This window comes from Bidens hawaiensis, unplaced genomic scaffold, assembly GCF_021521415.1.
Source record: "Bidens hawaiensis isolate Kalapana, Puna unplaced genomic scaffold, B.hawaiensis_p1.1 tig00015850_1, whole genome shotgun sequence".
NCBI classification, from domain to species: Eukaryota; Viridiplantae; Streptophyta; class Magnoliopsida; order Asterales; family Asteraceae; genus Bidens; species Bidens hawaiensis.
Window position 1 is genome coordinate 218,092 of NW_027492414.1, and position 72,089 is coordinate 290,180.

Below are 72,089 nucleotides of genomic sequence, written 5' to 3' on the forward strand. Positions count from 1 at the left end.
ACTTTATTGACATCATTATCATGTTTGTTTAAACAATTTACATTATGTTGTTTATTTGTTTGTTTGTATAGTTTTTATGGTCGTGGGTGCCAAGACATTTCAATAGGTACTTATTTAGCCCGTGTGGGCAGGGTATGGATGATTCCATACCCAATTTTCAGAAGTATTATGCTTGGTTGTTTGCCGTTTTTATTATTCAGGTACAAAATAGAAAACGGACGAAAAACAAGGGACACTCTGTTGAAATTTCGTTAACTCGTAGGGAATCACGCAAATCCGAAGAAGTTATCACGGACGAGCCACATGCAGGGAAACTTGCACGTGTGGTTCTGGCCTTTCCATTTTACCCACCATACTTCATATAAATCTGATTATAAATCTTTTATAAATCTTTTCACATTGAGGACAACGTGAGATTTAAGTGTGGGAAGGGGAATTACTTGACCATTTGCTTGCTCAACTAATTATAAAATTCTCAATTAAACAAAATTTTTGTAGCACACTATTTTTCATAATCAAACCAAAAGAAAGTCTAAGAAATTTTTTGCAAATAACCAACAAAAAATCTATTATAACCAAAACGTGAAAAAAGTAAAAAGAAGTTTTGTAATATTGAGAATAAATTTATGAAAAATATAGCGTTTATACCCAATTCCTCCATTACTGTGAGATAAATCTCATGCCATATAAATATTTTTTCGAAAGCTTTGAGTGAGTCATAAGTTTCGTGTGATTTAGAACTTGTCGCAATTATTCATTTCAAGACCGCACGAAAGCGTTGTTTAAGGAATAAGGTAATATTGTCACAATCCCCTCAAACAATTATCTAAATTACAAAACCCAAAAACCTTATTAAAAAAACCTTACCAACTTTTCCATCTCACCGGTAAAATACAACACTGGTCTTTTACCAGCACACCCTAAAGAATTGGAAATGCATTCTTTCGATTTCAATTTCCTTTGCTGCATACATTTCGCAAAACCTAGGCTGCCTCCAGAACTTAGGGAGAGAATTTTTCTCTTTAGCAATGAGGTGAGAAAAAGTGGCGCCAAGACGAACAAATACCACCATTTTGTGGAGTTTCCAAAAACGCAATGAAAAGAAGAGCAAAAAGATATAAACGATGCTTAGGATGCGGAAACTGGTCCCACGAAAGAAGATGTAGGAAAAGTCAAACTCAGTCTCAACATGATTATACCGAACTAATGAGGGTGGGGGTTATTAGGCTCAAAGCTGAACGATCCATTAGAGTTGGGAGTTATGTTCAGAGCAGGATTGAGGAAGAACTGATTCACATCCTCAAAAAAACTGGTCTTGACGATCTAACCTTAAAGAGTCACTAGGTTTGTAAAAAACGAAAAAACCACCATCGGGAGAAAAGAAGCTAACCATTGAAGACATCTTAAGATTCCCGACAATCAGCAGAAGTTGTATTTACCATCCTCATTAACCTAAACCTCTGAACAGACACATACCAATCTCTATTTAAACAAAACCAACCCATATTACCTTCTTATCTATGCAACCCTTCACAAAGGTGGAGATTTGAAATTGCTACAAGATTATTTTTCACAGGTCACATTTTGACTATGAGTATTCACATACATACATCACAGGTATGAACATATATATAAATCGAGTGTGAGTGAATATTGTAGAACATGACGTTTTACATAAACAGAAGCTCATAAAAACAAATCACCTTTTTATATATCACTACATATATTCCTATGTTTTAAGGTTGGTTACTTCGTTCCTATTTTCTTGGAACTCTTTTGGGGATGTTTGAGGCTATGGTCCTAACTTGCTATTTTTAGAGAATATTTATAAGTAGCTTGCTTGTGGACAAACAAGGTTCAAGTGTTGGGATGTTTGATATACATAAAATTATACATCTTTTTAACATAAGATAATCTCTAAAAACTGCAACTTCTATCAAATAATATAGCTCAAAAGGCTACTTATCACATTAAAATGCAATTTCAGGTAAAACCAAGCCTTAACCAAAGAAACAAGTGAAAAGACAAAGAAAAACGAATGGAAATCCAAGAAAACCTTCAGACACGCCCCCGTGCTCCCAGAAACACGCCCCCATTCTTTTTAACATAAGAAAAGACAAAATTCTTCAAGAAAAGACAAACACTGGACACAGAAGCATAGGGCCGTGCTTTAGCAAGCATGGGGCCGTGGTCAGCTTTCAGAAAAGAAAAAAATTAGCACATGTCACTAAAAAGCACGGGGCCGTGCCTCAGAGAGCACGCCCCTGTGGTGAGTTATCATGTACGATCTAACATAGCATTTAATGCAACTGGACACCTGGACACGGGGGTGTGCTTCCAAGAGTACGAGATCGTGCCTGCTTCCCAGACTGCCTATAAATAGAGGGGAATGTTGCATTAATCAAGGGTGCTTGAAGAAAATCTCTATACGGGCTTCTCTTATAAAAAACACTCACATTAAACTCATATTGAAGATCTTGTGAAGAGTTTTGTGACATTCGTGACAAAACGAGGTATTCTTTATCACTACGTAGCGAGTAAACTATAAATCGGTTAATTCTAGCGATTAAAAGAATAACCGACCGATACCGATTATGGCCCGTATTTATACTGAGGGATCATATATGAGTTATATAAATATTAAGAGGCTAACATATTTATATTTAGGCCCCAGTATGTTTAAAACCATTTAAACGAAAAAGGTTTCGTTTATTGATACGCTATGAGTTTAAACGCAATCGTTAACATCAAAACGAGCATTGTAGCATCCGTTAAGCCGAAAAAGATTTATAAAACACTTATATGACATGTTCTAAGCAATCCGTGAAAATATTTTGGATTTTTACAACGATTAAGTACGTTTTTCTTATTTTACAAAAATGGGTTGAAAAACACTCGTTTTCGCGTTGTTTTTCGCACTAGAACTAGTTTTCTTGCAAAAAACAGAACCCAAATTAAATTTAGGACCAGGATTTACGCGTGACACAGAAACCGAGGCACCAATGGGCCAAAAAGAGGCCCAATGGGCCCATAGGTGGGCCGACCGCAAGTTTGGGGTGGACCCCTTTTCTTTCTAGCTTGTTGTATAAGCTATTTACTTGATATTTTGCACAAGTATCATCAAACCAACTCTCAAAGAAACCTGAGTTCTTCACCCTTGAAGCCAAAACCTAGAGATAAACATTCTATTTTAATGATTTTCATACTTGATTAACCAAGTTTAAACATGAAAAAAGTAAGTCTTGATTAGTTTTAAACATGTTTAACCATTTAAAAACCATAAAAATCAAGTAAAATCATGTTTTAATGTTAAACATGTCTACAAAGCAGAATCATATAGTGTTTTTGTCCAAAACGCAGATTAGAACATGAATACGACGTTTTTACGGTTCAAAAGTTCGATTTGAAACCAAAACCGAAATCCTAATTAAAAAGGCTGTTATTTGGATGATTTATGCTTAGTTTAATGTTATATGATATGTAGATACACTGGCCTTGCGACCCAAGACCCGGAGAGTTGTTTATACCATCGAAAACCACTGAAAACCGAAAAGGTATTACCGTATTACTCGTTTAGGGGCTGTTTGTGCTTCGATTATGACTTGCTTTTTGTTAGGTTATGAAACTTTTCAGGGACATTAGAGATCATGTAAATGAGTCCCTGTTCAAATTTGGTAATTGTTCGATAAACGGAGAATATTTGGCGAGTTTATTACCGTTTATTGGCGTTTATTTGGGAAAAATAGTTAAACCTCTTAAAAATTATGAAATTTTTTTTGAAACACTTTAATGTTATGGTAATATTACCAGAAAAGTTTGGGGTGATTTGGAGATGGCTATGTATGGTTTGTTCATTTGCGTTTAAACCGAGTTTTAACAGCCGAAAAATACACAAAAGGGTATTTTGGTTAAATAATTACGATCTGGAAATTATGATATTTTGGTTAAAAATTATCGGATTTTTCAGGAATCATTTGCTATAAACAGGGTATTTATCGGTTAATTATAACCCATAAAATGAATTTTTATAAATAAATATTTAAGTATAAAAATTCTGAAACTATTTTTATAAAATTATACAGATTTTAAATTATTTTTGCAAAAATTTTAAAAATTTATATATAATTATATGAACAGTTATGATTATTTGAAGATTTAAATCATAATTGTTTTAACGAAACCGACAGTTTTGTGTTTAACGAACTGACTAGTATGTCAAAACATCAAAAGTGGTCAAATATCGTATTTTTGTATGAATTTGATAAAAACGAACTTTTTACGAGAATACCGAACAATTCAGGTGGATTGTACGCGTTCTGTATAATCAAACCCGTGTGAAAACGGAAACGAACCCTACGATCAAACCAGATACCGAATACTTCAAAATTCTTTCATAAATAAAATCATTGTATCAATCAATATGTTTACTTAAGTTTGTGTGATCTTACCTAATCCCGAAATGCATAAACGATCAACTTGGCTAGGCTCAGAAAACGGTGAAACTGAGCCAAATGTAGTTTTGAGCATTTCATATTATACAACGTCACAATCTAAGACTATGGTCATGTTCTGGGCCTATCATCTATACTAAGACTAGTTATACAGCCCGATTTAGTTTAAACATTGTACTAGTTTTAATAGTACGATACCGATTATAGGATTCAAGCTATAATCGAGGCACACTAGTTACTAATATGTATTACCAGCTTGAACTACGCTAAGGTGAGTTTCATGCCCCAACTTTCTAAACTGTTTTACGAACTTTTGGGGTGGAAAGCATGTTTACATATACTTATATACTTGAAAACGTGTGATGATGTAAATTATCTAATAACTAACACTTGAAAGTCCCAACAAACACAAGTGATTAACTTCGTACCGGTGACGTGTGGATAGTACTATCGGTTTGACAAACCCAACTAACAGGGCCGGAGGGGTATGCCGGAACACGTTAACCCAGTTGCACATTGTCATTTAAACTTGTTACATTCTGCTATGTGGTGTTAGACATAGTACATACTTTGGGGCAAAGTTGCTGTTAAATGCCAAAGGGAGTGCATGGGCAGGAGAGGCCATGTGTTATAGCTCGTTTCGGTCTCACTTGTGGCTTAGTATAAAAACATCATACACATACATACGTACATACTTACTTACTATGAACTTTACGAACTCATATACTGATTTTGTTCGTACTCGTGAAACTTGAAACTCACCAACTAGACGTAGTTGACCCTTTTAAACATGCTTTTCAGGTGAGCCCAAGTTGGAATAATTTGCTTATGTTCTTGGAGCTAGAAGGGAAGTGAATCGCTGTACATAGATGCTAGTATATATATATATATTAAAGAATAAGCAATCACGCGAACTGGTTATATGATTTTCATCTAGATTTTAAACTTAGTACCTACCAATGTAATATGATGTAAATTAGTTTGTTGAATTTCTTTATAAACAATGTGGTTGATACCAGTAATATGTGTTACATTCCCGTATTACACTTCCTCAACTACCTAGTCGGGGTGTGACAGAAGTTGGTATCAGAGCCATTGGTTATAAAGAATTTGGATGTCCCTTAGGATACCCTAATATAACCTTAGGCTCGATTAGCTCTGGGAATAAAATAATATTAAATAATATATACTGATGGTTCTCGGGATGAACTCGAATGGACAAGTGGGTTATTATGGTCCGGAACGTAATAACGGACGTGTTTGTACGAGGGAATCCGAGAAGAAATCGCTAAAAAATATAATAGGTAAAAACAAAAACACAAGTGTGTAAAATATATTATTATATAAATATATATAAAGGATTATTGTGCTAATGTGTACGAATACATGTATGTACTAAATCGTAACTAATATTATACATTATTATAATTAATATTATCAAGAATTGTTATTATTATACTAACCTTTGTACAGAGGGATGTCGAGAACCAATTGTGATGCAATTGATCAAGTACCAACACTATTTCTTGGGAAGGAAAAATCAGAAAAAGACCCGGAGGAGAACAAATATATAGAAGTAGATGAAAACGATAGAAATGACGCGATTCCATATGAGGCGCCATTTTAAGCCTTATTTACCAGGCTATAAATGTGATATTTATCCCCTCAAGACATCACCTATGCATGAATTAGAATCCACCAGTACTTACCACTCACCTTTTAGAGCTCCTAGATCTCCCACGCCATCATCACACCAAATCCCGGTGATTACACCCACTCTTAAAGCCACTCAGATTGACCGTACGAGTGTACCAACACCTATTAGTATGCCTTCCCCACCCAGACCGACCTATCCTAGGGAAGAACCATCCGTATCCAGGTTACCGAGATACCTTTCCCTACTTGGAGTATACCTATACCTGAACAAGAACCTCCCCATTTAGCCGACCTAGCCTGGTTAGTTGTATTGACTGATCAGATACCAGAGCACTTAAAAGATATAATTACCAACATTTAGAGAAGACGTGAGCTATATGATTACATGCTCGATATACAGCAAGTAGTAATAAACATACATTGATCCTATAATTATTCTTGACGGCTCTTGGACAGTGTGACAACCCAGTTATGAGGTTGTCCAACAGTTATTGCTGCCTAAATGGTTGTTTGTGTTTGATTGTATTATATACATGTGGATAAATAGAAATAAAAGTAGTATGGTTTGTTGTACGTAGTCTTTTGATACCCCATACAGCACTGGTAGTAGCATATTGCGCTGACATGGAGGATGTTTTTAATCTACTATCATTAAAAGCACCGACCCTTACCGGGTTAAGTCTCTATATAGTGACAAATTGTATTACGTATATTTAAGCGTTGGCCTATACCAGGTTAAGCCTATGCGCTGATTTTGGAATACATACGTACAGTAATAGTTATTTGTAATTCAAATGTGTTATTTGGCATAGTTGTGTGTTTATGATTATTGTTAAGGAATGACCCTGGAGAAAACTAATACTATATCTGAGGTGAAGGTGAGCAAAACGATTGCTCGACAATTACAAGCAGTGATTCCGACTATAATTGCGCAAATCATTGCTGGCATACGTGCAAATACAAATGTTAACCAACCGTCGAGCACTGATACAACCACTAATATTACACCTCCGCCGAACACTAATGCAGCTACGAATACTACTTCCCCATTGAATACTAATAATGTCACGAATATAACTCCTCCACTGTATACTAATACTTCTAGTAACACGAATTCCCCCGCGTTGAGAATGTTCGTATGAACAGTTTATGTCATGTGGACCTATAAAATTCAGCGGTACTGAGGAACTAAACGTATTGATAAGATGGATTGAAAAGGATGAATCCATAATTAACATCAGCAACTGTCCACTAGATTGTATGGTAAAGTATACTACTAGCATGTTTATTGATCATGCAATAATGTGGTGGAATATGATTGTACATACTCGAGAACGAGAAGCGATTAACAATATGACATGGAAAGAACTTAAAATCCTTATATTAAAACATTTTTGCCCAAAAAGTGAAATTTAAAGGTTAGAACATGAATTGTTGAACTTGGAAATGAAGGGTGCTGACCATGGGGGATACAACAAACCATTTTAACGTACTGTCTCGCTTAGTACCGTGGTTTGTTACTCCGGAAGCTAAATGTATTGAACGTTATATCTGGGGATTAACCCCTTCTGTGAGGAGCATAGTTAACTCTTGGAAAGTGTTGTATCTCAAGCGGGTGTTGTTACTTTTGACCTCGTGAGAAGCGGAGTGATATGGATGCCGGAAGAAACATCGAGTTTAAAACGATCTGATTATGGGACAAGGATGCAAGGGAACCTTGAAAATAAATGAGCCAGTCCGATTACCCGAAACTATGCCCTGAACAATTCGAATGTGAAACAAGAAACATATAAGGGGACATTACCAAAGTGTGGGAAATGTAATCTTCATCATATGGGTGACTGCAAATTGGTGATATGTCACAAGTGTGGAAGGACTGGACATTATGCTCCCAGTTTTTGAACCCCCACTAATGCTGTAAACGGACCTCAACAATCAACCCAACCACCTCGACCTCAACCGACCACAAGTCAATCAATAAATCCTACCTACCATGAACCTCCGTACCTGCTACGAATGTGATAGTACGGAACAGTATCGGAGATACTGCCCCAAGCTCAATCAGGGTGCAGTGAGAAACAGAACCAAGCACATGCATCAACTTCCAATGCGACTAGGGGACGCGCTTTTGTAATAGGATCAGGTGAAGGGCGTCATGATCCGAACATGGTAACAAGTACATTCTTATTTTCCGGTCAGTATGCCTCAGTTTTGTTTGATACGGGTGCCGATAAAAGTTTCGTATCTGTTAACTTTTTACCCTTAGAAAATATGCCAGTTAGTGAGCTAACGAAACCATACACTATAGAACTCGCTAACGGTAAGTCTATACTTGTTAACCGAATAGTCCGAAACTGTTCACTTATCCTGAATAACCAACCGTTTCTTATTGATTTACTTCCAGCGGAATTAGGAGGTTTTGATGTTATAGTCAGTATGGATTGGCTATCTAAGTTTTAATCTAAAATCATTTGTAAGGATAAGACTGTTAGGATACCTCTTTCTTTCGAATGATGAGGCAATGACTGTTCAAGGTGAGAAATCTGGTACTATACTGCCTCTCCTATCCTAACATAAGGCATTAAAGTATTTGCATCAAGGTTGCATATTATAATTAGCTAGCGTAACAGTTAAGGAACCTGATGAAAAGCGAATAGATGGCATCCCAGTGGTACACGAGTATTCAGATGTATTTCCCGATGAGTTTCCTGGTTTACCACCGACCCGACAATTCGAATTCCGTATTGACCTGATACTGGGAGCAGCCCCCATTGCTAAGACACCTTACCGACTTGCACCTTCTGAAATGCAAGAACTGTCCAACCAATTGCAATAATTATTAGACAGCGGTGTTATTTGTGAAAAAGAAAGACGAAAGTTTTTGGATGTGTATTGACTACTGAGAATTGAATAAAGTAACTATAAAGAATAGATACCCCTTACCTCGAATTGATGACTTGTTTGATCAGATCCAGGGTGCGAAGTATTTTTCGAAAATTGATCTCAGACCAGGTTATCATCAAGTAAGAATTCAGGAAGAATATATCCCAAAAACAGCCTTCCGAACTCGATATGGTCACTATGAATTTCTGGTTATGCCGTTTGGGTTGACCAATGTGCCTGCAGTATTTATGGATCTTATGAATCGAGTTTGTAAACCCTATCTTGACAAGTTCGTAATAGTATTTATCGATGACATTTTGATATATTCGAGAAGTAAGGAAGAACACGAACAACATCTGCGGGTAATCTTAGAGCTATTGAGGCACGGAAAGTTATATGCAAAGTTGTCCAAATGTGAATTCTGGTTACAAGAAGTACAATTTTTAGGACACATTGTGAATCAACAAGGAATCCAAGTAGACCCCGGTAAAATTAAGGCCATTAAGAATTGGCAAGTACCTAAATCATCAAAAGAAATTCGCCAATTTTTGGGACTAGCCGGGTATTACCGACGATGTATTGAAAACTTTTCAAGTATTGCCCAACCTTTAACCCTTCTAACCCAAAAAGATCGAACTTATGACTGGGGAGAAGTACAAGAAATGGCCTTTCAAACGTTAAAACAGAAGTTATGTGAAGCTCCAATATTAAGTCTTCCAGATGGAATTGAGGACTTGGTGGTCTATGTGAAGCGTCTCGTAAAGGTTTAGGATGTGTGTTTATGCAACGAAAGAAGGCAATGCCTCCCGACAATGAAAAGTACATGAGAAGAATTATACAACACTCGACTTGGAATTGGGAGCAGTTATCTTTGCATTAAAAAAATATGGAGACACTACTTGTACGACATCAAATGTACCATCTATATTGACCACAAAAGCCTACAACACATATTTGATCAGAAGGAGCTGAATATGAGACAGAGAAGATGGGAAGAACTGTTAAACGACGATGATTGTGAGATTAAATACCATCCGGGGAAGGCCAATATAGTAGTTGATGCTTTAAGCCGAAATGACAGAGTTAAACCGTTGAGGGTACGAGCACTCGGAATGATTGTCCAATGTAGCATCGAACAAGTTTGTATTGCACAATACGAAGCCTTAAAAGCAGATCAGTTAGAAAAGGAAGAACTACACAGGAATGAAAAGAATTTTGAGAAAAAAATTGATGAAATATTCTATTATAAAAACCGGGCCTGGATTCCAACACTTCATAAACTTCACGAACTGATTCTTGATGAAGCACACAAATCCAAATATTCTATTCATCCAGGTACTGATAAGATGTATAAAGATGTTAAGGAATTTTACTAGTGGCCTGGCATGAAAAAGGATATAGCCGTGTATGTAAGTAAATGTGCAACGTGTGCAAGGGTTAAGGATGAATACCAAAAACCTTCGAGAATGTTATAACAACCCAAAATCCCACAATGGAAATGGGAACAAATTACCATGGACTTTGTAACACATCTTCCCAAAACCTCCCGAGGACATAATGCAATTTGGGTAATTGTGGACCGATTAACCAAATCCGTACACTTCATCCCAATCCGTAACAATTAATCTACCGAGAAACTCGCCCAAATTTACATTGATGAAATTGTATCTTGACACGGATTACCTCTTTCGATTATTTCAAATCGAGACATTCACTTTACTTCATATTTCTGGCAAACAATTCAAGAAGCTCTGGGAACCCGAATAAATCAGAGTACTGCTTACCATCCCTAAACAGATGGCCAATCCGAACGAACCATTCAAACCTTAGAAGAGCTACTTCGTGCTTGTGTACTGGATTTCAAAGGAAACTGGGATCAACACCTCCCGCTCATTGAATTCTCTTACAATAACAGTTACCACAATAGTATACATGCAGCACCTAATGAAGCACCATACGGGCGAAAATGTAAATCGCCACTTTGTTGGACAGAATTGGGTGATACTCAAATTTCAAGATCCGATTTAATTCAAGAAACAACCGATAAGATTCATAAGATTAAACGAAAGTTGAAAGCCGCCCGTGACCAACAAAAAACTATACCGATGTTCGTAGAAAACCATTATCTTTTAAAATAGGCGACAAGTTGTTTTTGAAAGTATCACCATGGAAAGGTGTTATAAGGTTTGGAAAGACCGGTAAGTTAGCCCCGAGATACATTGAACCTTTCGAGATTATTGCAAAAATTGGTCCCGTAGCCTACCGACTGAAATTACCCTTAGAACTGAGCACCGTTCATGATGTGTTCCATGTGTCGAATATGAAAAATTGTCTGACTGATGAAACGGCAATAGTACCATTGGAAGATGTTCAAATCAATGAAAAGCTCAACTTCGTAGTGGAACCGGCAGAAATTATGGATGGGTAAACTAAACTGTTACGACACAATAAAATTTCATTGGTAAAAGTTCGGTGGAATTCAAAACAAGGACCCGAATTTACTTGGGAACGAAAATACGAATTCCGAAAGAAATACCCACACCTGTTCCCTAAAAAGAAAACTGTTGACATATCAAATTTCAGGGACGAATTTTCTTAACGGGGGGAGAATGTGACATTCGTGACAAAACGAGGTATACTTTATTCACTACGTAGCGAGTAAACTATAAGTCGGTTAATTCGTAACGATTAAAAGAATAACTGACCGATACCGATTATGGCTCGTATTTATACTGAGGGGTCATATATGAGTTATATATATATTAAGAGGCTAACATATTGATATTTAGGCCCCAATACGTTTAAAACCATTTAAACGAAAAAGGTTTCGTTTATTGATACGCTATGAGTTTTAACGCAATCGTTAACATCAAAACGAGCATTGTAGCATACTTTAAGCCAAAAAAGATTTATGAAACACTTTTATGACATGTTCTAAGCAATCTGTGAAAATATTTTGAATTTTTACAACGATTAAGTACGTTTTTCTTATTTTACAAAAATGGTCTGAAAAACACTCGTTTACGCGTTGTTTTTCGCACTCGAACTAGTTTTCTTGCAAAAAACCAAACCCGAATTAAATTTTGGACCAGGATTTATTCGTGGCACGAAAACCGAGGCACCAATGTGCCAAAAAGAGGCCCAATGGGCCCCATAGGTGGGTCGGCCGCAAGTTTGGGGTGGACCCCTTTTCTTTCTAGCTTGTTGTATAAGCTATTTACTTGATATTTTGCACAAGTATCATCAAACCAACTCACAAAGAAACCTAGAGGTAAACATTCTATTTTGATAATTTTCATACTTGATTAACCAAGTTTAAACATGAAAAAATTAAGTCTTGATTAGTTTTAAACATGTTTAACCATTCAAAAACCATAAAAATCAAGTAAAACCATGTGTTGATGTTAAACATGTCTACAAAGCAGAATCATATCGATTTTCGGTCAAAAACGCGGATTAGAACATGAATACGATGTTTTTACGGTTCAAAAGTTCGGTTTGAAACCAAAACCGAAACCCTAATTAACAAGGTTGTTCTATAGATGATTTATGCTTGGTTTGATGTTATTGCTATGCAGATACACTAGCCTTGCGACCCAAGACCCGGAGAGTTGTTTAAATCATCGAAAACCACCGAAAACCAACAAGGTATTACCGTATTACTCGTTTAGGGGCTGTTTGTGCTTAGATTATGACGTGATTTTTGTTAGGATATGAAACTTTGCAGGGACATTAGGGATCATGTAAATGAGTCCCTGTTCAAATTTGGTAATTTTTCGATAAACGGAGAATATTTGGCGAGTTTATTACTGTTTAATGGCGTTTATTTGGGAAAAATAGTTAAACTTCTTGAAATATTATGAAATTTTATTTTGAACCTTGAAATTTTATTTTAAGATCACCGGAAAAGTTTGGCGTGATTTGGAGATGGCTAGGTATGGTTTGTTCATTTGCGTTTAAACCGAGTTTTAACAGCCGAAAAATACACAAAAGGGTATTTGGTTAAATAATTAGGATCTGGAAATTTTACAGGGGTTGAGATATGATATTTTGACTACCTAATAAAATTATCGGGTTTTTCGGGAATCTTTTTGTATAAACGGGGTATTTATTGGTTAATTATAACCCATAAAATGAAATTTTATAAATAAATATTTAAGTATAAAAATTCTGAAAATATTTTTATAAACTTTTACAGATTTTAATTTATTTTTGAAAATTTTTTCATAATTTATATATAATTATATGAATAGTTATGGTTATTTGAAGATTTAAATCATAATTGTTTTAACGAAACCGGCAGTTTTGTGTTTAACGGACTGACTGGTATGTCAAAATATCAAAAGTGGTCAAATATCGTATTTTTGGATGAATTTGATAAAAACGAACTTTTTACCGAATACCGGACAATTCGGGTGGATTGTACGCGTTTTGTATAATCAAACCTGTGTGAAAACGGAAACGAACCTTACGATAAATCCAGATACCGAAACTTCAAAATTCTTAAAAAAATCAAATCATTTTATTAATCAATATGTTTACTTAAGTTTGTGTGATCTTACCTAATCCCGAAAAGCATAAACGATCAACTTGGCTAGGTTTAGAAAACGATGAAACTGGGCCAAATCTGGTTTTGAACATTTCATATTATACAACGTCACAATCTAAGACTACGGTCATGTTCTGGGCCTATCAGCTATACTCAGACTAGTTATACAGCCCAATTTAGTTTAACATTGTACTAGTATTAATAGTACGATACCGATTATAGGATTCAAGCTATAATCGAGGCACACTAGTTACTGATACGTATTACCAGCTTGAACTACACTAAGGTGAGTTTCATGGCCCCACTTTCTAAACTGTTTTACGAACTTTTGGGGTTGAAAGCATGTTTACATATACTTATATACTTGAAAACGTGTGATGATGTGAATTATCTAAGTACTAACATTTGAAAGTCCCAACAAACACAAATGATTAACTTCGTGCCGGTGACGTGTGGATAGTACTATCGTTTTGAAAAACCCAACTGACAGGGCCGGAGGTGTATGCCAGAACATGTTAACTTAGTTGCACATTGTCATTTAAACTTGTTACATTCTGCTATGTGGTGTTAGACATAGTACATACTTTGGGGCAAAGTGGCTGTTAAATGCCAACATGAGTGCATGGGCAGGAGATGCCATGTGTTATAGCTCGTTTCGGTTTCATTTGTGGCTTAGTATAAAAACATCATACATATACATACGTACATACTTACTTACTTACTGTGAACTTTACGAACTCATATACTGATTTTGTTCGTACTCTTGAAACTTAAAACTCACCAACTAGACGTAGTTGACCCTTTTAAACATGCTTTTCAGGTGAGCCCAAATTGGAATAATTTGCTTATGTGCTTGGTGCTAGAAGGGAAGTGAATCGCTGTACATAGACGCTAGTATATATGTATATATATATATATATATATATATATATATATATATATATATATATATATATATATTAAAGAATAAGCAATCACGCAACTGGTTATGTGATTTTCATCTATTTTGTAAACTTAGTACCTACCAACGTAATATGATGTAAATTAGTTTGTTGAATTTCTTTATAAACAATGTGGTTGATACCAGTATTATCTGTTACATTCCCGTATTATGCTTCCGCAACTACCTAGTCGGGGTGTGACAAGTTTGAAGGCATGGAGGTTACCATTGTTATCGATCATCATCAACATCATCATTATTCATCATCACCATTAAGAAGGGAGATTCATCCACATTTGGTTAGATTGTTCTAGTTTAATGATGTGTTTGTTATCATCATCTCTTTTAATGTTCATAACAATGCTCATTATGAGCTAAACTCCATTTACCATCTAAAATTTATGAAGAAGTTTTGTTTTACTTGATGAATATGTGAAACATGTGGCTTAGTTTGGTAAAGTACATGGTTATTTTGCAATTATCCATTGATGAAGAAAGGTTTTTATCACTTTAACTCAATACATCAAGGTTGATGACTAAAAATCATTCATGTTCACTCATGTTCTTAGGGAGTAGAAATGGTAAAAAGAATTCTTTGATAACTTATTTAAGATAAAACATGAATCCTTATGTTGTACTAAGAAATGATGAGATATAAGTTAAGATCTATTTCTCTACTTTTGATAATTTTAAAATAACGTTGTTAGCACGATTGCTTAGGTTATCATGCTAGTTAAAGAAATCATATGTTAATGGAATGTGTAACTATAACCTAATCTAATCAACCAAGGGGAGGTTGTGTGAGTTAACTACAGCCACTCGAAGTTGTTGGGATTGGTATTTGAGAAATCGAAGTCAATCCTAATCGTTCTTCTTTACCAAACTACTTGTCTACTTAAATTGACATTCTTGTGGTAGCATGATATTAAGCATAGGATGGCCTTGAAAATATGCATGCTACTTTCTTTTATGTCATAAAATATGTTCACTTAGAAATGATGGACTATTCTATCATATATTATTAGGACAAGTTTATCACATGTTTATTTAATAATCATCAAGGAAAAATGGAAGGGATTCTTGATATTAGATGGTAACCTTCATATAATTGAATTACTCATTTAGAATTTCTCTTCTTGTCACCTATATATTGTATATAAGTATTTATATTTTATACAAAGTTTAAAAATCTACCCAAAATTATTAAAACTCTCCGATTACATTAAAATGAAGATTCATTATTGAAAACATTTGTGTCCACAGATCGATACATGGTTCTTACCAATACTATTCTACATATACGATAGGTACACTTTCCTATTTATTGTGTGTTTAGTTTTAGTAGAAATCACTTTTATAAATTTAAAACACGATCTTGTGCAAAGCTAAAACCCCATCCATTATTATTATAATTTACCACAGTCAGCACACAACATCACTTTCCTTTGTCGAATTTGGATCCTAACAATCTCTCCCTAGATTGGAACAAACTTAGATGCACCAAAACACCTGTAGGTTAATACACTTTTTAGAAATACACATTAAAAACTTTAAAAGCAATAAATTACATTACTTAAAGAAAATATACATATTCAAAAGGCTGTCACATGGACATTACATATCAAATTCAAACAAAATACGAGCAAAAAGCTTTTTTCTTCTTCAGCTTCCAACTTCATGTCTTCTATCAAATTTGATTGCAGCTGCCTTTTGTTGAATTAAAGAGATATCCCTGTGGTGTGGATGCTGAGATGAAGATTCCATCTTATAATATCATTGATGACTTCCACATGGAAATACTCTAGATTTGTATCGAGTTCAATAATCCCTAAGGCCAATCCTTCTGAATTTCTCAAGATAAATAATTGAGTTTTTTGTTCATAATGTATCTTGGAAATTCGGCCATTTTTCTGAACTTCATAGTTTGGCCTTGTCATCTACTGCTTCATGCTGATACACTCTTTCATTTTGGCCAGAGGATTAGAGGATTTTCTTGATTGTTTACAGGAAAGTCAGGCATCCTGATGTCACTCATCCTCCTTTGCCTTTTTGTTCCTTCAGCTTATGTGTACTCCAGCTTCATTTTCTTGTTAAGTAAAGTAAATCCCTTCTTAGATTGTTCTTTCAAGAACTTAGAAAGTCCATTCCTTTGTTGTCCTGCAAGTCTGTTTCTTTGCTAGTAATCATCCAGATGTAATCTGTCTAAATCCTCCAATTGTTCTCTGTTAAAATCTTGAAAATCATCTTTGAACACAATAGTCCTCAACTCATCACTTGACATGATAACTTTGAGAGTTTTTGTTCTTGGGTCAAAGTATAGGTTCTTTGGTAGGTCCATATTTGAAGGTTTCCTTTGTTCTCTCTGTAGTCTTGACATGGTTGTTGGAATAGGGACACTTACAGTAGACGCCCTTGATGTATATTGTCTTTTGGTTTGGGGTCTTCTCACATGCCCTTTAGCTTCATATAACTTTACAATCTCTTCTTTTTTCATCATCATCATCATCATCATCATCATCCTCAAGTAGTCACCTCCTTCTTTAGAAAGAATTTTTACCATTTCCATTGTCTCTTTGTCAATTTGTTCACTTGGAGGAGATCTTGGCCTTTGTACATATTGTCTACTAGGACCAGATTGTAGAGACATTAGTCTTTTGTGTTCCTCTACAACTGGTTCCTAGTAAACTTTCTCTACGTAGAATAGGTATTTCAGTTGAGACTGCCCAAAATTGTCAAATACACCTGCAGGCATCCCCCTTTTTAGCATGGCTTGCCTTAAGGTACTGATCTTTTCTTCATCTTCCTATGGCATGAGATTTGTCTTCAAGTCAGCTTCAAATGGTTCTTCTTTCACTTTAGTCCACAGGGAAGGGGTTTGAGTTGGTTTATCAATTCCAGACTGATCCTTCAACTCTTCCCTGTATTTTGCAAGTTCAGACTCATATAAGTTCCTTTTCTCATCAGTTGTCATGTTCTCGACTCTGTCACCTTCTCCTCTCGCATCCATCAGTCTCTTTAAAAGATTTTCTTTATCCTAAGACAATTTCTTTCTCTCATCCTCAGCCTTACTCATATCTCTCAACCTCCTTTGTCTTAATTGTTCTGCAGCAGCATCAGCTTTTGCTTGCAGTTTTTGTGATATCTTTTTGAACTTTTCCTCAACTTCCTTCCTACTCATTGAGTTAACAATCTCGTAATCAAAGCCATGTTCAATCAAGAACAAACACTTTCCTCCAAATATACTAAAGATCTGATTGGTTCGTGTTTGCTGATCATAGTATCTTCTTTGTATTCTCTTTTTCTCTTCTTCTTGAACTCTTGCTTGTGTGGCCTTGTATACGTTTTCCAGATCTTCATAGCTCATATGGCTTAGTAGTTTTTCAGAGAAATTATGGAGCCTGAGATAAGTAAGATACTGTTTTGTATTTCTTTTTCTTTTCTCCCTTAATTTTCTCACATCTTCTCTTTTCTTTTCAAATAATGAATCCAACCCTTCTTCACTCATGTTAGCCAATTTTTCATATTCAAATCGTTGCCCCGTAAGACTTATAATCCTCAGATCTTCTATCTTTAGTTCATGAAGTCTAGCATGAATTTTTTGCATTTGAACCTGATGCAGCGGTAAAACGATAACGAAGATCAAATCACTTTGATTCTAAGAATACCCGTGATGAACTTCCCAAAACTCCCAAATCCCACCCAAAGGTTAAGGAAAATGAAGAGAAAATTCTTTTTTATTAAAATTCAAGTCTATCCTTTCACATTAGATAAACATAATATAAATAGACTTTCTAATAAAAAATGGGCCCAAAAAAGGCTATGGGCCAAACATAAACCCAGAAATAAAAATGTAAAAACTGACGAAAAAAAATAAAAAAGCCCATAACTGTATTTTGGAGGCGTTTGGGCTTCGGAAAAGGGATAAAACTGCCATAGGCTATTTTCCACAACGTGCTCCTCGCCTCAAGCTTCGATTTGACTGGTCGTGGGCTTGAAATGAAGCTTCGCAGGCCAAGTTATGCACGTTTTCGTGGGCCAGATTTGGAAGCACGATCATGGGTCTTCAAATATAACATGGCACACTCTTCAATACTTGGGCCTCCATCATTCCCTCCAGGATAGACAAAATTCGACCTCGAATCTGCAGTGACCTCATCATCAGACGGATTCCCATGAAACGACAGCAAGTATTTGACATTGAAAACATCCGAACAACGAATATGGCTTGGTAATTTCAGACGGTAGGCATTAGAATTCATTTTCTTCACAATCTCCACTGGCCCGATTTTCTTGGCTGACAATTTATTATATTCCCCAACTGGAAAACGATCTTTAGTTAAAACAGACCAAACAAAGTCACCCACTTCAAAATCAAATTCTCTATGCTTTTGGTCTACAACTTGCTTGTACTTTGAATTAGCGTGGGCCAAGTTTTCATGCACAACAGCATGAACTTCATGTAACCCTATCACAAAATCTTGTACCTTCTTGGGAACAGAACCCGGAACAGGAAGTGACATCAAATCGAGAGGCCCGGGGCATAGCAGAATAGACCCCCTCAAATGGGCTAAAACTAGTACTCCGATGTACAACATGATTATGAGAAAACTCCACCTGACATAACTTTTGATCCCAAGACTACACATGATCACCCACAAGACATCATAAATGATTACCAAGTGACCGATTAACAACCTCTTTTTCCCATCCGTGTGAGGATGGTAGGCACTACTGAAGTTAAGCTGAGTGTTCACCATTTTCCATAGGCTGCGCCAAAAATGACTCAACAAACGAGTGTCCCGATCAGAAAAAATAGAAGATGGTAAACAATACAAATGATAGACATCCCAGAAGAATAACTGAGACACATTAACTACATCTGTCGTCTTCTTGCAAGGAATAAAGTGCACCATTTTAGAGAACCGATAGACGACAACAAAGATCAAATCGTTTCCCCTCTGGGTTCGAGGTAACCCAAACACAAGATCCATACTAATATCAGTCCAAGGCTGTGAAGGGACAGGAAAAGGCTTATAAAGACCAAAATTAGTAGCCGCACACTTTGAGACTTGGCAAATTCGACACCTTTTAACATAACGATCTACCTCTTTCCTCACAATAGGCCAGAAGTAGGAAGACTGTACCAAATGTAAAGTAGGTCACGACTAACATGACCCTCCCCATGTAACTCCTGAATAATTTTCAACCGAAGACTGGAGTCAGGAATACATAGTTGATTCCCCTTGAACAAAAACCCGTCATGCAATAGAAAGTCTGATTTCTGACTTGCTTGCACATCCTGCAATACAACTGAAAAATACGGGTCAGTGGCTAACTACTCACGGATAACATCCAACCCCAGCACATTGACTCTCATGGATACAAGCAGATTTCCCTTCCTGCTCAAGGCATCAGCAACTCGGTTTGAAACACCAGTTTTATGTTTGACCACAAAAGTAAACTTTTCAAGAAATGCTAACCAACGTCCGTGTTTATGAGATATCTTGTCTTGCGTGAGAATATGACTTAGAGAATCATAATCAGCGAATAAAACAAACTCTTTATGAAACAAATAGTGATGCCAATGCTTTACAGCCTGGACCACTTCATAGAAGTCTAGGTCATAGGTATAATATCTTAGCTTTGCCCCTGTTAACTTCTCGCTAAAATAAGAAATAGGTCGATCCCCTTAGCTGACAACCTTGCCAATCCCAACCTTCGAGGCATCAATATGAAGTTCAAAAACTTTTGAAAATTCAGGTAATACCAGAATTGGTGCGGTAGTGAGCTTATCCTTTATAACTTGAAAAACAAACTCTGCCCCCTTTGTCTATACTAATGTCTTTCCTTTCATGCTGTCTGTAATAGCACTACAACAAAAAGGGCTTTTTAGGACCTTTTGTGTGGGACGCTTATAAAATAGGGTCCTAAAATCTATTTAATAGGACAAATGAAAATTTGAGGTCCTTTTTACAATATACGCTACAGAACCGGTGTCCTAAAAAGTTATTTAATATGATGGATGAGTCTTTGGGGTCGTATTATCATATAACTTAATAAGACACTTAAAATGTAAATCCTAATAAAGTAATCTATAAGACGTGTAGTTGTTGGTGTCCCATTATATGATAATGTAATAGAACACTTTTTCACTGGAGGTCTTATTATAACATAACCTAATAGGACACTTTGTAGTTATGTCATAAATGTTCGGTGTTATAGGACCCTTTCTAGTCGAAGTCATATAAGATCATAACTTAATAGGACATTTTACACTATGGTCATATAAATTTAACCTTTATGTCAGGTCCCCGATTGTATGTAGATCGTTAACAAATTAAGTCATAACTCACACGATTTCGTGTTGACAAGAGAGTTAATGACGGGTTGCTATATTTAGAAAGAAAACCGTTTGATAAAGGCGGAATCAATAACAAACTATTTTTTTGTTGAGGAATCAAACAAAGTTAACTAACACACAAGATTCACTCAAAAGATTTCCATTTATATAAAGTTAATAATACAAATGATAATCAATCTAGGGTTTCTTGATGGGAAAGTTTTGTTCGTACAATCCTAAGAACGGCTGTCACTTGACAAAAATTCTTTCTATTATCGTATTCAGCCGCCCTCCTTAGGTGTGCCCTAAATATACTTTTTATAGGCCTGACACCCAAGGAAAGCTGTCATTCCCTCTAGAAACCCTAAATATATCATACATATCCAAATTACATATTCAAAATAATCCTAAGTAAAAACAAGTCTTCCGTGTAGGCTTTGTAGAAGTAAACTTCTCCGAGTAGACTTTGTGCTCTACCTGACTTGTTTGGACTTGGTAACCTTGAAGTGTGTCCGGGAACAAGTTTCCGGGTATGCTCTACTTAGAGTATTTTCCAAGAGAAAATACTCACCGGGTAGCCTTCAATCTTCCTGATTGTATCAGACTTTGCCCGACATAACGTTACTAGCAACCTTGTTCTTAAATGATCCATTCAACTCTTTGCTTGGAAATAACTTATTAGCAAAGGGTGCTTGGTAGCACTGTACCCTGCTTGAGTTGAACCTTTCCCGATGATAATTAAGATAATTCATATACATTAAAGAATACTTGGACCACTGTATTATTAATGAATACCTTGCCCGATCTTCCAATTACTTGGCATCATGAGCTTGGTTAGCCAAGAGTTTACTCTGAAGTAAACCTTACTCGGCTATGAAGAACAAACCTGCTTGATATAGTGTACCTTGCCCGGCTATACACACAAGATTGAACTCTGCCCGGATATCCACTAAAGAAGACTTCTAGAAGATAACCTTGCCCGAAAGGCAAAATATCATGCCCGGCTAAGTAAAAGCTTGCTCGGATGTCTAAGGTGTGCCCGGTTCCATACTTAGTCATTTCTGAGGAGGTTGAGAAGATTCCAATCTTCATATATGATCAGTTTTGGGTCAAATCTTGACTCAACAATCTCCCCCTAGATTGGAACACCTCAGCTGTCCCAAAACACTTCTATAGTTACTTACACAGGATTAAAATATACATCAAATTAAAATCAAATTACATTTTCAAATAACATAAACAAATTACATAATCAAAGACTGTCCGAAGACATTACAAAGTAAAACCAAAGCTAAAAATTCTTTATTTTAGCCAGAGGTGCTTGTTTAGGCATGGAAAGTCCAACTTTTCTTGCTCTCTCAAGAATCTTAGCAGTTCTAATGGCTTAGCACTTGTAGGCATTTGCCTTTCTTTATAATCAGAGAGGTGCAGTGCTGCAATCACAGTCAGTTGTCATAGATTGAATTTTCCGAAGTCATTTTTAGAGAAGATCTTCACAGTCTCTCCATTTTCCATCATAACATTCAGATGTTCAGTCCTGGAGTCATAAAGTACCCCATTTGGCATAACATTGTAGTTGGCTGGAGGATTTTTGGCTTTTACTTCAGCCTTGATGAAAGGTTTATCCATCTTCAATTGTATCTGCTTTGTTCTCTCTTGAGAAATTACTGACATTTTCCTTTTCTTTGTTAAGTTCTGTTTCGAAACAAAGGATGTTGTCATGTTGCAGATTGGCTTTACTTTGGATTTCCCTTTCATTGACATTTTAGAAAGATCAATCATCTTTCTGGATATTCCCTTGTTCTTGCCATTTAGAGACTGAGCAGCTCCATTCTTTTTGTTCAACTGTAGTCCTTTCATTTTCTTGAAGTTGCTCAAAATCTCTTTTCTTGTCATGACTTTGACTGAGTCAACGGGAATTCCATTCTTCACTAAAAATTTTGGTTTTCCACCATAGTTTCTCAAGAACTTTTGAACTTTCATTTCTTGTTCCAAATCATCTTTCAATTTCAAACCTTTCAATTCATTGTCTTGAGTAATCTTTTCTTCACTTAAAGTTTTTTAGATTATGTCAATGATAGTATCTAGTTTCTCCTTTACCTCTGTCTCTGGTTCTTCTTGCTTAATCAACTTGAGGAGAGATACCAACACTTCATTTGGAATTTCTTTAACATTTAACCACTTATCAATTACTTCTTGTGGGACTTCCTTCGGATTTTCATTTTTTACTTCATCCCTTGCCCTTTTCTCATCTTCAAACAGTTTCAACAAGCTTACTTGTTCTTCAAAATCTTTATCAGTTAGTGTTTGGCTTAGAAATTGTCTGTCTTGAATTTCTGTCATTCTTTGCACATAGACCCTTTTGGCTTCTACTTCAGATTCATCAATTTCTAAGATTGTTGACTTTTCTTTTGGTGAATTGACAATCTGATATTCATCACCTTCTATAGCAATTTCCTTCCCTTTTAGTTTCTTTATTTCTTCAAGATCTTTCCTTTCATCTTCTAGAACTTTGTCAGTTTCAGCATGTGAACTATCTTCTTCATAGATTGAGAGCAGCTTCAATGAATTCTCCCCCTGATTTAGTGATTTCTCCCCTTGTTTTGGGGCAGCTGAGGTCTTCTCAACCTCATTCAATAGGGTTTGAACTCTTTGTAACGCCCTCTTTAGTTCTTCAGAAAGATGATGCTTGTAGGAATTGAGATTGCCTAGAGTTGGATCCATTTCTGATTTTCTGTTAACAGATGAGCATACAATTGACAGTTAGATTTAAAACAATGTACATATTTATGAGAAGAATAAAGATTTAGGGATAAAGAATGTTTCAATTCAAACCGTTGTCTTGAATGATATTGAAACCTACACACAAAGCAAATGTAAGTAATAGGAAGTTTCGAAACTGAAATATATAAAGACAATCTCTTTAATGGAAGTTAAGACAAACTTTAAGTACATATCTGCAATTTAAAAAAATATAGATAAAGTTCTTTAAAGTTTGCTTTTCTTTTGTATGTCAGATAAAGAGAGAATCTTGAAAAGTGTAGTCTTTTAGCTCATAAATTCCTTATCTATTTAAGGAATAGTTTCTTTGGAGTATGTCCAGAAATGGTAAAGTAGTTAAAGATAAAGCAATAAATAAATTTGAGTAAAGTCTAGGAGACAATTTGGATTCCCATAGAAATTTCTCAAATATAAATTAAATAAGTTAATCTAGCATAAGCCCTATCAGAATCAGAAACACATTCAATCAAGCATACTTTGATGAACAGTGTGCCCAAGCAACCTTCCTAATATATAGTGTGCCCGAACAACCTTCTTAACAAAGTATACCCGTATAACCTTCCTAGAGTATAAAGTGTGCCCGAAAAGATATCAAGCAGATAGTATAACCGGAAAGTCAAATTTTGAAATTACCAAGTTTATTGAGGGAACAATAGTGTACCCGGAATATAAAGTGTGCCCGGAAGGCAAAGTCTGCCCGAAAACACTTGTAATTTCAAAGAAATCAAAATCACAAATAGTACATAGCATTCTTGGAGTTAAACATAAGACACCTAAGTGTGCTATAGTCTAAAATTTCAAAGCTTGCTAGGATAATCATATTCAAACATCAGGTATGTTTGGGAACTAAACTAAACAGTGTAGTCTACCCGAGAAACTTCAAAACATCAAATCATACCCGAAAATGACAAACTTAGATAAAAACATCTAAGTGTGCCCGGATAGGTTAAAAAGCATAAGACCTTACCCGAAAAACAATTCAATCATTGATATACGTCTATTTATACATCTTGAATCCCTTGTAAAGTTATGTTTCTTTAATATTTTGAGTTCGTTTTAGTTCGATTTTTGTTTATCTTTTATTAATTTAGGTTCTTGTTCAAGTTTATATGTTTATCATATTTTATATCGTTTGGTGTCTTGAGTGTTAAGTTTTAATTATTTCTATCATATCATGGAAAGGTTAAGTTCGTGTGTTGTTCGTTTTGTTTGTAGATGATTACGTGATTGCTTCACTAATGTTTTATTATGTTTTCATATATATGATGGCGTGGAGAAGCAAGAGAAAGAAGATCTAGAAGGTTCCATGTGTTACTTGGAGATCAAGGGAGATATTTATCAAGTTTATGAAAAGAATAATCAAGAAAAAAAAAGAAAATCCGTTGCCTCCCTTTTGAGTGCGCCGCGCCGCGTTAAAGCAAAAGGCAATATGCCTTCGCGCTGTGCCTAGGCCTTCTGGTCAGCCAATTTTGCAAGCCCAAGCCCGGTTATCGCTTATATAAACATCTCTTGCAAAATTCAGCCGATCTAAGCATTCTTAGAGCCGATTTTCCAAGGGTTTGTGAAGGTTTTGAGGCTAGGAATCAAGAAGAATCATCAAGCTTTCATCCGGGTGTTCAAGGATCAATCGCAAAGGGTTTTATCGCTCTAATTTTTGTTCCTTGTTCATTATTTATCATGTCTTTCCTCTTTGTTTTTAAGACTTGTTTAGTATTGTTTTTAGTAATGATGCTAGGCTAGACTTCATGTCTACCTAGGTTTGATGAACATGTTTAAGACTTGATTCTTGCTTTGGACTTATGCTTTGATTATGGTTTGTTGATTTAATAGTAAAAGACTTGGTTTTTTTATGATGCATATAAGTATTTATTATCTTGATTGATTGTTAATTATAGCTTCACATGGATCTTTAATCTTTTGATTGTGTTATTTAGATTTAGGGTTTATGTTTAATCGTTACCTGGTGTTTTGATTATTGTGATTGAATGGGCCCATTGGATCATAGAAACTAGTTGATAGTTGGTTAGGATTTTGAATGTTTTGCTAAATTCCAATAGCTGTAAGGTGAGGAGTTGTTCATGTGTCTTGGTCAATTGCATGCTAGGATAGTAGTGACAATATTCTTTCTTAATGTGTTGATCCATGTTCATGATGTCATGTTAGTTTATCAAGTTATCTAGGGTTTAGTGTTTCGTGAGATTACTTGCTTTAGATACTATTAACTAACCCTACTTGATAACCATGAGGAAATCAATATTACTGATTGCTTAATAATCTAATAATCATTCTTTGGGATGTCGTTTGATTCAGTCAAGGGTCCTTTAGGGTTTGTTAGATGAATACGTTTAGAAATCAGTTTCCATAATCATGTTATTTTTCCATTGCTTGATGATTGTTGTTACATGGGATTCTTACCTAGGTAGATTCCTTCTCTAATTGGTTTCGATTTTGTGTTTAATTGCTTATTTCTTGTTTACTTGTTTATTTGCTTTCTTAGTTAAATCCTAGTTTAAAAACTCCCTTTAAACATTAATAATAAATAGTCGTGTCGTAAGTCGAGTCTAGTTAGTTAATTAACGTAATTTATTGAGTCCTGTGGGTTCGATATTCCGGACTTACTTAGCTTTAGTACAATCGATCGGTTCGCTTTCTGGTGTTTTGTGTAGTTGAGTCTTAAGTCTAGTTTTTATTACTTGTTTAGTTTAATTAATATTTAATTGACTGTTTCTAGCACATCAAGGTTTTGGCGCCGTTGCCGGGGACTCTTGGCGATTGCGTTTTTAGCTCTGATTGGACTTACTTGCTATATACGTGCTATTGTGTTTTTGCTTTTGAGTTTTAGGGTTTTAGTTAATTATATTTTTATTTATTTATTTTTTTTCTTTGAGTCGTAGGTGTCTAATTGTCCGTGTCTTTTGCTTGTTTAGATTCTTGTAACTATGTGTGACATTTGTAATGAACCTGACTTTACCATTAAATTTCCTCATTTACACTATGATTGTCCATACAAGGGTTCTCGCTCTATTAGTTATAGATGCGCTGGTTGTCATATGACTCGTGCATGTCCATATATTCTTACTAACCCTTGTGTGCAGCAACAGTCTTATCTTTCACAGTTGTCCTCATCATATTATATTGAACAAGATCAGGGATATCAATACAAACATGGGCAAGATTATGGTCAACATTCCGAGAGAAACCCCAACAGGGGTGACGAGGTGTATTTGAATAAGATCGAGGAGTTCTTGGCCCGACCATTGGAGAAGGATGCCCAATACCAACAAACATTAGCTGAACATGATGCTATACTAAGAAATAAAATATCTGTTTTTGCAGGTCTCCACGATGCAGTTAAAGAACTCTCCAGAAAACTGACAAAGCTGGAAGAAGAGTCAAAGCAGAAACCCCAATGCGTGTACGAGTCGGATAGAGAATTTATTCGAGAAACCAAAGAGGAGAGTGTACGGCTGGAGGAGCAGCCGACACCTGGTTATAAGTATGATGCGGAAGGCAACTATTTGGGATACATGAATCGGTTGGACGAGTTGTTCCCGACGTTTCCAGAAGAAGGGAAAGAGCCAATCATGGAATATGTAGATGAAGAAGAGGAGATCATCCCGGATACGGAGACACGAGTGGTTGATGAAGTCCCACCTCAGGTTTCACAGGTATACTAATTGTATTGAGTTTTGTAGTGACTCTGATGATGATTGTGACGAGGAGGAGTGGGCTGCATATCTGAGATCAATTATGGTGAAACCTGTGTTTGAGGAAGAGATAGAATTGGGAGATTAACTCGAGATAATGTTTGGTGTTGAGGATATGGTTAAGGTGGATAATGAGCTTAACGAGGAAGATGAATTTTTGAATCCGGAGTTGGATGGAATGTCGGATTATAACGGGGGAGACACATTAGACGTTAATGAGGATGTTGCGTTTCTCAAGGCCCTACTTACAGAGGACAATGTAGATGAGGATGTGGTGTTAAAGGAAGAACACCATTACCGGCCCGTGGACTGTGTTTTGAATGCTTATCGGGAATTAAAACCACAGGAGAAGGTCGAGGATGAAAAATTACCTGAAAACCGAACATGTTTATATTTTAGGAGATGGTCTACGGGAGTGAAAAAGCCATTAAATGTCAAACACGAACAGTCTTCTCGATACTTACAACGCATTTGGCTCTTGCCAGGTAAGTTTAAATATAGGTGGTCTGACCCGTTACTGACTTTTATTTCTAATTTAATATTTTACGGTTCCATCATTGATATATTAATGTTTGATAAATTTTGGGTGGAACTAAATGGGTTAGATAGGGTCCAATTAAAGGAGAAACCTCCTGATTAAGTTCAAGTGTGGAGAGGTTCCGCGGAGTTTGTATGTTTAGTCGAGTCACTAACGTAGTTTTTGTAGTTCGTCTTTGTTTTTTGCGTTTTTAAGTTTTGCTAGTTTGAAGTTTGAGTGACCTAGAGTTTCGATCCCAAGGAAGAATATAATGAAAAAGACAAGTGTGGGGATGATGTAGCAGTGGAGTCTTATACTTTATATTTATTATTTGCTCCTGATTATTCATGATTATTTTATATATTTGTCGGTTGGTTAAAATACTTTGAATGCCTAATGTCTATCAGTATGATAAGATATATTTCTAGATATTGTTTGTTGAATTTTTGACGCTTACGTCCGTGTGAAAGAGAAGGAGTTACTATTTGCTGAGCACGTTCGTAGTTGGAAGGCATTCATGGAAGAAGACTCTAGCATTATGTTTCATGCGCTTATTACCAGCTAAGTCTTTTCCATTATCTAGCATTTTAACTTTTTATTTTTAGAGTCTTAGTTTTTGTAGTCCAACTTTATTTTATTTTTGTTTTAAGTCGTCCTTATCCTTGCATTGAGGACAATGCGAAATTTTAGTGTGGGGATAGGATATTTGAGTCGTAGTTTTATTTGAGTTTAAATTTAAAAAATAAAAAATATATAAAAAACAAATTTTAAAAAATTTTGAAAAATAAAAAAAAAATTGAAAAATGTTTTAAAATTGTCCCTTGAATTTAGTTTTTTGCGTTGAAGTGGGAGATGATGATATTTATCGGGAAATTGGTTTTTCAAACTACTAATAATATGAGATAAATAAAAGAAAGCGCACTTAACTTGGGATGTGTCGGTAGGCTCAGCCTTGAAAATGAAAGGGCAAATTTGATAAAATGGTTAAATCGGAAATCTTTTGTGGGTAAAGCGTTTTGTCCGTGGAAAATAAGTAATGAAAGGTCGGGCCATACTCAAGCCTCATTTATTAGTATGAAAAAGTGGAAGTATTATGAATTTTAAAAATTGAATACGTTATCATATGATGCTTGGGTAGGTTTAACATTAGAGTGTGCTGTGTAGCCTGCGATATAAATATTAAAATTGCTAGTTTAGTGTTTTACACCTCATCGGCATATGGTTTTATAGCCTTAAATCCTGTATTGATGGGATGCTTCGGGTCCGGAGACCATGGGTCTGTATGCAATCTATTCTTCTGGGCATTCACAATTCCTAAGTGGGGTTGTGGATATTTAAAATTAAGCTAAAAAGAGCAAACCCTTATAAGTCTATAAACATGATCACAAAAGTACAATAGTACAAATTCACTACATACTTGATCATCCACGCTATTAGCCATTTGGTGTCCCCTTGCTCGCGTCTCATTACCATTAAGAAACGGACCACAAGGGACACGCTACATGTAAGCCCTACAGATGAAATTTTGCATGCTCACCTATGGTGATGGTTCGGGGTGTTGCTTGATAACGGGGGTATGTCATGTTGTGGGGAACACTAGCTATTAATTAGTTGAACCTTAATCATATCTAATGGCTGCTTGGTAGACTTTGATGCTTAAGCTTAGGTAGATAAACAATACCCTTGATCGTCTTAACTATTCATGAAAAAATAGAGCAACAAAAGTTTTAATTCTGCTAATTTTGAGGTTTAAGTCAAGTTGGGGTGGTCTGGTCCGGTAAAAGCTGAAAATAAGCGGGTCTTAGTTGTGTAAACCATTAAGTACTAATTGTCGGATCTTATTTGTCCCGGTAAAGATTAAGGCATGGGTTTAAGTGGACAACAATATTGGTGATCGCGGTTTTTGCGTTCTTCTAAGCTTTAAAAATTAACCAATATGTTTTTAAGACCTTATTTTCCGATTCTGATCCAACTGCATAAGACTTTTTCAGGGACGAAAAAAGAGTAAGTGTGGGGATATTTTATATACATCTATTTATACATCTTGAATCCCGTGTAAAGTTATGTTTCTTTAATATTTTGAGTTCGTTTTAGTTCGAGTGTTGTTTATATTTTATTAATTTAAGTTCTTGAGTCAAGTATTATATGTTTATCATGTTTTATATCGTTTGGTGTCTTGAGTGTTAAGTTTTAATTCTTTCAATCATATCATGGAAAAGTTAAGTTCGTGTGTTGTTCGTTTTGTTTGTCGATGATTACGTGATTGCTTCACTAATGTTTTGTTATGTTTTCATATATATGATGGCGTGGAGAAGCAAGAGAAAGAAGATCTAGAAGGTTCCATGTGTTACTTGGAGATCAAGGGAGATATTTATCAAGTTTATGCAAAGAATAATCAAGAAAGAATAAGAAAATCCGTTGCCTCCCTTTTGAGTGCGCCGCGCTGTGCTAAAGCAAAAGGCAACATGCCTTCGCGCGGTGCCTAGGCCTTCTGGTCAGCCAATTTTGCAAGCCCAATCCCGGTTATCGCTTATATAAACATCTCTTGAAAAACCCAGCCGATCTAAGCATTCTTGGTGCCGATTTTCCAAGGGTTTGTGAAGGTTTTGAGGCTAGGAATCAAGGAAGATCATCAAGCTTTCATCCGGGTGTTCAAGGATCAAACGCAAAGGGTTTTATCGCTCTAATTTTTGTTCCTTGTTCATTATTTATCATGTCTTTGCTCTTTGTTTTTAAGACTTGTTTAGTATTGTTTTTAATAATGATGCTAGGCTAGACTTCATGTCTACCTAGGTTTGATGAACATGTTTAAGACTTGATTCTTGCTTTGGACTTATGCTTTGATTATGGTTTGTTGATTTCATAGTAAAAGACTTGGTTTTGTTTTCATGATGCGTATAAGTATTTATTATCTTGATTGATTGTTAATTATAGCTTCACATAGATCTTTAATCTTTTGATTGTGTTCTTTAGATTTAGGGTTTATGTTTAATCATTACTTGGTGTTTTGATTATTGTGATTGAATGGGCCCATTGGATCACAGAAACTAGTTGATAGTTGTTTAGGGTTTTGAATGTTTTGCTAAATTCCAATAGCTGTAAGGTGAGGAGTTGTTCATGTGTCTTGGTCAATTGAATGCTAGGATAGTAGTGACAATATTCTTGCTTAATGTGTTGATCCATGTTCATGATGTCATGTTAGTTTATCAAGTTATCTAGGGTTTAGTGTTTCGTCAGATTACTTTCTTTAGATACTATTAATTAACCCTATTTGATAACCGTGAGGAAATCAATATTACTGATTACTTAATAATCTAATAATCATTCTTTGGGATGTCGTTTGATTCAGTTTCCATAATCATGTTATTTGTCCATTGCTTGATGATTGTTGATGCATGGGATTCTTACCTAGGTAGATTCCTTCTCTGATTGGTTTCGATCTTGTGTTTAATTGCTTATTCTTGTTTACTTGTTTATTTTATTTCTTAGTTAAATCCTAGTTTAAAAACCCCCTTTGAACATTAATAATAAATAGTCGTGTCGTAAGTCGAGTCTAGTTAGCTAATTAACGTAATTTATAGAGTCCTGTGGGTTCGATATTCCAGACTTACTTAGCTTTAGTACAATCGATCGGTTCACTTGCCAGTGTTTTGTGTAGTTGAGTCTTAAGTCTAGTTTTTATTACTTGTTTAGTTCAGTTAATATTTAATTGACTGTTTCTAGCACATCAATCATAAACACTCAGGCTTGCCCGGAAAGTGACTAATCTTAGTAAACTCTACCCGAAAAGTATTAAATTCTTAAAAGCATGCCCAAAATATTAAACTTAGATAAAAGTATCTAAGTGTACTCAAAAAGGTTATAAAACATTAAACCTTACCTGAAAATACATATTCAACCATATTCAACTGTTTTGTGCCCGGGAAGGTTAGAAAACATCAAACCTTGCCCGAACTTACATATTCAACCTATTTTAGGCAAAATGCAACACTTTTTGACTTAAACCACTTGTCAAAGACATTTTTCAGTTATGTATCATTACAAATCATAGTTTAAGAGCAAATGGTGCATTTAGAGATCAAATTTCAGTTATGTTTCCCTTCAAAACAATTTCTTTTATAAACTGAAAAGATCTCAAGAATGGGATCATATTGACTAATTAGCTTTCTCAATACTTCATCCTCAACGTTATTATGACTACTAAGACAGGTTAACAACAGGTCTAGACTTAACATGATTTTCATTTCTTTGGTGATATGATTAAGTTTCAATTAAGTTGCAGAAAATTTAATGGATAACACATTTTGTGTTTTGATGCTCCTTATCTATCCTCAAGGCTTATTTGGCTTTCTTCAGATCACCCCAATTTGACTTTGACCCCCTGGTTTTGGTTAAAAACTTTTAATGACAGAACATTTTTTTTTGAAAATTTATAAGATATTCCTTTTCAAATCTACAAACATATGTGAGGTTGAACGTTGGACTTACATGCCACGCAAATCGGACTTACAGGCCTTTCATTCAGGATGTTTAAAGGACTTATATGATTGCCTCCACCCTTGTAGTTCTGGAATTAACCCTCATGTTTGTATTTTCTCAATAAAAATTTGTGAACATGTATCAACTTTTGGTCGATTAAATATTTTAAATTAAAGTATTTCACAACTGTTCTTTGTCATTCTTTAAAAGATGTTTCAATTTTTGGGTAACCAAAAACCAACAGGCTTGTGTATGACTGGATAATCACTTTTCTGCCTATCATTTGAAAAGATTTATCTAGGAACATGCATAGACAACAATGTAACTCCACATAAATCATAGCATTTCCTCTATGTTTATATCACCTTAGATTTTACATATCATGAGAAAGCAACCATACACGTTAATGATTGTACTAATAGTCCTTTTAGCCTAATAAATCCATATGATTGGCTAAGTAGTCAATGTACTATCGTTTCCCATAAACATTCAGTTTAATATTCAATCACCCCAATGTCTCTTAATTGTCAGGTAAATGGCTATCCTGTTTGACCACAAGTGGTCAACAGGACCAAACATACATGTGAATATATGTACTGTCAAAGTCAGAGCTATTGACATAGTTTTAAGTGAATGAATAGAAAATAAGTTATAATTGCCCAAATGCTTTCAGTTTTCTGGTTAATGGCTATCAGTTTAATCTTTGCAGATTGCATGACCAAACATACACAAGTGTATGTCCTTCCAACTGGGCAAATGACATAATTTTCACCAAAGATAACTACTTGAGACTTTTCATTGAAAAATCCTTCTTTTAAGCTTCTATAAAGCTTGAACTGAATACTATTATCATGTCTCTACACCATTAACAACTTGCTCATGTTTTGATCAAAATTTGTGATTTTGCAAAAATTCATTTGAAAATTCATTTGAAAGCTTTCATTTTGACATAAAGACATATTTTGACACAAACAGTTGTAACATAATCAAATCTTAGTCATTCTTAACATCATCAAAACAAGTAGACATTCTTAACATTCATATTCTATCCTATCCTAATAACATCAAGATGATCAGATAACACATATATTCAAGCAATCATAATCAAGTGATTACTCATGGCATCAGATAAGCATTTAATCAGTTTAATCACTCCAAACTACTTATCATAATATCAAAATAGTTAACTGATAGTCAATCATTAGCATCAATGACACATAAATTGCACAGATAATCAGTTAAGCACAAAACAGTTAACATCAAACAAGTAACATATTCAATACATATTCATTCAACATTCAATGTATGTGACCTCAATCAAGAATAGTCAATTAGCACATAGAGACACACACTAAGCACACATCCTCTATCAGACCTCACATGAGTTGATCAACCCCAGGGCTTTCAAAAGAAAGTTGAATCTGGTTCTGTCAAGTGGCTTGGTGAATAGGTCAGCCAAGTTGTCACTTGTATCAACTCTTTGCATTTCAATCAAACCTTTTTCACAACAATCTCTTATGAAGTGATGTCTGATTTCAATATGCTTAGTCTTTGAATGTTGCACTGGATTTACAGTAAAATAAGCAGCAGTATTATCAATGAAAATAGGAGTGTTTAGAAAATTCAAACCACAATCCAGCATTTGGTTCTGAATCCAGAGAACTTGGGCACAACATGCAGATGCAGCAACATATTCAGCTTCTGCAATTGAGATTGAGACAGTTGTTTGCTTCTTGCATTGCCATGACAATAGCCTTTCACCCAAAAATTGACATCCACCTGAAGTTGACTTGCTGCTCATGTTGCATCCATCATAATCACTGTCTGTGTAGGCAATCAGATCAAAGGATTGGTTCTTTCGATACCAAATTCCTAAGTCTGGTCTTCCCTTCAAATATCTAAAAATTCTTTTAAAAACATTCATGTGGGAGATTTTTGAACTTGCTTGGAATCTTGCACAGACACACACTGCATACATAATGTCAGGTCTTGTGGCAGTCAGGTACATCAGAGATCTAATTTTGGCTCTATATTCATGTTCATCCACAGGCTCCCCCTTTTCATCAGCAATCATCTTTTCTTTGGTGTCCATTGGAGTTGATGCTGTCTTGTATTCATGACATTTGAACTTGTTCAAAATGTCCTGCACATATTTTGTTTGGTGAATGAAGATCCCTTCAGCTTTTTGTTAAACTTGCAGTCCCAGAAAGAAGTTCATTTCTCCCATAGAGTTCATGTTGTATTTGAACTTCATCACTTCTTCAAACTCCATGCACATTTGTTCATTGGTTGAACCAAAGATGATATCATCCACATAGACTTGTAATAGCAGCAAATCAGATTCCTTTCTTTTGTAGAAGAGTGTCTTGTCAATGGCTCCCTCTGGAAACCATTTTCAAGAAGATGATTTGACAACTCATCATGTTGTATTTGAACTTCATCACTTCTTCAAACTCCATGCACATTTGTTCATTGGTTGAACCAAAGATGATATCACCCACATAGAGTTCATGTTGTATTTGAACTTCATCACTTCTTCAAACTCCATGCACATTTGTTCATTGGTTGAACCAAAGATGATATCATCCACATAGACTTGTAATAGCAGCAAATCTGATTCCTTTCTTTTGTAGAAGAGTGTCTTGTCAATGGCTCCCTCTGGAAACCATTTTCAAGAAGATGATTTGACAACTCATCATACCATGCTCTAGGAGCTTGATGCAATCCATAAAGGGCTTTATTTAACTTATACACCCTGTTTGGATACATTGGATCCTCAAAACCTGGAGGTTGAGCAACATACACCTTTTCATCAATCTTTCCATTTAGGAATGCAGACTTTACATCAAGCTGGAACACCTTAATGTTCTTTGAGGCAACATATGCAAGGAAAATCCTGATAGCCTCAAGTCTTGCAACTGGTGCAAAGACTTCCTCAAAGTTTATTCCTTCTTCTTGAAGGCATCCTAGTGCCACAAGTCTAGCTTTATTCTTAATCACCACACCCCTCTCATCCCTTTTGTTTCTGAAAACCCATTTTGTGCCAATTGCTGACCTATTTCTTGGCCTATCAACAAGATCCCAAACATGTAGATCTCTGAACTGTGCCAGTTCCTCCTGCATTGCCTCCACCCAAATGTTGTCCTTTATTTCTTGAACAATGTTCTTTGGTTCTATTTGGGATAGAAAGCAGGATTATAAACAGATTTTTGCAATTTCAGAATGGCTTCTAGTAACTCTTTCATTTATATCTCTAATGATGTTTTCAGAAGGATGATTCTTTTCAACATAAGGGGTTTGTACTATCATATCTGCAAACATATTTGTGTCAAGATTTGATTCATTGAGATCTGGTTCTTCAATGATCAATTATGTTTCAGCATCATGAAACTCTGGTGCTTCTTCATTGTACTGTCTTGAGGTAGATGCACCATCGTTTCCCATATTCATTCTTTCAAACAAATGTTGAAATCTTGCTGTTGATAAAGCTTCTTCTTCAATGGTTTGGTTTCTTGGGTTCTCCTCAGTCTGAACTTGATCATTCTCTACTTCTTGATTGTCTTGATTGAGATCTGCATGATCTTTTTCTGGACTTTGATTGTCCTCACTTTCTTGTTCTTGGTCAACAATGTCACTTGAGATACCCTTAACAAATGTATACTCCTTTTCTTTGATAGCAACCTTCTTTCATAACCCTTCTAAGTCCAATGTTTTCTTCTTTTTCTCTTCACATACACTGGTTTTGTAGAATGAGTCATCAAAGTCTTCAGGATAAATCTTGAAAGACCTTATCAATTTTTCATGATCAAACAACCATTCTGCACCATCAACTGTGTTGAACTGATTCTCATTAAAGATGATGTCAGATGATTCAATAACACTCAAATGGTCTTTCACATATACTCTGTAGGCTTTTGAGTGTTTTAAATATCAAACAAAGAAGCAATCCAAGGATTTAGTTTGAAACTTGCTCAAGTAATCCCTGGTGTTCAAAAGAAAACATTTGCATCGAAAGGGCTTGAAAAACTTGATATAAGGCTTTCTATTGTTGAAAATTTCATATGGTGTCTTGTTATGCCTTTTGTTAACAAGTAACCTGTTCTGAACATAGCAGGCAGTATTGATGGCTTCAGCCCAAAATGTAACTGGTAAATTTGCATCTGCTAACATGGTTCTTGCAGCTTCAATAAGTGTTCTGTTTCTTCTTTCTGCAACACCATTTTGTTCAGGAGTTCTAGGAGCTGAGAATTGCTGGAATATTCCCTTTTTTTGTGCAAAATTCTTCCATGACTCCATTCTTGAACTCAGTGCCATTATCACTTCTCATATTTTAACTTTCTTATTCAGTTTGTTTTCAATCATTGTCACACAGCCCTTAATCAACTCTGCAGTCTCATCCTTTATACTCAGGAAATAAACCCAAGTATATCTTGAATAATCATCAATGATCACAAGACAATATCTTTTCTTCCCTATACTTGGCACACTTATAGGACCAAAGAGATCCATGTGAAGTAACTCAAGTACCTGATCAATTGAATTGATGATTTTTGTTTTATGAGAAGATTTATGCTGCTTGCCTTTCTGACATGAACTACAATGATCTTCCAACTTGAACTCTCTTGTAGGTAACCCAATGACATGCTCACCCTTAACAAGTCTGTTCATATTCTTCAGATTCACATGACATAGTTTCCTGTGCCACAATCTTGACTCATTTTCAGTGGATTTGGAAACAAAGCATGTACCACCTCTTAAAACAGCTTCCTTCATGTTGAGCTCATATAGGTTGCCATTTCTAGGTCCCATCATCATAATCATTTCAGGTTGGATTACAAATTTATGTTTTAAGATGAAACAGTGTGAATCATCAAAACCAACTTTGTAACCTTTATCACACATTTGTGTTATGCTGAGAAGATTGGACGACAGTCCTTCAACATGAAACACATTGTCAAATGAAACCTTTCCATTTGTCAAAATTCCTTTCCCAATAATCTTTCCACCATTTTCATTACTTCCAAATGCCACAGGACCTTCAAACTTTTCTTCATAGTTAACAAGTGACCTTCTGTCAGAAGTCATGTGCCTAGAACATCCACTATCCATGTACCATATGTCATTCAGTGGAGTGGACTGTTCCAGAGATGATGATTCAACTTCTTTTTCAATCATGACTATGAATGCCACATTTGCCCTCTTGATATCATCAGCAATGTCTTCTTCATGATTGCTCCAATCAAAATTACCTTCATGTTGTGTAGTCATAGCCACATTTCCTTGATTTCTGGGTTGATTTTGGTTGGCTGAGACAGAGTTGTTTTGAACAATTTGAAGGTTTGATTGTTGTTCCTTTGAAAACCTTGATTCTGTTGCATACCTTGATGTTGATTGTTCATTTGATGCTGAAAGTTGTTGAAGTTGGGATTGTAGTTGTTGAAGTTGTTGTTTTTGAATCTTGGCTGATTTTGTTGGTATTGCTGCTGACCTCTTGGCTGTTGATTCTGGAACTGATTTATCTGAAAGTTTCTTGGTTGATTGCATTCTCTTGCAAAATGTCCAGGCTGTTGACAATTGTAGCAAACTGCTTTTGACTTGTCAAAACCAATCCCGTCATTTGGACCAGAAACTAGAGACCAACAAGTTCTGTTATACAACCTTTTACTTCTCAAAGCTAACATGACAGCTTGCCATTTCAAATTCATGTCTTCCAAATCATCTGCATCAATTTGCTCCAAATCATCTTGAACAAGGCTTGTATGAACCATGTTCTTTGCCATAAAAGCATTATAAGACTCAGTGAACATAGATAGCAATCCATGATAATCAGATACATAACTTCCATTTCCACCAACAAAAGGTGTATGTCCATTAGCCATTGAGGCTGAATCATTGTCTTCCAGGAGTTGGACATTGAACCTTATTTGGTTTTGTGAGTTGCTAGAACAACCACCAACAAAGGCCTTAGGTGTATCAACACCATACTCATTTGGTTCTTCAATGATGGGAATCTGTTGTTGATTTTTGGTTGACAAGTTCCCCATAGGAGCAATGATAGCATTGGTTACTTGAAAACACGGCTTCTCTTCTTTGATCATTCCATTTTCAATCATTTCTATTTCTAAGCATACCACATCATCCACCTTCAAATCATTGAAACTGGGCTTTTGAAGGATGAATTTGCAGGCAATGTACCATTTCTTAGGCATTGAGTTGAGCAGCTTGGTATTCAGGTCAAAAATCAGTCATGACATAATCAGTTGTTCTTAGCTTATTCACAATAGCTAAGAATCTTTCAAGGATTGACTTCAATCTCTCTCCATCCTTGTATTTGAACCTCTCCAACTGTTGCTTCAATCTTTGTTTCTTTATGTTCTTCAACTCAGTATTCCCTTCATACATCTCAAGGATGGCATCATACATTGCCTTGGCAGTTGTATGATGTGCCACCTTGGTTAAAATATCCCAAGACATTCCTAGCTTAATCATAGCTAAGGCTCTGTCATCTATCTTTCTCAATCTTTCACGCACAGCAACAGTTGCATTTGCATTTGCACCTTCATTGTTGTCCCGTGGTCCATTCTTGATTGAATTCCACATGTCCACATCATTATAGCAGACTGCTGCCTCAAATAAGACCTTCCATTTTGTGAAATTTTCCTGTCCATAAAGTCTAGGAATCTTATTAGTAGACACTTCTTTTTCTTCGTAACCAAACATTTTTAAGGTAAAAAAAAGTTAATTAGTAAAAACGAGTTTTTTTGAAAATAATTAGATCTGAGAACTGGATCTTCAGATCTGATGAATCTGGTTAGAATAGAGCAAGATTAAGTAATAAAGATGTAAACTTTAACTAAAATAAGTGAAAGAAAACACCGATAATATGCAGATCCGGACTGAATTTGAAGAACAGAACAGCTGACGTCACTTTTCAATGTAACAGTGCTTTGCTTACGTCATTGTTCCTCAAATCTTCAATCAGCAACACTATCTAACTAAAATAGCAGTGACCCAAGCTCTGATACCACTTGTCAGGTCCCCGATTGTATGTAGATAGTTAACAAATTAAGTCATAACTCACACGATTTCGTGTTGACAAGAGAGTTAATGACATGTTGCTATATTTAGAAAGAAAACCGTTTGATAAAGGCGGAATCAATAACAAACGATTTTGTTGCTGAGGAATCAAACAAAGTTAACTAACACACAAGATGCACTCAAAAGATTTCCATTTATATAAAGTTAATCATACAAATGATAATCAATCTAGGGTTTCTTGATGGGAAAGTTTTGTCTGTACAATCCTAAGAACGGCCGTCACTTGACAAATATTCTTTCTATTATCGTATTCAGCCGCCCTCCTTAGGTGTGCCCTAAATATTCCTTTTATAGGCCTGACACCCAAGGACAGCTGTCATTCCCTCTAGAAACCCTAAATATATCATACATATCAAAATTACATATTCAAAATAATCCTAAGTGTAAAACAAGTCTTCCGGGTAGGCTTTGTAGAAGTAAACTTCTCCGAGTAGACTTTGTGCTCTGCCTGCCTTGTTTGGACTTGGTAACCTTGAAGTGTGCCCGGGAACAGTTTTCCGGGTATGCTTTACTTAGAGTATTTTCCAAGAGAAAATACTCACCGGGTAGACTTCAATCTTCCTGATTGTATTAGACTTTGCTCGACATAACCTTACTAGCAACCTTGTTCTTCAATGATCCATTCAACTCTTTGCTTGGAAATAGCTTATTAGCAAAGTGTGCTTGGTAGCACTGTACCCTGCTTGAGTTGAACCTTGCCCGATGATACTTAAGATAATTCATTATACATCAAAGCATACTTGGACCACTGTATTATTAATGAATACCTTGCCCGGTCTTCCAATTACTTGGCTTCATGAGCTTGGTTACCAATAGTTTACTCTGAAATAAACCTTACTCGGCTATGTAGAACAATGCTTGATATAGTGTACCTTGCCCGACTATACACACAAAAGTGAACTCTGACCGGATATCCACTAAAGAAGACTTCTAGAAGATAACCTTGCCTGAAAGGCAAAATATCATGCCCGGCTAAGTAAAAGCTTGCTCGGATGTATAAGGTGTGCCCGGTTCCATACTTAGTCATTTCTAAGTAGGTTGAGAAGATTCCAATCTTCAAATATGATCAGTTTTGGGTCACATCTTGACTCAACGCTTTATAAGATGCATAATCATTGTGGTGTTATTATAATACAACGTAATAGGACAATTTATATTTTAGTCATACAACATCTGGTTTATAGGACGCTTATTCTCTAAAGTTTTATTATAACATAACTTAACAGGATACTTGACACTTGAGTCTTATAACTTTAACCTTTATAGGACGCTTAATCATTGTGGTTTTATTATAATACACCGTAATAGGACACTTGATATTGTAGTCATAAAACATATGTTTTATAGGAGGACGCTTATTCGCTAGAGTTTTATTATAACATAACTTAATATGACACTTGACACTTGGGTCTTATAATTTTAACCTTTACATGACGTTTAACCATTTTGGTGTTATTTTAATACACCGTAATAGGAAACTTTATATATGATTATAAAACATCAGTTTTATAGTACGCTTAATCGCTAGAATTTCATTGTAGCATAACTTATTGTGACACTTGACACTTGAGTTTTATAACTTTAAACTTTATAAGATGCTTAATCATTATGGTATTATTATAATATACTGTAATAGGATACTTTATATTTAATTCATTAAACATCATTTTTTATATCACTACGAATAAAATGTCATTTAGTGGCACACAAGTAACTTAATTAACCTTCATTAAAAACCGAAAACTTATTAAAAAACCAAAACCCCAATAAAAACCGAGAACTCCAGTGTTGACCGAGAATTAGTGTGGTTGTAAACTGTAGATGCAAAGGGGAAAATACTATTATTAATAGAGGATTATTCTAGGAATTAAAGATTTCATAGTGATTATTTAAATTAACATTTAGATCACTGGTGTTCAACATTTTGGTATTTAGGGTTCTTAAAAGGTTATGGGTAATATGGTTTAAAATAAGTAAACATACGAAATATTTCAACATTGAATATGAACTTTTACATAAGTTGTTCATTGCTATCATTCTATTAATAGTAGCTATATATACTTACTATCACGACATCTGGAAACACACGTTTGTTTGTCTTTTTTGTTCTTTTAACAAATACTCACTGTTCTCACTTAATGAATCGTCTTGATGCTTGATTGAAATTCTCTGGTCAGTTTTCTCATTTATTGAATTTAAATTAATCCATGTATTTGTAGGTTATAAATGATAGGTTTGAATTGTTGAGGGTCTTATAACCACTGTGAACTCCATCACTGGTATGCTTTCCATTTCCTGATTGGTTTCTTTGATTCAACCATTTAGTTTGAAACCGAGTTGATATGGACCAAAGTGAATGATATATGTAGAGATTTCTAGCGAATTTGTTTACTTTTTGCTATATATTTTTATTTATTATTTTACTTGCATTTATGTTTTTATTGTGAATGGGTTTTGAGATTAGTACTTTAGCTGAACTTTAGCCGACTCTTTCATGAAAGGTCTTATCGAATTTTCCCGTCGCTTTAACTGAAACTGAATAGCAGCCCGACCGTGAGCCTCCCTAACCAGATTACACACACCTAATTAACCTGTGACCAGCCACTATGGGATTACTACCATACCTGATTTAGTTTGGTTCAGTTAGTGGTTTGAGTTTTCAGGTTTCGGGTTAACCCGAATAACCCAAGGTAATTTCACTTTACTATTTTATAAATTATATCAACAGTCAATTTCTTAATGATTTTGGTTGCCCAATATTTAAGCTCATTTGTTTATAGCGATCTGATTATCTTTCATTTTAGCTTTTAACAGAATCTTTATTTGTATGGTTGTTTGTTTAGCTTTTAAGCACTACATATCTTGCACTTTCACACCCCGACTTAGGGCCCAGGCGTGTGACCACAAATTGGTACCTATTTTGTAAATATATCAAAGTTTATGGTTTAAGTTTAGAAGAAGACTTTAGGTTTGAATATAATATTAAATTACATTGAAAATTTACTTGGGAATTAAATACCCAAGTATTAGCTTACAAAATATATGTTTCATATTACAAGGATTTTAGTTTATCAAAATGGAGCCATCTCGTAACGTGCTTCTATCTTCATTAAGACTCCAATCCTTGATATTTCTACTTATTCTTAATTACCTGCAATGGGTTGGAAAAATACGTCAGCTATATGCTGGTGAACATGTATGACTCTATAAAAAATTTGAATGAAATTACAATACAAATATAGTTTTCTTGACAAGCTCAGTGAAAGCATTTCTACTTCCAGTATATGTACCACTGCCCTACACACACAATTTCCCGAGCCACGTAGCCCTTAATGGGAAACTAATTATGACTGTTAGCCTGCGGCCACGTAGCGTTTGACTGATTATGCTGAACAATTATGTATGGATACAAACACATGAGTATTCGGTCATAGTTGATTTTATTCTCTACTTTGTATTATAATGTTTTAGGGATCACGTAATCTCATGTAAAAGTTTACTGACTCGTTAAGACAAACACTCGTTCATCTTATCGAGTATAAATATGTTTTGACTGATTAAAAAGGTTAACGTATTCACCTGTACCGTCGGTGTTAGAAAACCTTGACGGTGAATGATAATTAACCTATACATAAATAGGTTTGTATAAATATCTGAATGATGCTATGATTAAGCTGTGATTGCTAAGCTTAACCTTGAAATCTTTTATCTTTGATTGTGAATGAAAACACTTAGTTTTTAGGTGACGTTTGATGTAGCATGTTTTGGCTTAATAGGTTATAACACGTTGGCAAGTTTCTACAGGTAAGTAAACGGGTCCCTCGGTTGATTGAGATTTGTACGAATTACCTTTCCTTAGGCAAGAAACTTACTGCTAGTGATATTACCATTACAGTTTATTACATGCCCGTCAAAATATATCTTTGGTTAACTTTGCTATGAAGTAACGTTTAAGAAAACTCGTTTATGAATGTGAATGTTTTACAAAATACTTTCAAGGCTTAAGGCCATAGCCTCGATTGATTGTTTAAGCTATAATTCAAATAACTTAAACATAACTCCTACCTTCGGTCGGATACTTAGAATGATAATAAGAAAAAAGGCAGGATCTTGATCTACTCGCTAATGTGGTTTCTACTCGATTATGACTTCAAAGCTTTCACGAACTTCGAGAAAATGGCATGTCGGCTCGTTACGGCTATTGGGCACATACTGCTATGCTAAGTGTGTGAAAATTGAGGTGAGAGTGGGATGAAAATGGCTTCAAACCCGTCACCCCTTTTATAGTCGATTTCATCCACCCATCGCGATACGTGATGGGTTTTCTCAACCCCATCGCGTATCGTGATGCCGCAAACTGATGTCGCCATCCTAGATCGTGACACGTGGCCTGTTATAACGTGCCACGTGTTGACACGTGGTTGGACACGTGTCCACTTACTGAGCCTTGTCATCGCGCTACGCAATGATCCCATGGGTTGAGTCATCGCGTATCGCTACGCCGCCCAAAACTAGGTCTTTGTGCCAGTCCATAGCGCTACGCGATGGGCTTCATGCCTGCCCCATCGCATATCGCGATGGATGAAGATTTCTATTTTTTTTTACATTTTGGTCCCTATATTTTATAGGTTAGTTATTTTTGGTAAATTCTAATAGGGTTAAAGACGCGGTGTTACATCTTCCCCACCTTTTGAATGATATCGTCTTCTAGATTTATTGGAATAGATAGGGATACTTTTCATCATTTCTGACTCGAGCTCCCACGTATACTCGGGTCCTCGTCTTGAATCCCATTTGACTCTTACGAGCTTGAGACGTTTATGCTTGAGAAACTTGATCATGCTATCTTCTATTTGAAATAGTTGTTCTACAAACTTAAGCTTCTGGTTGATCTTAACATCTTTTAATGGCATGGAAAGAGTTTCATCAGCTAAACACTTGCGTAGATTAGATACGTGAAACACGTCGTGAATACCTTTCATTTAATCGGGTAACTCTAGTCAGTAAGCAACTGGTCCGATCCTTTCAAGTATCTTGAATGTTTCAACAAATCGTAGACTCAGTTTCCCTTTCTTCCCAAATCTTACTACACCTTTCCAAGGCGATACTTTCAATAATACCCTATCGCCTTCTTTGAATTCTAATGGCTTGCGGCGAATATCCGCATAGCTTTTTTGTCTATCTCTTGTTGCCTTCAATCGTTCCCGGATTTATATAACTTGATCAGTGGTTCTTTGAACAATTTCGGGTCTTGAAAACTGACTATCACCTGTTTCAGACCAACATACAGGTGTTCTACACTTACGCCAATACAACGCTTGAAATGGTGCGATTTGGATACTCGTTTGATAACTATTGTTGTACGATAATTCCATTAGAGCAAGATGGGTATCCCAACGCTCTCCTAAATCGATAACATAGGCACGAAGCATATCATCCAAGGTTTGAATTGTACGTTCACTTTGGCCATCAGTTTGGGGATGGTATGCAGTACTTAAGTTTAATCGAGTCCCCATTGCCTTTTAAAAGCTTGACCATAAATTTGAAGTGAAACGGCTATCTCTATTGGAAATGATGGATAATGGCACACCATGCAAAGATACTATGTTTTCGACGTATAATTGTGCTAACTTATCCATGCTAAACGTTTCTTGAATTGGAATAAAATGGGCAGACATGGTAAGTCTATCTACAATAACCCAAATTGCATCATTCTGGCGAGAAGTCTTGGGTAACTTCATAATAAAATCCATGGTTATCATATCCCATTTTCATATTGGTATTTCAGGTTGTTGTAGTAATCCTAACGGATTTTGATGTTCGGCTTTTACTTTTGAACACGTCAGGTAGTTAGCAAATATTGTCACTTCCAGGATGCATCATGTACTTCGACTTATGAGTTTCTTCAAGAATCTTTTCTCTTAAATTTCCGCCCACTGGTACCCAAATCCTTGTACCAAGTCTTGGTATTTTGTCGCTTCCTTTAACCAGTTGATCGATGGTACCATTCTTTTTCTCAGCTTGAATGTTTCCTTTTCCAGTGCTAACTTTTGAGCTTCTTTGATCTGACTAGCTAAATCTTGTTTAAGTTCCAATCTAAGAGCTCGGACTCTTTTGGCTTTTCATGTTCTTTTCTACTTAAGGCGTCAGCCACAACATTTATCTTTCCATCATGGTATATGATCTCACAGTCATAGTTATTAAGCATTTCCATCCAACGCCTTTGCCTCATGTTCAATTCTTTTCGATCGAATATATGCTTCAAACTTTTGTGATCGGTGTATACTATGAACTTTACACCATACAAGTAATGTCGCCATAATTTCAACACAAAAATATAGCGCCTAATTCAAGATCCTGTGTGGTGTAATTCTTTTCGTGAACATTTAACTGTCTTGATGCATAAGCAATTACTTTCTTTCCTTACATGAAAACACATCCCATTCCCATGCGCGAAGCATCACTAGCAGCTATTCCCCGCAGGGGAAATTTGGTCAAAACATGACAATTAATTAGCAATCATTCCCCTCAAGGGCAATTTGGTCAAAACAAGACAAGTAACTAGCAATTACCATGTTTCATGCAACTTTTACAAAATTCAGCAACTAGTTTCTTAACGACAGAATTCTACTTGTAAAACTAGTCTATTCCACCGATCATAGCATCTCAATTAATTTACCAAAAATCATTACAAAAGCATGTATGTGTTAGGTTTCCAGAACATATTTTGTTGTATTTTTATTCCATATATATTTTTCACAATGATCAATTTACCACAGCAAACTCATAACAGTTAAATTTATGCGCAACAGAATGTTGTTTGAAATTCCCGTTAAACGAAAAATCCAACAAATGCAAGACCACTTGGGTTAGGTTCCTAACTCAACAAGTCAACTTCCAGAAGTGGAACCAACCCAATTGGTCTCGTAGTTCATGAGATATAACATTTACAAAACAACCTAACAGCAGGTCTAACAACTCAGCTTTGCACAACGTTTTTGTAAAATCATAAAGGTTAACTTTTTCACGTATAAAAATTGCAAATTTATATTCTTTAGAAACTAGACTCAACCTAGTTTACTGTAGTATCAATAATCTCAACCAATTTTCATAATTACACCCCGTTACAGTCAATTGAACATCAACAACACAATCTGTCCAGAAACTGTTTGCAACAAAACTCAACATATTAACCATCTATAGACCACAATTCATTCATATAACATTCTAGACACCATAATCACTATCCATACACATCAATTACACATTACATACATGATTAGGGTTTTGCTTGAACTAAAATCAAAGAAACAAGCAATTAACATGCAATAACATCCATTCTAGTTATCAAATCAACAATCAATACATAATTAACCATCATCTAATCAAAACAAGTCATATGAACATTATATATATAATTTCCAGATTGTAGGGTTTATGGTTATACCTTCAAAAACACAAAAATAAGCAAGAGGAAGGTAGAAGATGACTAGAATCGGGTGTAGGATGCTTTAATTGTGAAAAACAAGATCAAAAACCAGGAGATATGTGTGTGTGTGAGCCGATCCAAAGGAGAGCAAGGGGGGGGGGGGCTGCCGTCAATTGTGAGGGAGAGGAGAGAAAGAGATTAGGGTTCTAGGTTAATATTAATAATAACAAGATGTTACACTTTAGTCCCTCAACTTTTAATTGTTACTTTTCTAGCTTAATTAACTAGTTCTTGTTTCTTGTGTAGCATCACACATAATATAATTTAGTATCACATATGTCTAACACATAATTATCACATAATTATTGTTTTGACGTTTTTCGTTTATTCACCAATTGTTTGCGTCAACTCGTTTGCGTTTCGGTGCAATTCCCGAAAGACTACACATGTAGTAAGTGTCAAGCGTCATTTAAACCCTAGTTTAAATGTAGTGAGGTGTGCGTTATAGATTCAATGATCTTAAGTTTGAATTGACGGAGTTGAGTTAACGGAGTTAACCTGAAATTGACGATTGTCACATACAATTTCTTGTTTCTTAGGGTTTCAAGTATGACCTTGAGGTGTACTTGATGATCGTCTTTGGATTTTGAATAAACAAGAATGTCATCAATGAAGACGATAACAAACTTGTCAAGATATGGTTTACAAATACGATTCATCATATCCATGAAAGCTGCTGGAGCATTTGTGAGTCCGAAAGGCATCAAGGTGAACTCATAATGTCCATATTGGGTTCTAAATGCGGCTTTAGGGATATCTTCCTCTTGTACTTACAATTGATGGTAACCCGATTTAAGATCAATCTTTGAAAAACAACTTGCTTCTTGGAGCTGATCAAACAAATCATCGATTCTTGTTAGGGGATACTTGTTCTTAATTGTGACCTTATTCAGCTCTCTATAATCTATATATATCCTCATTGATCCGTCATTCTTCTTTACAAACAGAATTGGAGAACCCCATGGTGACAAACTCGGTTGTATGAATCCATTTTCCAAAAGCCCATCTAACTACTTCTTCAGTTATTTCATCTCCGTGGGTGCTAATCTATAAGGAGACTTAGCTATTGGTGAAGTTCCTGGTACCAGATAAATTCAAAATTCTACTTCTCTATCTGGCGGTGCTCCTGGTAACTCGTCGGGAAATACGTCTTGGAATTCGGATACGATTGGTACTTCTTCCATTTTCTTGGTTTCAGGTTCTTTAGTTACATAGGCCATGAATGCAAGGCATCCCTTACCTAAGCAACTACTTGCTTTTATTTTAGATATTATTCCTACCTTTCCTGCTTCTCTGTCTCTGGTGATACGAATGGTTTTATTGTTAGACGTTCGAATGTCAATGGCTTTATCATTACATAAGATATGGGCTTGATTAGAAGATAATCAGTCCATATCTAGAACTACATCAAAACCTGGAAATGTCATAGGTAACAATCGTACAGGTATGACGTGATTGGCTAACGAAATAGCGGCATTATTTAAGGATTCAGTTATTCTACATACATTTCAATCAGTAGTCTCGACATCGCAATGTTTATCTAGTTTAACTAAGGGTTCATTTAATAGACTACAAAATTTATAATCTATAAAACTTTGGTTCACACCCGAGTCAAATAAAACTCTAGCATAACCATTATTGATAGGAAACGTACCGGTGATCACGTCCGGTATGTCAGCTGCCTTCTACGTATCCAGCAAAGACCCTTGCGTTTCCTTTCTTGGCATCGGTCTTGGCACCGCTACCACTTGGACCAGCTGTCACAGTCGTCGGTTTCTTTTTTGGACATTCCTTACTAAAGTGCCCCTTCTCACCACAGTCAAAACACACCACTGCTTTCCTCTCGCAGTCAGTTTCAGCATGACCCGGTTTCTTGCAAAAATTACATATAACAGTGTTGGTTGGTCGAAGACATCTACCGAAATGTCTCCTACAACAACATTTACAAATAGGGCGACTATACACAAAAACCCCTTCCCTCTTCTTCTCTAATCATCCCATCCATCAAATACCCGACCAATTCCATAGCAGATTCCGTCGTGGACGGCATATGTGAACGAACCAGATCACAGATTTTGATTGCTAACTCGTAAATGTATCGTGCCACTTTATTGATTTCAGGAGTGACCAAGGGAGGGACAATTCTGCAGTACTCAAGAAACTTGGTGTTATATTCCTTGAGGTTTGTTCCTACAACCTTATGATTCCACAACTTTGTATGAATTTGGTCCATTTCATTAATCGAGCAAAATTTCTTCAATATCATGGCTTTAAACGTTGCCCATTCCAAATTGTACAAGTTCTCTTTACCTTTGATTCCGATTAGAGTATTCCACCATTCCAGGGCTTCCCCCTTGAACATCTGGGAGGTATATTTCACTTTCTTCCTTTATGTACATTTGCTAATCAGCAAAATCATTCCATTACCTCCAACCATCGGAGGGTAACTATCGCTCCCTTGTCTCCATGGAACTCTTAGGGATTATAAACTGTAAAGATATTGAAATCACAACCTTCGTGTATTTTAAGTTTCTTTGGTTTGTCACGAAGGTCATTCTCGGCGGTTGAGCTTTCATCGCTAGCTTCTTTCTTTTTCTCGGTTTCTTTTTCCTTTTTCTTACTTTCATTCTTCTCGGTTTCTCTAATAGATTCTTTTTTTGAATTGGCGGTTTCACTTTTGCTTCGACTCGCCCTTTTATTGGAATGTGAGGCGGTTCGACTTGGGTCATTTTTCATTAAATCATAGAGTGGGGTTAGAGATTCTTTTATTAAATCGCGAATACCGAGTACGTAATCCTTCGGTATCACTTGAATGTTTTCTTCAACAGTCTTTTCTTTATTGTTGTTTACTTGTACATCTGGGTTACTGTTAACTTTATCTTGTCCTGACATGCTGTTACATGAATAAGACAAGATTCAGAGAAAAGACAAACTTTCTTTTATAATACATTATTTATTTACAAGAAAAAGTACATAGCAGTCAACAACAGTACATAACAACGATTCCTAATCCTTAATCCACTTTTTAACAAGATTTTTCATCTTGTCACATTTCTTAACTATTTTCTTTCCTATTCTTTTCTTGTCCACTTTCTCGATCCTCAGCTCGTCCATCACCAAGTTAGGCGGGTTAAGATATCCCGTTGGTGCGGATGCAGTTGGAAAAAGATAAGCATTCTCTCATGGATAGAGGTGTGGATTTGCAACATATGCATTTATTTCCTCATCAGGGATATTAGTTGTATCATATTCCTCGATCGGGTTTGCCTCTTCACGGAAGTCATTAGCTTTTTGGGAAATTGATGGTCTCGGTCCTGCATATAGCGGAAAATAAGGATTCTTTTTTCCTCATCTAGTTCTTTGGGATCCTCTTCTTCCTCAGGATCCTCCACTGATTCCTAAGGAATTCTGATTGGTGACTGAACTAATCTCTTTATTTAGGGCAAGATAACCCTCATCCTTGGTTTACGGTTTGTTTCAGCAACTATTTGTGGAATTTGATATGGGTAATCCGGTGGTGGAGATCGAAAGTGCCATTTGCTTTGGTCAGAATGGTAGTCCATCCAGCCTGACGAATCAGTTTCTTGTCTAATCTTACTCTGCACTTCATGCTCCTCGGAAGGATGGTATGTTGGAACTTCAGATGGATAGTACCGGGGAATGTTGTAGCAGTGTTATCGGAGATTTCGATTGGGCATTGTTGACTTCCCAGGAGATACATGGGTTGGCTCCTATAGGGTAATGTTGGAATGGTCGATTGATTGTGATTAAAAAAGCTTGTATAATAACTATTGTTACTCTCCATATCGGATGGTTCGTAGTTGAATGTCGGTTTTGATCGAATGACAACTCGGTGTCTATGACCAAGATAGTTAACGTAAGACATCTGCACTTAGTTAGATTTAAGGATAGGAATTTTACCAATCCTATCTTATCCTTACGAATAATAATAATAATAATAATAATAATAATAATAACTTTAAGGTTAAAGCTTAAATACTAATGTTTAAACACCTAATTCGCTGAAACCGATGGCTCTGATACCAACCTGTCATACCCCGACTTAGGGCCTAGGCGTGTGACCACAAGTTGGTACCTGTTTTGTAAGTATCAGAGTTTATGGTTTAATTTTAGCGGAAGACTTTAGGTTTGAATATAATATTAAATTACATTGAAAATTTACTTGGGAATTAAATACCCAATTATTAGCTTACAAAATATATGTTTCATATTACAAGGATTTTAGTTTATCAAAACGGAGCCATCTCGTAACGTGCTTCTATCTTCATTAAGACTCCAATCCTTGATATTTATAGTTATGCTTAATTACCTGCAATGGGTTGAAAAAATACGTCAGCTATATGCTGGTGAACAGGTATGACTCTATAAAACATTTGAATGAAATTACAATACAAATATAGTTTTCTTGACAAGCTCAGTGAAAGCATTTCTACTTCCAGTATATGTACAACTGCCCTACACACACAATTTCTCGAGCCACGTAGCCCTTAATGGGAAACTAATTATGACTGTTAGCCTGCGGCCACGTAGCGTTTGACTGATTAGGCTGAACAATTATGTATGGATCCAAACACATGAGTATTCGGTCATAGTTGATTTTATTCACTACTTTGTATTATAATGTTTTAGAGATCACGTAATCTCATGTAAACGTTGACTGACTCATTAAGACAAACACTCGTTCATCTTATCGAGTATAAATTTGTTTTGACTGATTAAAAAGGTTAACGTATTCACCTGTACCGTCGGTGTTGGAAAACCTTGACGGTGAATGATATTTAACCTATACATAAATAGGTTTGTATAAATATCTGAATGGTGCTATGATTAAGCTGTGATTGCTAAGCTTAACCTTGAAATCTTTTATCTTTGATTGTGAATGAAAACACTTAGTTTTTAGGTGACTTTTGATGTAGCATGTTTTGGCTTAATAGGTTATAACATGTTGGTAAGTTTCTCCAGGTAAGTAAACGGGTCCCTCGGTTGATTGAGATTTGTACGAATTACCTTTCCTTAGGCAAGAAACTTACTACTAGTGATATTACCCTTACAGTTTATGTAACACCCCGTAACCGCAGCGGAAACGTAAACGGGATGCAACAGACACCTCTGATATCAACCACATTGTTTATAAAAAAAACTGAATACATTAATATACTTCAAATTACAGTATCTCGTATTTCATTACCGTCTAGGTGATACACACATCATACAATACGATACATAATTCTATTTATTATAATGTATCCTAACATCCCGCACGCAAATCTTACACACATCAAGCACTTAGCACGTAAGCAATCACTTCATCTTATTGTACCTGAAAAGCATGTGAGAAAACGGGTCAACTACGAATAGTTGGTGAGTTTCACAATTTGAGTAAACCATGATAAATCCATATCATAATATAATATTATCGATGTAATTATGCTGAGCCCACAAGTGACACCTCTGCTAACCCAGTACTGTACCCGTTCCGGGGGCAATGTTAACCCAGAAACACTTCTAGGGACATCTGGGGACAATGTTAACCCAGTACAGTACCCATTTCGGGGGCAATGTTAACCCAGAAACACTTCTAGGGACATCTGGGGACACTGTTAACCCAGTACTGTACCCATTCCGTACGATTCCTGTACAATCAAATATTTAGAAACACACGCAAATCCATGCGTTCAGTATGTACTTAAACATTTCAGTAGTAACATGCTTCCGCCCCGGGAAAATATTTAAAAACAATTCAGAAAAAGGGGCTCGTGAAACTCACCTTAGCACATGCAAGCAGGTAACAACAATCATTATCAGTTAACACGTCCAATCTGTAATATGATCCCTACGATCGTTATTATACAATTATTGTTTATATAATCTTTAACCGTGTTAACCGGTACATCTGGGGACACTGTTAACCCAGTACTGTACCCATTCCGGGGGCAATGTTAACCCAGAATTGTACCCGTTCCGGGGGCAATGTTAACCCAGAACACTTCTCCGGACTCAGATTGTGATTTCGTTTAGAGTTCATTAGTCAAAATTAATATTAGTTTGTTTTCCCCGTTTTGCGTGCCTAGCACAGATATCCGATTTTTACGTTTCAAAATGAGTTTGGTCACACACGACCCGAAAATAGCTGTTGACCGATAATTTAATTAAAGTTGTGAAATTAGAGCTCGGTTTAGACGCCCCGATTGGCCGCGGGACCCGTTTCTGTCTTTTTTGCACCGTAAACTGTTAAGTCGGATAAAATTACTCAAATCATCCGAATTATTTTTGGATGATTTATTTTTACTTGTTTAACTCAGTTATATGAAAATAGTTCATTTTTAGGGTTTTTACACCAGTCAGTTCGTCTACCCGAACTTTGCTGGTTTACGCGTTTTATATTATAAAAGTTCACTTTTATTCCAAATAAATATCCGTTCATCCTCGGATCTTGAGATTTTGGACAATAACATTTTGACAGTGGGGAAATTTATAAAAATATTTCCAGAATTAATTTTTATATTTAAAATTTATTTATCTATTTTTAAACACCATTTAAACACTAAATATGTCGTAAATACCAAACGAACTTAGAAAAATCCCAAATTTTTCCTGGATGTCCCCTGCCATCCACATAGTCCCCTATAATTTTTCCAGAACCAAAATCTATTTTTACATGCCATTTTCACTAAAACCGAGCTAGAAAACCCTATAACTCGTTTAACCGAAAAATCTAATTAGACTTCTCCAACTGACCTAAAGTTTTGTGTGTGACTTATACATGTTATAAAAAGCTTATCTGCAATTTTCCAGAATTTTTCATGATATTTAACTATTTTTCACCATTTTTAGCCAAAACCGAGTATTAAATTCACCAAATATTCATCCTATGTCCAAAAATTACCAAAAATTCACAGAACTCATATTTTCATGTATTTAACACCTCTGTAAAATTTCATGACCTAACTCTAAACCATCAACAATCTGTCCAAAAACTCCAAAACCGAACATAAACCGAATATACCTTTTGTTTTCCGCCACTACAAGCTACACACTCGTCTTTCCGCCTTATCTACCACTAAATACAGATCCTACAACCAACATACCACAATACCAAGCAAGTTACACTCACAATCAAGCCTCTTACACTATAGTTTCGGTTATTGTTTCAAAACTAAAGTTTAAACCGTAAAAATTCGTTTTTGGATAGTTTAACTCCTTTCTTGGACCAAGATTCCTTGTATAACCCGTATACATCACTTGATCATGCAAGAATCGGTTTTCGTCTTTGAAACCTCATTTTCTTGCAAATAATACTCAAAATATGGAACCAAAACCAAGATTTAGCCATCACAACATGCCTTTACCTTGAGTTTTCTTGCTAAAAATCTGAATTTATGGATGAGAATGTGAAGAGAAAGATGGAATGTGGAATTGTTGTTTAGAAAAAAGAATAATAAGGAAGGGGGTGAACCTCTTATTCCGATCGGAAATCCAAGGGGGGTGGGGTGGGACCCACCTCTCCATTCTTTGCCACATGTTTGGATTCTCGAAATCCGGATAATGTTTTGGATAATCTGGTTCAGTTCGTTTTTCGGTTAAATGTCTAATTCGGCTTAAAACGAGGCTAAAACGGTCGTTTTTTGGCTAAAAAATTAAATTTAAATAAAACCGATTTAAAAACTTTATAATCTTAAACCATGACATTTATTAACTTAAAACATCATATTATTAATTATTGCGCATCTTTTTCGGCTTGATCGATCGTCTCTTGCTTGGTTTGGTATTAAAGGTTTCGTTTAATGTACCGACGTACCATTAATCGAAATTTCTTTTTCTGTGCTTTAATTCACTTATCCCGAAGCTTTAATACTTCGTAAACATCACAAAATGTCATAGATATCGTCTATAATTGAACCCTCGATTCGTTCGGGTTTCAATAACTATCGATCGATTAAACGCATATTCAATACGATGAATTATATATTCACGTACAATCAATATAGTGAACCATGTATTCTCGTATATTTACTAGGGTAATTCATATACCCGACATTAAATATAACGTAACTATTGTCTACCGGTTAGGGTATACCTGGTTTAGTCGGAATCGTTACAGTTTATTACATGCCCGTCAAAATATATCTTTGGTTAACTTTGCTATGAAGTAATGTTTAAGAAAACTCGTTTATGAATGTGAATGTTTTACAAAATACTTTCAAGGCTTAAGGCCATAGCCTCGATTGATTGTTTAAGCTATAATTCAAATAACTTAAACATAACTCCTACCTTCTGTCGGATACTTAGAATGATAATAAGAAAAAAGGCAGGATCTTGATCTACTCGCTAATGTGGTTTCTACTCGATTATGACTTCAAAGCTTGCACGAACTTCGAGAAAATGGCATGTCGGCTCGTTACGGCTATTGGGCACATACTGCTATGCTAAGTGTGTGAAAATTGAGGTGAGAGTGGGATGAAAATGGCTTCAAACCCGTCACCCCTTTTATAGTCGATTTCATCCACCCATCGCGATACGTGATGGGTTTTCTCAACCCCATCGCGTATCGTGATGCCGCAAACTGATGTCGCCATCCCAGATCGTGACACGTGGCCTGTTATAACGTGCCATGTGTTGACACGTGGTTGGACACGTGTCCACTTACTGAGCCTCGTCATCGCGCTACACAATGATCCCATGGGTTGAGTCATCGCGTATCGCTACGCCGCCCAAAACTAGGTCTTTGTGCCAGTCCATAGCGCTACGCGATGGGCTTCATGCCTGCCCCATCGCGATGGATGAAGATTTCTATTTTTTTTACATTTTGGTCCCTATATTTTATAGGTTAGTTATTTTTGGTAAATTCTAATAGGGTTAAAGACGCGGTGTTACATCTTCCCCACCTTTTGAATGATCTCGTCTTCGAGATTTATTGGAATAGATAGGGATACTTTTTCTTCATTTCTGACTCGAGCTCCCACGTATACTCGGGTCCTCGTCTTGAATCCCATTTGACTCGGGTCCTCGTATACTCGAGGACGAGATTCATTGCAAGGTGGGGAGGATGTAACATCCCCAAAATTTCGATTCAAAAATGACAAGTTAGTAAAACTAAAGGGGTTTAAAAATAAAAATAAAAATCCTGATTTATTGACCCATCGCGATACGCGATGGGCATAGCCAAAGAGGCCATCACGGTACGCGATGGACCTTGATGACACATCAACACATGTCACCCGGACGTGACACGTGGCATACGATGCGAAACGTGGCAGGCCACGTGTTAACACGTGGCAGAGGGTGGTTAAGACAGTGACACGTGTCCGCCACGTGGCGACACGTGGCACTCTCTGAGTAACGCGTGTCATCGCGGTACACGATGACCAAAAAGTAAGGTTCCATCGCGTACCGCGATGGGACCAATTTTTAGCTATAAATAGGAGCCTTCATGGCTCATTCCATACTCGCCACCCCTCTCTCTTTAGAAACTTTCTCTTTCTACCTCGGTTTCCGTGCCGCGACCCGACAAAATAATAACCTCGTAATCCGCACCATATACCAACGACACCCCGAAGTTTGTACCAACAAACCCGACGGCCGGAGCACCTCGTTTTGCGTGCCGACCTCGAAACGCGTGACGACCTCGTAAACCGTGCCGACCCGAGATGACCCGACATTCTGTCTTGAAGTACGTGCACGACCCGGCAACCCCCGAACGTTGGCTCGATTTGCGTGCTAAGGAGTTGTTGATCAAGATTCTCAAAGTACGTGCAAGCGTCAAAGTGCTGCCCGAGAATCTAGAAAATAATAAGCTAAGCAAGGTAAGAATTATGTCCGAATAAAATATTAATAAAATAATAAAGGCTTAGACCCTAGTCAGGGGTATAGCCTAGACCTTGATCAAAGAATTATAAATATAATGAATAAATTAAAATAATGTTTCTTTAAGAAAGATAGAATTTTTGAAGGATATAGTTAATACATTATTTCTTTATTTTTAAGAAATATAAGATATAAACAAAGGATAGAGATAATTGACGTTTCTTCTTGAAGAAGAAAGATATCACATAGTTAGCAAATATAGAGAAAGATTTCATATCAAAATATTTCATTCAAACAAAAGATCAATCAAGGTTTAAGCTATCAAAACCAGACTAAAGGTCTGTAGCCGGATTAAAAGATGATCCGGGTATTTATGTAAACCTATTTTATTATAGGTCAATCATTCAATCAATCATTCATTCATTCACAAAGGTTTTCAAACGAGATCACCACATCATTCAGAACAGACAGTCATAGGTGAATACGTTAAACCATTTTCAATCAGTCAAGATAAACGGGTTGTTTATCTTAAACAAAGACAGTCAAATAAAGATTTATGGGATTACGTGATCCCTATTAAAATACAAGATAGAAAATAAAAACAACTCAGACCGAGTACACATGTGTATGGATCCAAACATAATCAATCTAGTCTATTAGTCAAGGCTACGTGGCCGCAGACTAGAGGTCATAATAAAAGTTCTCCAAAGGGTATCAACTCCCGGAGAACCGTAATTGTGTGTGTATGGCAGTGGCACAGTCCCAGAAATAATAGACGTTTCTGCAGAGATTGTTTCATGAAAACTATCTTGTCAGTCAAAGAAAGATTTATAAAAATGTTTTTAGAGTCAACGATTCACCAGCATATCGCTGACGTATATTTCCCAACAATTCAGGAAATAAAATTAGCACAGGTAGCAAGGATATATAGCCATTCAAGAAGATAGACGCTCGCAAGGTAGAGATGGCTCAGTTTTTAAATATTAAAATATTGAAAACAATATTTAAACAAGCTTTATAAATTATTCACTTGGATATTTATTATCCAAAAAGTTTTACAAAATAAATTAATATATTTGATTATTATAAAAGTTTACAAATAAATTAATGTTTCAAAATATATTAATATTTATTATAACTTAAAGACTTCCGCTAAAACTCTGATATATTTACAAAACAGGTACCAACTATTGATCACACGCCTAGGCCCTAAGTCGGGGTGTGACATTATCTTCATCCCACCAAACAGGAAGCTATAAGAAATGGACCACCTGTTAAGTTCTATACTTCGGTCATACTCACAAGGTCTACCCAACAACAAGTGACACGCATCCATTGGAACCACATCAAACATAACATCATCTTTATATGTGGTCCAGATAGAAAAAGAAACAAGGGCCTTCATAGAGACCGTTACCTCTCCCCCTTTCTTAAGCCGTTGAAGCTTATAAGGTTTGGGGTGACTCTCCGTCTTCAAGGCTAACTTTTGGACTGCCTCTTCAGAAATCAGATTGTCACAACTTCCAGAATCGATAACAAACGCGCAAACCTTTCCCATAATGGTACATGTGGAGTGGAAGATGTTAACCTTAAACCATTCATCCCCATCAGCCTTTGGTGTATAGCGTGAGCACCTGACCACAAAATTCACCGCAACATCACCAGTCACAATCTCATCCTCATACTCGGGTTCTTCATCATACTCTGGGGCCTTTTCATACTCTTCATATTGTTCATCCTCAAATTCAACAAACAAATGCCTCTTACCAGCTTGTTTATAGTCAACTTGCCGATGGCCTGTCTCACCACACTTGAAACACTTCACCCCGCTGCTACTAACCCCCTTAGTAGTTGACCCAGTGTTGTTAACCACCGGCCTCAGCTGATTAGGCACAAAACGAGGTCCTCCACCACCTGTCCCTGAATTTCCTCCAGCAGGGGCTGGTGAATACGAACCGCCCACCTGATAGTTTTGTTTTTCCAAAGCCATTGCTCATTGGTGCGCCTCGGAGACTGTTAATGGATCAAAAAGATTTACAGAGTCCATGATCTGAACCCTTAAACCCCCAATATACCGAGCAACAAGTTGTTCGTTGTTTTATTGAATATTATTACGAGCAACCAAATGGTAAAACTCGGTCGTATTTTCATCAACCGATTTGGATCCCTGCTTCAGATTCTGCAAACGTTGATACATCAACCGTTTAAAGATGTGAGGTAAAAATTTAGTCCGAAAACACTTTTCATCTTGGCCCATGTCATAATCCTTGAATTTCCGAGTCTATTTCGCGTCAACTTCAATTGTTGCCACCCTGCTGACGCCCTCCCACGTAGCCTGGTAGCGATCAAAGGTACCCACTTATTTTCACGAACCTCTCGAAATTCAAACACCTCCTATATAGTAGACAACAAATTAATGAACCCTTCCGGGTCCAAACTAGTCCCAACAAATTCTGGGATATCAGTTCGGATTCCACCATCCCAACGCCGGTTGCCATTTCATGTTCTCGCCTTGGTTCCCTCTCGTAGCCCTCTTCAGAAGACGAATAATCATTACCAAAAAATGGATTATCAATGCCACGCCCCTCCCTATTTTTAGGGGACTGCCTTCTACGATTCATCTAGTCATCCATTCCATCAGTGAGATGATCGACCACTTGATCCAATCGTTGCTCCACCAGGGCTATAAATCGTTGTTCCAACTCTTGTTCATAAACTTCATCGATTGGTCTGCTTCTCCTTGGAGGCATTTTGAGCTAGGAACCTGGCTCTGATACCAACTGATGTAGCGGTAAATCAATAACGATGGTTAAATGACGTTGATTCTAAGAATACCCGTGATAAACTTCCCAAAACTCCCAAATCTCACCCAAAGGTCAAGGAAAATGAAAAGAAAATTCTTTATTATTAAAATTCAAGTCTGTCCTTTCACATTACATAAACATCATATAAATAGACTTTCTAATACGAAATGGGCCCAAAAAAAGCCATGGGCTAAACACAAACCCAAAAATGAAAATGTAAAAACTGACAAAAAAACATAAAAAAGTTTATAACTTTATTTAGGGGGCGTTTTTGGGCTTCCTACAGGGGACAAATCGTCGTGGGCTATTTGGCACAACGTGCTCCTAGCCTCAAGCTTCGATTTGAATGGTCATGGGCTTGAAACAAAGCTTCGTAGGCCATGTTATGCCCGTTTTCGCGGGCCACCTTTGGAAGCCAAATATAACATAGCACACTCTTCAATACTTGGGCTTCCATCAGCACCTCAGTTAAATGTGTTTGAGGAGAAGCATGTTCTTCCTGTTCATCACCTTCCTTATCATCTTCCACATCTGTCAAGTTATCCAACGCTTCAATCTGTGGTTCATTTCCATAGTAATCTTCATCCCTTACTCATTGTACAGGCACAACACTAATAATTCCTTTCTTCTTATTAGGCATAGCCTCCTCTGGGATATTTTCTACTCAAATCTCTTCCTTTCCTTGAATATCTTATCAGATCAACTGGCCAACTTTTCTCATCATTTTTCATCTCATTGAACAATCTTTCAAACATCATCTCATTTGCTTTCTTGACCATCTCATCTAGTATTGTTTTTGCATCAAGATCAGTCACCAACTGCTTATCAGGTTCTTCATTCATAGGTTCAGCAGCGGGAACAGTTTGTTCAGGGACTTGTTCAGGAGTTTTGGGTTGTTGGAATTTGTAGATGACAATTGCTAAGGCATTGTCAACTTCTTTAGCTTCTTTCAATTTCAATAACCCCTCAATCACCTCCTGTTCTACTTCTCCTTTATCTTCATCCAACCTCTTTCTCAATTCAAATTCTTCCATCAAAATTCTCTGCTCCTCCATCTCCTTATTAGTTAAGAATCTGTATAGTATATCTATCTGAATCCATTCATTAACAATATTATAATGTCTTTTTATACCCTCCTCCACAGACTCATCAATAAATAAAAGTTCATCACTAGATTCTATTGCCTTTTGTTTTAAAGGTTCTAGCTAGCCCTCATGTTCAGCCACAACTTTCCTTTTATTCTTCTCCTTTCATCATCCAAATCCTCCAGTCTAGAAGGTCCAATATCCCTCACCACAGCAGGTGGGAACTCATATATTTCTCTCATTAAGTCATCCATCTCTTCATCAACATCTTTCTCTTTTTCTATCACAATCAAAGATTCAATACTATCAAAATCTCCACACAATATCATAAGATCAGAATCATCTTGACTTTTGTCAATATCATCCCCAACATTTACAACATCATCAACCATCTCTTCAATCACATTCTCAACTACACTTTCAATAATCATTTCATCGCTCACCTCAGCCTCATCATTTATCACAACCTCAGCCTCATGCACATTCACATTAACCTCAACATTGTCAGATTCACCAATAGAATCATCAACTCTCTCACCTACATTGTAATCATGAGCAACATCATAAGATATATCATCCTCATAGCTTGCATTATCTACCTTATCCTCCCTATCCTCTTTTTCCTCCTCACTATCATATAAATCTCCAAGAATTTTCAAAGCATCAGCTTCATAAACACCTATACTGGGAATAGGTAGATTCTCCCCCTATTTTGGTGAATCTAAGGTCTTCTCAACCTCATTCACTAGGGTTTGAATATTTATAAGAGCCTGTTCCAGTTGTTGTTCCAATTCTTTGTATCTTTATTTCAAGGCTTCATTTTCTTTCATGAGATCATAGTTTTCAATTAGGACATTCATGTGTCGATCAAGTAGTCTCAATCTTGCATCAGGGGATTGGGAGTTGATTGGTGACAATGAAAAGGGATTAAGTAATTGGGTTGGTTGAGTGATGTGAGATGGGCTTTCAATAATGTTTTTACTTGTTCTTAGTAAAGGGTTAAGTGTTTAAATCAAAAGGTTTTGGGCTATGAGTTGGTGGAAATGAAGATGTGTCTTGTAGTTTAAAGTCTAAGGAGTTTTTTGGTGATTGATATGGTTATTTAGATGGTATGGGATCAGTTCTGGAATATAAGGTTCTGGTTCAGTGTAAGTTTGGGTTTGGGTTTGGGTATGGGTCTGGGTTTCAGGTTCAGATTGGGTTTGGGTTTGTGGGGCAGTAGGTGGTGATGGAATGTATGGTTTCGGTTTGGGTAAGAAGTTGTTGTTGAATGGAGGTGGAACAGCTTTATTCTTGTCTTTCTCACTAATTTGGTTCAGAATGCCACATACGTTTCCTGTGGAGACCAAATTTTTTAAGAATTCATTATCAACTTCCAGCTTTGTGTTCTTCCCCTTTTCTTCAATCAACATCTTCTTCAACCCATCAATTTCAGTAACATACCTCTGTTGAGCTATGTAGCTACTTACACAATCATCTTCTAAACTTCTGATCTTTTCTTCATTAACAACATCACTAGCTTGATACCCATTGATGATGCTTTGTTTTCTAAAACACTCACCCTCTAGCTTGCTTATTTTCATATTTAAAGCAATAATTGTTTCATTTAAGTCATTGATAGGTGATGAGTGTACCTGAGAAGATGAAGTTCCAGCCTCATTCTCAATCTTTGCCATGAATGCAACATTAACAGCTTTGATGTCTTCTTCATGATTATTTCAGTCAAAATCACCATCTTGTTATGCAGCAACAGCTACATTTCCTTGATTTCTTGGTTGAGTTTTATTGGGTATGTTGAGGTTGTTCTGTGCAGCTTGAGGAAATTGGTTTCTTTGGTAGTTTTGGTTTTGAGGAACATCTTGTTGATTATTCATTTGATTCTGTTAAAAGTTGTTGAAGTTGGGATTGTTGTTGTTGTTGAAGTTGTTGTTGTTTCTGTTCTGATTCTGCTGATAATTCTGTTGATATTGCATTTGGTTTCTAGGCTGTTGATTTTGAAACTGATTAGCTTGAAAGTTTCTAGGCTGGTTACACTCCCTAGCAAAATGCCCAGGCTGTTGGCAGTTGTAGAAGATAGCCTTTGACTTGTCAAAACCAATCCTTTCATTTGGCTCAGAGACCAATGACCTACCAGTCCTATTGAATAGCCTCACGCCTCTCAGTGCTAGCATTGCAACTTGCCACTTCAAATCCATATCTTCAAGATCATCAGCATTTATTTGTTCCAAGTCATCTTGGATGACACTGGTATGGATTAAGTTCTTAGCCACAAATGCATTATATGACTTAGTGAACATTGAGAAGTGTGACAATCGTCAATTTCTGGTTAACTCCGTTAACTCCGTTAACTCAACTCCGTCAATTCAAACTTAAAGATCACTGAATCTATAACGCACACCTCATTACATTTAAACTAGGGTTTAAATGACACTTGACAATTACTACATGTGTAGTCTTTCGGGAATTGCACCGAAACGCAAACAAGTTGACGCAAACGATTAGTGAATAAACGAAAAACGTCAAAACAATAGCTATGTGATAATTATGTGTTAGACTTATGTGTTACTTGTTTATATTATGTGTGATGCTAAACAAGAAACAAGAACTAGTTATTTAAGCTAGAAAAGTAACAATTGGAAGTTGAGGGACTAGAGTGTAACATGTTATTATAAATAATAACATAAACCTAAAACCCTAATCCTCTCTTTCTCTCCCTCATAATCGACGGCCACCCCCCCTTGTCTCCTTGCGATCGGCCCTCATACACACACATACAATCAAGATTTTTCAAGTTTAATCGAAGATTAAGGTGCTAGGAAGGTATAAACAACTATCCTATGTATTTTACATGCTTAATTTTGAGTTTGAATGGGTTAATTATAAACCCTAAAATCTGGAAATTTCATATATTGTGTTCATATGATCTTTGTTTGATTTGATGATGTATTGATGATGATTTGATAACTAGTATTGATATTATTACATGTTAATTGTTGTGTCTTTGAGTTTGAGATCAAATAAAACCCTAACCATGTATGTATGGTGTAATTGATATGCATGGATAGTAGTTATGGTGTCTAGAGTGTTATATGAACGAATTATGGTCTATAAATGATTAATATGTTGAGTTTTGTTGCAAACAGTTTCTGGACAGATTGTGTTGTTGATGTTCAATTGACTATAACGGGGTGTAAATGTGAAAATTGGTTGAGATTATTGATACTACAGTAAACTAGGTTGAGTCTAGCTTCTAAAGAATATAAATTTGCAATTTTTGGACGTGTATAAGTTAACCTTTATGATTTTACAAAAACGTTGTGGAAAGCAGAATTGTTAGACCTGCTGTTAGGTTGTTTTGTAAATACTATATCTCATGAACTACGAGACCAATTGGGTTGGTTCCACTTCTGGAAGTTGACTTGTTGAGTTAGGAACCTAACCCAAGTGGTCTTGCATTTATTGGATCTTTCGTTTAATGGGAATTTCAAATAACATTCTGTTGCGCATAAATTTGACTGCTATGAGGTTTCTGTGGTAAATTGATCTTTGTGAGAAATATGTATGGAATAAAAATACAACAAAATATGTTCTGGAAACCTAACACATACATGCTTTAGTGATGATTTTTGGTAAATTAATTGAGATGTTATGATTGGTGGAATAGTACAATCTTTCAAGTAGAATTTCTGTCTCGGTGAAACTAGCTGCTGAATTTTGTGAAAATGCATGAAACATGATAATTGCTAGTTAATTGTTATGTTTTGACCAATTTGCCCCTGTGGGGAATACTTGCTATATAATTGTTATGTTTTGACCAAATTACCCCTGCGGGGAATACTTGCTAAATAGTTGTCGTGTTTTGACCAAATTGCCCTTGCGGGGAAATAATTGCTAGTTAATTGTTATGTGTGACCAAATTGCCCTTACGGGGAGTAATTGCTAGTGATGTACCTTATTAATACATGACACGTAAATAGTTGCTCACACATGTATCGTATCACAAATGTACTTGTTAAGTCACACACGATTCACAAACAAACACGAAACGTATCTTGTGATTAGGAATTATGTGCCGGGTCTAGACACTCGATATTAGTTCCGATACTTAGAAAATCTCCTTGTTGTTTTCGAACGCTAGAGAGAGTTTTCAGTGACGCGCATCACTTGGTGATTTATTTTGGGAATTCTTCGCAAATAGTGAGTTTCACTTACCCCTCTAAACTATTTTCAAACGCTTTTCACTTGGGGAGATAACATACTCGGAAAACGCATTTAAGATTTTGTTAATATAGATTATATATCACTTGTAAAGACTAAGTGGCAAACGCAATAACTAAAGTCCTTCATTCACCTCGAACCGTTTAATATTGGATAATAGCGAGTCATTGTTGAGTAGTACTACTGGGTTTGACAAACCCCACCCAACGCTAAACTCGACTAGAGGTCGAGTGGGTGTAATCTTGGCTAAACACATACCATGGTCGGGATAGACCTGGTGGCAAGGCAAATGATAAACAGTCAGCTTCGGTGTCGAACACTTAGTAATACTTGTTTTATAGGCTAGCTACCTATAGATATATAATTGACATAACACTATCTGGTAACGCAAAACGCATAACGCAAAACGCTTAATGCAAAACGCTGAACGCAAAACGCTAAACGCTTTATTTTATATAAACTTGTGAACTCACCAACCCCGTGTTGACACTTTTAGTATGTTATTCTTAGGTAGCCGAGGCGGGCGCGCGGTATAGGATCATGCATTGCTTGAAAACGCTTTTGTTATGCAAACTCTTTTAAAACTGTTATCATTGGGTTTAAGTCGTCCCGCGTGACGCAACATTTTGTTTTATGTTTTTTTTTACGCTTCCGAATTTAAATACTCGTAAACGTTTTCATGGTTTTGAAACTTTGTTTTATGGTTTGATTATAACTAATGAATCCGATCCTGTTAGTTCACACCCTCTGACGGTAAAACTCCGTTAGTGGATTTTGAGGGTGTGACAAGAAGAGTGCTTGAGTGTCATATGCTTGACCACTGTTTCCACCAGAGTGTGGAACATGTCCACCTGCCATTGAGGCAGTTTCATTTTCTTCAATAAGTTGGACATTGAACCTTATCTGATTTCCATGATGACTTGAGCTACCAACAACAAATGATCTAGGTGTATCATCACCATGTTCTGTTGGTTCTTCTATAATGGGAATTTGCTGTTGGTTCTTGGTAGACAGGTTTCCCATGGGTGCAATTAATACATTGGAAACATTGAAACAAGGCTTTGCTTCTTTGATCATTTCATTTTCGATCATTTCTATTTCTGCAGCCTGAAGGAAGCACACTACATCATCCAACTTTAAATCATTTAAGTTGGGCTTTTGGAGGATGAATTTGCAGGCAGTGTATCATTCCTTTGACATTGAGTTGAGCAGCTTGGTATTTAGGTTAAAATCAGTCATGACATAATCAATTTTTCGGAGGTCATTCACAATTGCCAAGAATCTCTCAAGGATGGACTTAAACCTTTCTCCTTCTTTGTATCTAAATCTCTCAAGCTGTTGCTTGAGCCTCTGCTTCTTTATATTCTTAAGCTTAGTGTTTCCCTCGAACATTTCAAGAATTGCATCATACATTGCCTTTGTAGTAGTGTGATGTGCAACCTTGGTAAGTATTTCCCAAGACAGTCCTAGCTTAATCATTGCTAAGGCCCTATCATCCACTTTCCTCAACCTATCTCTTACAGCACCAGTAGCAGCTCCACCATCAGTGGCTTGTGGCCCATTTTTGATCGAATTCCACATGTCTATATCATTGTAGCACACAACTGCTTCAAAGAGTACCTTCCATTTGGTGAAGTTTTCCTGTCCATAAAGTCTAGGTATTTTGTTAGTGGACACTTCTTGTTCTTCAAGACCAAACATGTTGGTTGTTTGAAAAACAGAAACAAAGTAAAATTAAATCTTCAAGTGACAAATATCAGATTTGACTATCAAATCCTCAGATCTGATGAATCTGGTCCGATTGGAACAAGAAATGACAATAAAGATGTAAACTTTAACTAAAATAAAGAAAAGAGAACACCGGATGTTTGTAGGTCTGGATGGAAAAGAAGAACAAAGCAGCTGACGTTACTCTCCAATGGAACAGTGCTTTGCTTACGTCATTGTTCTTCTTTAGATCTTCAATAAGCAACAAGTTCTTTACCCAAATCAACAATCAACATACTCTGATACCACTTGTCGGTCCCGAATATTCACTCTTATTCACATTCAAGTCATAATCACACATTAAATGTGTCGACAAGCGAGTATGACGGATTGCTATTTTAGGAAAGGAACAGTTTGTTAAAGGCAGAATCAATAACAAACAGGGTAGTTATTTTAATGATTAATAACAGGTAACTAACACATAAGATTCACTCAAAATATTTTCATTCATATAATATAAATCATACAAACGATAATCGATTTTAGGGTTTCTTATGGAAAGTTATGTCCGTACTATTCTTAGACAGCCGTCACAACAAATATTCTCTGTTATGTCTATATCAGTCTGCCGTGTTTGAGGCGTGCCCTAAAATATTCCTTTTATAGGCCTGACACCTCAAGACAGCTGTCATTCCTGTAACGATTCCGACGAAACCTGGTATACCCTAACCGGTAGACAATAGTTACGTCATATTTAATGTCGGGTACATGAATTACCATAGTAATTATACGAGAATACAGGGTTCACTGTATTGATTGTACGTGAATATATAATTCATCGTATTGAATATGCGATCAATCGATCGATAGTTATTGAAACCCGAACGAATCGAGGGTTCAATTATAGACGAGATATATGATATTTAGTGATCGAAGTATTAAAGCTTCGGGATAAGTGAATTAAAGCACAGAAAAAGAATATCGATTTAATGGTACGTCGGTACATTAAACGAAACCTTTAATACCAAACCGAGCAAGAGATGATCGATCAAGCCGAAAAATATGCGCGATAATTAATGATATGATGTTTTAAGTTAATAAATGTCATGGTTTAAGTTTTTAAAGTTTTTAAATCGGTTTTATATAAATTTCATTTTTAGCCGAAAAACGACCGTTTTATCCTCGTTTTAAGCCGAATTAAACATTTTACGAAAAACGAACTGAACCAGATTATCCAAAACATTATCCGGATTACGAAAATCTAAATATGTGGCTAAGATTGAAGAGGTGGGTCCCACCCCACCCCCTATCAACACCGATCGGCCAAAAGGGGGGGTTAAACCCCATTCAATTCTTTTTTTCATCACAACAATGCAACATCCATAAATTCTCTCAAGATCATGAACTCAAAACCGATATTTGGAGCAAGAAAACCTAGGTAAAAACCGAGTTAATCACGTGTTCATCTTCGTTTCTTGAGTTTGTTTGCAAGAAAATGAGGTTTCAAAGATGAAAACCGATTCTTGCATGATCAAGTGATGTATACGGGTTATACAAGGGATCTTGGTCCAAGAAAGGAGTTAAACGAACCAAAAACGAATTTTTACGGTTTAAATCTTTGTTTTTGAATCATAACCGAAACTATAGTGTAAGAGGCTTGATCGTGAGTGTAACTTGCTTGGTATTGTGGTATGTTGGTTGTAGGCTCTGTGTTTAGTGGTAGATAAGGCGGAAAGACGAGTTTGTAGCTTGTAGTGGCGGAAAACGAAAGGTATATTCGGTTATGTTCGGTTTTGGAGTTTTTGGACAGATTGTTGATCGTTTAGAGTTAGGTCATGAAATTTTACAGGGATGATCTACACATGAAATTATGAGTTATGTGAATTTTTGGTAATATTTGGATAAAGGATGAATATTTGGTGAATTTAATGCTCGGTTTTGGCCAAAAATGGTGAAAAATAGTTAAATATCATGAAAAATTCTGGAAAACTGTAGATAAGCTTTTTGTAACATGTATAAGTCACACAAAAAATTTCAGGTCAGTTGGAGAAGTCTAAGTAGGTTTTTCGGTTAAACGAGTTCTAGGGTTTTCTAGCTCGGTTTTAGTGAAAATGGCATGTAAAAGAAGATTTTGGTTCTGGAAGAATTACAGGGGACTATGTGGATGGCAAGGAACATCCAGGAAAAATTTGGGATTTTTCTAAGGTCGTTTGGTATTTACGACATATTTAGTGTTTAAATGGTGTTTAAAAATAGATAAATAAATTTTAAATATAAAAATTAATTCTGGAAATAATTTTATAAAATTCCCCACTGTCAAAAAGTGATTTGTGCAAAATTTCAAGATCCGAGACTAAACGGATAATTATTTGTGCTAAAAAGAAGATAAAAACAAACTTTTAAAGTCTAAAACGCATAAACCGGTAAAGTTCGTCTAAACGAACTGACTGGTGCATAAAAACCCTAAAAATGAACTATTTTCATATAATAGAGTTAATCAAGTAAAAATGAATCATCCGAAAATAATTCCGATGATTTGGGTATTTTTAACCGATTTAACAGTTTCCGGTACGCTAAAGACGGAAACGGGTCCCGCGGCCAATCGGGGCGTCTAAACCGAGCTATAATTTCACATCTCTATTTAAATTATCAGTCAACCACTACTTTCGGGTCGTGTGTGACCAAACTCATTTTTGAAACGTAAAAACGAATAACCGTGCTAGGCACGCAAAACGAGAAAAACGACTAATAGTAGTTGTGACCATGGAACTCTAAACGATATCACAATCTGAGTCCGGAGAAGTGTTTCTGGGTTAACCTTGCCCCCAGAACGGGTACAGTGCTGGGTTAACAGTGTCCCCAGATGTAACGGTTAACTTGGTTAAAGTTATATTAATATGAGTGTATAATAACGATCGTAGGGATCATATTACAGATTGGACGTGTTAATTGATAATGATTGTTGTTACCTGCTTGCATGTGCTAAGGTGAGTTTCACGAGCCCCTTTTTCTGAATTGTTTTTAAATAGTTTCTCGGGGCGGAAGCATGTCATTACTGAAATGTTTAAATACATACTGAACGCATGGACTTGCGTGGATTTATACATATTTTATTGTACGGGAATCGTACGGAAATGTACTAAGATGGTAATTGTCTGAGTTGCTAACATTCTAAGGCCCCGGAACACGAGTGATTAACTGAAAGCCGGTAGAGTGTGAATAGTACTATTGGTCTGAAAAACCCAACTGGTCCGGCATGGATTTGCTGATGTTTCCCAGCCAGTTGCACATGTCTATTTTGTTGTTATTTATTTTGCTATGTAATGTTAGACATAGCGGTTTGGGGCAGTTCCATGGGCGGGGGATATGCCACGGGTCCGTGGGCGGGGGATATGCCACGGGGGGTTGTGTGTGATAGTCAGAGGTTTCACTTGTGGGCTCAGCATAATTACATCGTGTTTCTGGGTTAACATTGCCCCCGGAATGAGTACGGTACTGGGTTAACAGTGTCCCCAGATAATATTATATTTTGATATGGATTTATCATGGTTTACTCAAATTGTGAAACTCACCAACTATTCGTAGTTGACACATTTTCTCACATGCTTTTCAGGTACAATTAAGATGAAGTGATTGCTTACGTGCTAAGTGCTTGATGTGTGTAAGATTTGCGTGCAGGATGTTAGGATACATTATAACAAATAGAATTATGTATCGTATTGTATGATGTGTGTATCACTTAGACGGTAATGAAATACAAGATAATGTAATTTGAAGTATATTAATGCATTCAGTTTTCTTTATAAACAATGTGGTTGATATCAGAGGTGTCTGTTGCATCCCGTTTACGTTTCCGCTGCGGTTTCGGGGTGTTACAGAACTTGGTATCAGAGCCATTGGTTATAAAATAATTAGGATGTCTTTAAAAGATACCTAAAATATAACCAGTAGCTCAAGTATTATAGGATCTGAATATCAACTAATAATATATAGTGACGAGATCTGGATGAACTTGGATGGACAAGTGAGTTATTATGGTCCGGAACATAATAACAGATTTGTCTGCACGAGGGAATTCAGGGGAAATCACGGGGTACATTAATAGGTAAAAATGGCAACATTTGTGTAAAGTATATAATATTATTTATGCGTGCTAATGTGTATATATATATATGTGCATATCTTGTGGGTACATGTATTGAGAAATAGGACCCGGATAAGGAACCTGGGGGATGAAATAATAAAAGTGCCGAGGATGCTAAAAATTTCTAGAGCATCGGTTGATAATGAGTCTGACTTATCGGGCCATAGTTATGATAGTACCAAGTTAGATCTTCCGTTTGACCTTAACCAGAAATATCTAGTAACCGTCACTCCCAACCAGAATTGATAAATCCCTTACCCTACCAACACCGGTACCGTATATCCTAATAACCCCTATGTTCAACCGAACCGCCAACCCTCACGTACAGATGGACCTGTACCTGAACCCGTTCTTATTCCATTAAGGTAAATAAATAAAAAAATAAATAAAATAAAATAATAATAATAATAAATTTGATAATAAATCAGCAGATAAAAATAATAAATAGAAATATATATATGTATTTCTCGCTCCCAAACATATGAGTCATACCACCTCCAGATCGAGAATTACCGATTTTAGCGAACCTAGAACGCCTGAGGACATTGACTGAGCAAGTGTAGAGTTTCCCATAATAGTAATTGATAATATTTGAAGGCAACCCATGTAGCGCGATTACCTTGAACCTTGCAACTCCCTATGTTATCCTTACATCCGCTAGATGCCTATACCCATATATGCTCGAATAGAATGATTACCCATACACAAAGAGGTGCTGGAATCATTATAGCATAGTTGGTTGTTCGTTCGTAGGTGGTATACCGTGTATGCCGAATATACAAACGGACACGGATATTATAACTCAGTGGTACGTAATCGTTTGGTGCTCACGGTGAGCATGTATCGGTTATGCTGACATGCAGAAGGATATTGAAATCAAGTATATTAAACATTAATCTTTGTTGAGAAAGATCTATATGTCAGTTGGTGACAAGGATTATGAAACATATTTGAACGTTAACCGACGTCAGGTTAAGTCCATATGTTATTATACTTGTGGGACATACATATTATATACTGGTATGTGTAATATGTATGATAATATTTGGTGTGTATGTGTACCTGCTGTTATGATTGAACTGGTAACGAGTTATACGGTGAGATTAGTATTGATTACTGCGTACGAGATGAGTACGGCAGAATCACATAAAAAGAGTAACTCCAATGATGGAGATTGATGTGATTCAGTTGATTGCTCAAAGATAGCAAATGATGATACCGAGTGTCGTATCACAGATCACTGCTAGTGTTGATGCAAATGCGATCACAGAATTATAGATCGAGCAATCACATGATTATGAATATTTCAATTCTTAGTGTTATTACTAAGAGTGATAATGTCCCACCGAATACTATTATGACTACAAGTATTAGTTATGAACTAAACATGAATAGTAGTCGTAATGAACTAGATCC